The sequence below is a fragment of the Phyllobates terribilis genome, unplaced genomic scaffold, assembly GCF_046119375.1.
Source record: "Phyllobates terribilis strain yellow unplaced genomic scaffold, ASM4611937v1 Scaffold_1__5_contigs__length_1240528914, whole genome shotgun sequence".
Lineage (NCBI taxonomy): Eukaryota > Metazoa > Chordata > Amphibia > Anura > Dendrobatidae > Phyllobates > Phyllobates terribilis.
In genome coordinates, this window is record NW_027362761.1 from 859,702,126 (window position 1) to 859,774,214 (window position 72,089).

General features: G+C 44.2%; 1 protein-coding gene and 1 non-coding gene across 3 annotated transcripts; both read right to left on the minus strand.

Annotated features, from left to right (window-relative positions):
* Nucleotides 1-10,287: 10,287 nt before the first annotated feature.
* On the minus strand, nt 10,288-54,055 carry LOC141153822 (histone H2A.Z-like). 2 transcript variants are annotated; one of them, XM_073639005.1, is made up of 5 exons: nt 53,907-54,055; nt 15,013-15,090; nt 13,574-13,687; nt 12,403-12,532; nt 10,288-10,831 (listed from the first exon to the last, which is right to left on the minus strand). In XM_073639005.1, exons 1-5 carry the CDS (start codon nt 53,907-53,909, stop codon nt 10,770-10,772), a joined length of 387 nt encoding a protein of 128 aa, XP_073495106.1. In that variant the 5' UTR covers nt 53,910-54,055; the 3' UTR covers nt 10,288-10,769. The 2 variants fall into 2 exon arrangements, with proteins under 2 accessions (XP_073495106.1, XP_073495096.1); XM_073638995.1 differs by lacking the exon at nt 53,907-54,055 and adding an exon at nt 24,172-24,324.
* On the minus strand, nt 12,897-12,979 carry LOC141174978 (small Cajal body-specific RNA 18). The gene has a single exon (XR_012253001.1).
* Nucleotides 54,056-72,089: the final 18,034 nt, after the last annotated feature.

Genomic DNA, 72,089 nt, shown 5'->3' on the forward strand with positions numbered 1-72,089 from the left:
CTTATATGAAGGATAATAGAAAGCACACTAGACAATCACATTAATATGCATAAATATTAAACAAACAGAAGACATTGCAACACAAAGGGGGTTATCTACAGTGAAGCAAATAGAACAGTTAAAATCACACTCAAAATTACTAAAATTAGTTAAAAAGGACTAAACAACCCTCCGGCTCTCTAGGCCTAAAAAAGGCTTGAAACTCACACTCATTGAGCCCAAAAGAGCTACCGTATCCAGGACCATTATCCATTGTGTCTCTTTTTGTAATAGTTTTTGTTTTACATTGCCCCCTCTAATTCCTAAGTGGATATGATCAATGCCACATATTATTGTGCCTTTGGGGGTCTCCCTTTGGGGGTCTCCCTTATGGGCCTCTAAATAGTGTCTTGGAATCATTTTCAATAATTGCAGATCAGGGCACGAACTTGAGTTTTTTATATCCCAGATATGTTCCTGGATACGGACTTTTAATGGCCTCGTGGTCATTCCTGTGTAGATTAGTCCGCACTGACAGGTTAAATGGTACACCACTGCCTCTGTCTCACAAGATATGTGGTGCACTATTTTGTACGTTCTATTGTTTCTAGAGTTACAGAAATCTGAAGTCCTGGGGACATATCTGCAGACTGAACATCTGCTGCAAGGGAAGCTTCCCCAGGGTGGATCCTTGCTTCCAAAAATGAACTTATTTCCTGGTGATATATAATGACTCCTGGAGAGCAGATCTCCTAATGTTTTAGATTTACGCCAAGTAATGGTTGGATGGACTGTCAGGTTGTAAAGTAGGTCCTTATCCATGAGAAGGATAGGCCAATGTCTAGAAATGATTGTTTTCATCGCTGACCAGTTGGCGTTAAACGTAGAAATGAATCGAGGAGTCGAATTGGATTGGGTGTTTCTTTTTCTACAGTATGATTGTTGTGATTTGCTCAGCAGAGTATGTCTGTCAGTGTGTAGAGCTCTAACAAATCCCCTGTTAATGTTCTGATGTCTATATCCTCTCTCACGAAATCGTGTAGTCAGTTCCTGTGCTTGATCTAAAAACTTATTCTCATTGGAACAAATCCGACGAGCTCTCAGGAACTGACCTATGGGTATAGAATTTTTTAAATTTGGAGGATGGGACGAAGCATAGTGTAACAGAGAACTGGTTGAGGTCTCCTTACGGAAGATATCTGTCTCCAGGCTGCCATCCAAATTCTTGGAGATGAGTAGATCTAAAAAGTCGATCTGCCTCTGACTGTATTTCCATGTAAGTCTGACATTTAAGTCATTAGTATTAAGGCAGGCCAGAAATTTCTCTAATTGCGACGTGGAGCCCTAAACAACCAACAGGAGATTAGACCCCTAAAATGTAACTTTTATTTAAATATACTAAAAAGGACTCAATAGTCACCACAACAACAAACACGAAAACAAAATGGCAGGGAACAGGGATAAGTCACACATCAGTCAGGAAGGATTACAGGCTCTATCTGTCCCTAAATTGTCTCCCTTCCTGACAGCGGAGGTTGGCACCCTAATTTTTCCTTCGTGGCGCCCCCGCTCCAGGTCAGTGTCCCTAATATCCCTGGTACATATCTATCTTTATAATTAAAAAAACACAATCGTGAATAAAAGATAGAAAAAAGTGAACGTACAGATTAAGAGGCCGACAATTCATCATAGATATGCATTTAAAGAAACCCAAGTCTTTATGTTGCGACAGTAATAATAACCCTGGGATTTTTTAGAAGGTAAGATTTGACTCAATATAGCTGGCTGATCACATTCATACATATACCAGCATATACTAAATAGCCACAGCTAATAAAGCTGGTTCAGTTATATATCAGAATAATCCCCAGAAGTAATGCCCAGACTGGTATCACATGTACATCACTGCTCTATGTCGTTCTGAGTCGTCAGAGCCAGAATGTGATAGAGACTGTAACACATACAAGCAAAACAAATGACCAACTCTAAATGCATTAAAGCAATCTCAATATCATTTAGTAAGGAATAACATTTATCATTGGTAATGCATTATGTCACATCTAATAGATATCATGTAACAAGAAATAACACATCATTGGTGGTACCTAGTATCCTATCTCAGATATACAGGGACTTAGCACTTATCATAGATAGTCCCTCATATCATGTCCCAAATGCATAAACAGTCTGATATCATATAAGTAAATAGGGAGCAACACTTATCATTGGGGATCCCTCATATCTCGTCCCAACGCGTTTCTCTCTGGTAATCCCCGGGGTTCATCAGGGGAACTGGAGAGGACATCAATCCTTCTCTCCAGACGCTCAGTCAGTGCTGCATATGAAGAAATGGGAACATCTCCCACATATATGGACACACACATTAAACTCCCGGTGTTCACTAATTGTACCTGTGATTAGACGCCCCCTTTTTCCACCATGTCACGCACCCTGGCAGTCCAGCGCACGCCATTAAGCTCTCACCACGTGAGTAGTGCACATAAAGCACACACCCACAGTCTGGAAATGTGAGCCCCCGTCTCCGCCAGCAGCACATACCGGAAATGAGGTCACTGGAACGCACGCCATGCTGCGTGGAACGCAAACCGGAAGTTCCGCCCCCAGTGACGTAAACAGGAAATGAGGTCACTGGGACGCATAGCAGAGCCAGTGGAACACACAGTATGAGAGCACATACATAAACAGTTCTGGCAGCAGCACCAGAAGGTGCCCATAATCGTTTTGCAGTACCAGTCTGCAGGTAACCACCTCAAATAATCATAGGCTCATAGATGGTTAACACAAAGGCACACATATAATCCAAGTACTCACTAAGAGTATGATATATTGGATTCACCACTGTGAAGAGCACAGATCTATAAGAGGGATACAGTAACATTTATTAGTGTGTCTCCATCGAAAAATAATGGAAGGCAGGAGAAAATCCCATTTCTATTGTAAATAAGTCTTAGTGTTATTCACACATTCTAACTCATCTGCCCTTAAATATTTGTTTATTGTTAAGATAGGGATAGAAATAAAAAATTCCCATCGTAATAGTGGGTGTAAACAAGTGATAGCCCTCACGGGCAATTGTCACCGAAGCAGATTTCTTCTTGCCCCCCGATATCCTACTCTGGATTAAATGAAACTCGAGAAGCTCAACTGCTCATTAAGACCCCCTGGGGCCATTGATTCCATCCAAAAGATCCAACGGGCTGCCCGTTGGAGAATTCTCTTATTCCTATCTCCCTTTCTGATAGATTGTTCCACAGCCTCCAAAACTCTAAATTAGATATTCAACGTCACCCCCATGCTTTGAATTAACATGTCTGGCAAGTGGTGTATCCGTGCCGTGTCTTATATCTCCAAGATGTTCACCAATTCGAACACGTAGTTCTCGTTTGGTTTTCCCAACGTAATCCATTGGACATGTGCACGTACAGAGATACACCACTCCCGACGTTCTGCAGTTGGCAAAACCTCTCATGTCGTACGTCTGGTTTGTCACTGCACTTTTAAAGCTCTTTGATGGTGTCACAAATTTACAGAAAGAGCAGTGCCCACACCTAAACGTACCATTAGACCTATTTTGTAACCAAGTGTCCCCCTTTTTTTTCCGTGGAGTTAAGTGGCTATGTACAACGGCATCCCTTACCGATCTCCCTCTCCTATACGTGAACGAGGGTATTTTGGAGACCAGACTCGCCCCATCTGGATCAACATGCAAAATACCCCACTGTCTTTTAAGGATATCCATGACTCGTCTCGACTGATCATCATAGGTTCCGATCAGGCGTGTGATGGATTCAGAGTCAGGTCTATCCCTTGGAGTAAGAAGGGATGATCTGTTTCCTTCGCTTGCTGATACGCCTTGTTAATTACTCGTTCAGGGTACCCCCTCTCACGGAATCTCCCTGATAATTTACATGACTCAGACTGGAAATCATTCCACGTGGAGCAGTTCCTCAGAGTTTGAAGGTACTGCCCCTTGGGGATGCCCCTCTTGAGTTGGGGAGGATGAAAGCTCCCCCACTCACGGAGGCCATTTGTTGCCGTTGGTTTCTGATATAGTGACGTTTTCAAAGTGCCATCTCTACTCCTTGATATGTTTAAGTCAAGGAAGGAGATATCCTCAAACCCTACCTCACACGTGAAGGATAGTCCAATGGTATTCATATTCAGATGCGCCACAAATGACCGAAAGGACGCCTGGTCACCTGCCCACAGGACGAGGATGTCGTCTATATATCTACCCCAAAAGAGTATTTGTGGGGCCCAGATGACATCCCTGAACACAATGGTGTCCTCCCACCAGCCCAGGAGCATATTAGCATAAGTGGGAGCACAGGGGCTCCCCATTGCTGTGCCCCTGAGCTGGTAGCACTTCCCATTAAATAAGAAAAAATTGTGACGTAGTACAAAGTCCAATAATTCCAAGAGGAACTTGTTGTGCAGTCCCAAATGTGTCTCCCTACTCCTCAGATAGTATTCGACAGCCTCCAACCCCACTTCATGCCGGATACTACTGTACAAGGCCTCGAATCCATCAAAGCCAAGATGGTGTTGGAGTCAATGGACACACCCTCTAAGCTATTAAGATCCATTGTGTCCCTCAAATAGGACGGGAGGACCAGCACAAACGGTCTCAGGACCTTGTCAAAGTAGATGCTGGAATTCTGACAAAGTGCGTCAATCCCTGCAACAATAGGTCGCCCCTTTAGGGGATTGACACCCTTGTGTATCTTGGGAAGTGCATAGAACGGCGCTGTTACAGGCCATTTTGGGAAAAGGAAGTCAAACTCATTTTTGGAAAGCAGGTTCATTTTCAATGCACAGGTCAGAATCTTGGATAGACCTATCATATACTCTTTTGTGGGATCATTACGCAAAATTTCATATGTGGATTTATCAGCTAGAAGTCCTTGACAAATTTCGATATATTATGTGTCAAGGATGACTGCGTTGCCACCCTTATCTGAGGGTTTAAACACCATCGCACTCAAAGATTCAAGAGCTCTTTTCTCTTTTCGAGCCAGATTTGGGTGAGCGGGTTCATGTCTTTGGTTGATATTCCAGATCTCCTCCGAGACTAATTTCAAAAATGTCAATACCTCCTAACTCACTCGATGGAGGCATCCTACTACTCTTAGGTTTTAAGTCAGAGAAAGGTCCTACACCAAGTTCTCTGTGTCCTTCCTCTGATAGTTCCAATAATGTCATCACGTCTGGGAGGTCCTCCATAGATATACCCAATTGCTAGCATTTCACTCTATTATTCAAATAGAACTTTCTCCATTTCAATTTCCTTGTAAAACGATTAATATCCTTTATCCATGAAAAAGGATCAAATCTTGTTGTCAGCACAAAAGTAAGGCCTTTTATGAGTACAGATCTCAGTGTCAGACAAAACATAAGAGGAAAGATTCACTATCTGACTACCACTACTCTCCAAAGGTTCTGCAGTCATCACCCCCACTATCTGCGTGTTTGAGGCCCAGTGCGTTCCCAAAGATGGTAAGGGAGTAGGTCCCTCGTTTCTTAAAAAAAAAAAAAAAACTATTGCGCAGACAAAGGTAGACGTGGAGCCCTGCCAGATGAAAAACACATTGACGATATAGCACGACCAGAGGACAACCGCCTCATGTCCTGGAGTGTTCAGGACCGTATCCCTCTCCCACAGCCCCAGGAACAGGTTCGCGTATGAGGACGCACAAGACGCCCCCATCGCTGTGCTCTGGAATTGCAGGAAGGGGCGGTCCTTGAACACAAATTGTGAGTCTGAATAAATTTTAAGAGTTTCAGTATAAATTCAATTGTCTCAGATTCTAAACTGGTCATATTCAAAAAGAATTTTGCAGCTTTAATCCCTTGGTCAAGCTGTATCGACGTGTAGAGGGACTCCACGTCACAAGTAACTAGCCATATATTGTCCTCAAGCACCACCCCATCTAACCTTCTAAGGACATCTGTGGTGTCCTTCAAGAAGGAAGGGAGGGTCTCCACACATTGTAGTAAAAAGAAATCTACATATTTGCATATAGGTTCACAGAGACCCCCCATGCCAGATACTATGGGTCTGCCCGGTGGGCAGAGGGGGTCCTTGTGAACCTTAGGCAGTAGATAAAAAGTAGGGTTCACCAGGAAATCAGGCATGAGAGCCTCTCCCATTTTTGGTGTAATGACAGAGGCTTCCATACCATCATCTATCAGGTCTTTAAGTTCCTTCTTGTAAGAGCTCAATGGGATGTTATCCAATCTTCTATATTTCTGGGTACAATGAAGCTGTTTGAATGCCTCTGCCTCGTACATCTGCACCGGCCAAACCACTACATTGCCGCCCTTGTCCGCTTTCTTGATGACTATTTTTCATCTGTTGTAATTCCCATATTGCATACCTTGATGGTACTGGGAGATTGTCATAATTGATTTTAGAATTTAATTTGCTCAGGTCCTCTCGGACAAGTTTAACAAATATATCTGTGGGTAAGCGGAAAAGCACGGGAGCGTCAATGGAGATACACGGGGCACCAAACCATCACGTCACAGGCGCCTGGCAAGACACACTCCCATGTGTTAAATACCGGTCAGATTGACAGCAGCTTTTACCAGATGCAGTCGGAGCGGTGTTCCAACCACAGCTGTTAAAGGGGAATTCCTATTTCCCCCCCAAGATCTTTTCCAAATGTGTAGTAGGTGTATGATAAAATACCTCCTTAACCCCTTAATAACATCTGACGTACTAATACGCGTCTGTGCCCTGGGACTTAAGAGCCAGACCCGTATTAGTAAGTCATCGCGATCGCGCGCGCACACAGGCTGTGCGGGCACGATCGCAGCCGGGTGTCAGCTGATTGTCACAGCTGACACCCGGTACTATGTGCAGGGAGCGGTCACGCACCGCTCCCAGCACATTAACCCCCGCGATGCTGCGGTCGAAGTCGATCGCGGCATTGCGGGGTCAAGGGGAGGTGATCGGCGATACTCACCTCCTCTTCCGGCTTCCAGCGCAGTCTGCAAAGGCTTCCCGGGTGTTGCCATGACGACCCGATGTCGTCATGACAACATCCGGGTCACCAGAGAGCAGGAAGATTGCTTGGACATGCGCAGTGCATCTCCAAGCAATCTTCACACTGTGCACTTCTGATAGCCTTCATGGCATAGGGATGGTGCTCCATTCCTGTGCCATGCAGGCGATCAGAAAAAAAAAGTGAAAGTCCCAGAGTGGGACAAAGTAATAAAGTGGATAAACTGTGTGAAAGTGGAAAAAAAAAAAAAAAAAAATGTGCAAAAATATTATAAAAAAATAAAAAAAATAATACACCAAAAATAAAAATATAATGTACCCATCAATAATTATTATAAAAAAAAAAACAATAAAAGTACACATATTTGGTATCGCCGCGTCCGGAACAACCTGACCTATAAAACTGTCCCACTAGTTAACCCCTTCAGTGAACACAGTAAAAAAAAAAAAAAAAAAAAAAAAAAAAAAAAAAGCAAAAAACAATGCTTTATCACCATACCGCCAAACAAAAAGTGGAATAACACGCGATCAAAAAGACGCATATAAATAAAAATGATACCGCTGAAAACGTCATCTCGTCCCGCAAAAAACAAGCCGCCATATAGCTCCATCAGCCGAAAAATAAAAAAAAGTTATAGCTCTCAGAATAAAGCGATACTAAAAAATATTTTTTTCTATAAAATAGCTATTGTGTATAAGCGCCAAAACATAGAAAAATGATACAAATGTGGTACCGCTGTAAACGTACTGACCCGAAGAGTAAAGCTGCCTCATCAATTTTACCACACGTGGAACAGAATAAAAAAAAAAAAAAAAATTCCTGAATTGTTGGTTTTTGTTTATTCTGCCTCCCAAAAATCGGAATAGAAAGCGATCAAAAAATGTCACGTGCCTGAAAATGGCACCAATAACAACGTCAAGTCATCCCGCAAAAAACGAGCTGTCACATGACTGTCTGCCAAAATCTGGAAAAATTATAGCTCTCAAAATATGGCGATGCAAAAACTAGATTTTACAAAAAATGCGTCTTTTAGTGTGTGACAGCTGTCAGTCATAAAAACCCCATATGATTCTGGCATTGCTGTAATCACACCGACCCGAAGAATAAAGTCGTCTAATCACTTATACCGCACAAGGAACGGCGTCAAAAATAAACTCTTGAGTTATGATTGGGCTAGGGTTAGGGCTGGGTTTGGGGCTAGGGTTGTGCTGGGGCTAGGGTTGTGCTAGGGTTAGGGCTGGGGTTGGGATTTTTTTCAAAAGTAAGAAAAAGATGACGATATGGCGACTAGTGTTGAGAGCAAGTGCTCGCTACTTGAGTTTGCATCGGGTGCTCTGGTATGCATTTAGTATCGTGGGTATTTGAGTGACATGCTCAAGTCTCTGCCCCATATGCTTCGCGGCCAAAAAACTTTACGGGGATTGCCTGCCATGCACGAGCGATCCCCGCATGTTTTTTTTTGGGTGTATAATAACCGTGAAACATGCGGAGCAGGGACTCGAGCATGTCACTCGAGCACACGCTGTACATGGTGCATACCTGAGTACCCGATGCAAACTCAAGTAGCGAGCACTTGCGCTCAAGAATAATGACAACTTATTCAATATGATGACCTAATGTAAACAAATAATGTGCCGTATCTCTGGGTTCAAAATGTTCACTATACACCTTAATAAAATCTTTGAGGGGTATAGTTTCCAAAATGGGGTCACTTGTGGGGGAGCTCCACTGTTTAGGCACATCACGGGCTCTCCAAACGCGACATGGTGTCCGCTAACAAATTGAATGGAAAATCAGCTCAAATTGTTAGCGGACGCCATGTTGCGTTTGGAGAGCCCCTCTGTGCCCAAACTTTGGAGCTCCCCCACAAGTGACCCCATTTTGGAAACTAGACCCCCCAAGGCACCTATCTAGATGCATAGTGAGCACTTGGAACCCCTAGGTGCTTCACAAATTAATTCGTAAAAATGAAAAAGTGTTTTTTTTTTCACTTTTTCATTATTACGAATCAATTTGTGAAGCACCTGGGGGTTCCAAGTGCTCACTATGCATCTAGAAAGGTGCCTTGGGGGGGTCTAGTTTCCAAAATGGGGTCACTTGTGGGGGAGCTCCAAAGTTTGGGCACACATGGGCTCTCCAAACACAACATAGCGTCCGCTAATTATTCAAGCAAATTTTACAATCAAAAAGTCAAATAGCGCTCCTTCCCTTCCGAGCCCTGCCGTGCGCCCAAACAGTATTTTTTCCCCAAATATTGGGTATCTGCGTGCCCAGGGGAAATTGCACAACAAATTTTGGGGTCCATTTTTTCTTGTTACCCCTGTGAAAATAAAAAAAATTGGGTCTAAAGTAACATTTTTGTGAAAAAAGTTAAATGTTCATTTTTTTCTTCCACATTCAAAAAATTCCTGTGAAGCACCTGAAGGGTTAATAAAGTTCTTGAATGTGGTTTTGAGCACCTTGAGGGGTGCAGTTTTTAGAATGGTGTCACTTTTGGGTATTTTCTGTCATAAAGACCTCTCAAAGTGACTTCAAATGTGATGTGGTCCCTAAAAAAATGGTTTTGTAAATTTTGTTGGAAAAATGAGAAATCGCTGGTCAACTTTTAACCCTTATAGCTCCCTAACAAAAAAAAATTTTGGTTCCAAAATTGTGCTGATGTAAAGTAGACATGTGGGAAATGTTATTTATTAACTCTTTTGTGCGACATATCGCTCTGATTTCAGGGCTTAAAAATTCAAATTTTGAAAATTGCAAAATTTTCAAAATTTTCGCCAAATTTCCGTTTTTTTTCACAAATAAACGCAAGTGATATCGAAGAAATTTTTCCACAATCATGAAGTACAATATGTCACGAAAAAACAATCTCAGAATCAGGGGGATCCGTTGAAGTGTTCCAGAGTAATTACCTCAAAGTGACAGTGGTCAGAATTGTAAAAATTGGCCCGGTCATTAACGTGCAAACCACCCGCGGGGCTTAAGGGGTTAAAAATGTAGTATAGTTCTTTGGCTTCACCATGTTGCTTATCTCATGTAGGGCATTGCAGTAGCTTAGGCATCCATGATTACGACCACTAAGAACTGCCAGTATAGAAGTGCTCATAACCATGGACATGTGAAGGATACACATTCTAACGTCCAGCCAATGTAACCTGTATAGTGGCGGGGAGCATTAGGACGCAGTGCTGGAACAGAGGCAGAGTATGCATTGTCACGTTACCACTGACTTATGCAGCATTTTACCCTTTATATAATTCGGAAGAAAAAAACCCTCACCAACTGACCATAAAGAGTTACATTTATTGTAAAGATACAGGTATCCAAGAGATGATTTTAGCGAACACCTTCCCTTATGGTTTGCTAATTTTTTTTTTGTGTAACATAAATTTATTAAAATACAAACTGTGGCTTTCTAGTTACTACAGTATACCATCTCACTACAATTTGCATTCACTGTGGTGAAGTAATCACAGCGTAATAACTAAAAATCAATCAACCCATACAAGGAGATCCCTTACAACACATCTAAAACAGCAAAAAGGAATGGTTAACATTTATTGAAAATCAGCAAAACATTTATATTTCAATAGAAAAAAAAACCCCTCCAAAGCTTAAAAAATTCCCAGCCGTTGCAATGCAGAACTGGCTTCTTTGAAGCCAAAACGCAAAACTGGTTACAACCCTAATGCTGGGCTGTAACTCAGATGGGAAGTCAAGCAGATTCCAGAGACGTCAAGTCCACATCCATGTTCGGTGGTTCAGTTAAACAACCTTCTGCTGTTCTTTCTTGCCAATCAAGGACTTGTGAATATGAGGAATGACACCTACAAGGAAAGCAATTACATGGAGGTTTAAGAATTGCAACAGCAATGAGCTTTCGTTACTTCATGCCTATAGCACATCAGCGATCACAGTTACTGATGCAAGCCATCAGGCTGATATATAATACATCATATATAACTCCAATTTGTGCTCATCAAATTAGTCATAGTAGAGAATTTTAAGATTATTCCCTCCCCCACTAAACACATTTATCACCTTATCTACAAACAGTGATACTTTAGGATTGTCAAGGGGACATAAAGATGAATGGAGCAGTAGTCAAGAACACACGCTACTGCAGAAATCATATGGGACTTTAATTCCGGAGATTGTAGAGATTGGACCACCAGCGCAAATACATATATCCCCTTTTCCTGTAGATTTGACCAGCTCTTGCAACATCTAAATCCCACAATGAGTTATTTCACGGCATGGGTTTCCAAAATAATTTTTTTTAACTTTATCCCTTCCCGATGTGGTCAATTTCCATTTTGTTCCTCCCCATAGCAATAACTTATTTTTCTGTACACGTAGACTTATGAAAGCTTGTTTTTTGTGGGACAAGCAGTACTTTTGAATGACACCATTTCTTTTACCACAATGTATTGTAAAACAAACCCTACCCCCCACCCCTGCAATTCTGACCTCATAATATGATTCTGCTTGTTAGTATTGTTATGGCGACACCAATCATGTCAATTTTTTTAATTACTTTAGTGCTGAATTTTTGGGTTGTGTCGCCATTTTCCTTTAAGACCCTCAGTCATTTTTTTAGTCGATGGAGCTGAGTGACTTTTGCAGGGCGAGGAGGTTTTATTGGTACAATATTTTGATAGCTTGTGGCTGCAATATAACAAAAAAAAAAAAAACAAGCCCCATAATTTTGGTGTTCTTGAATTTACAAAATTTTTATATTTTGAGAGATTGGACTTTGTGAATGCGGTAATACCATGTGTATTTTTTTTTTTATCATAGTCTTTGAGGTGGGTGGGGGTCGGCATAACACTGCATAAAGTGAAAATTATGGTCTCCTTTGAAGCCTGGCCACAGGTTGGGTTTCATGGGAGCTCTGCAATGACAAGCAAGGAGATAGCAACCCATCAATGACATCACCATCGGCATGCAGCATACCAGTGTGTTAATGCTGCCAAGAGTTTGACAGTGGCATTTAACAAGTTAACAATCACAGGTGGTGCTTCATGCTACCAGTGATTGTTATACCCAGGACCTGCCTATAACCAAGCCATTACAGGGAGAGCTCACCCAGTGAGCTTGCTCCAGACTTGCACTCTACATAGATGTTGATATGGGGTTAATGGGTGCAGAAAATGTGCAACATCAAAAACTTAGAGGGAACATAGCTTAGTAATGTTTGAAGCAATTTTCTGCTTTTGTATTCAGAATGGCATAAAACAGGGCTTGTGAAAAATCATTGTTGGGATGTTTGGAGATAGTTTGATGGCTCACAGTTTGGAGTACTAGTTCAGTGGTAGGTCATTTTTAGTACATCTTCAAAGCCAATTTCATGGTTACTGTCAGAGCTACAGCAAATCATTACTATCAGCATACTTACCACCACCAGCAATGGTAGCCTTAATGAGGGCATCTAGTTCTTCATCCCCCCTTATGGCGAGCTGCAAGTGACGTGGTGTAATACGCTTCACTTTCAGATCCTTTGAAGCATTTCCTGCCAGTTCAAGTACCTTAAGGAAGAAAGGAAAAATATAATATATATATATATATATATATATATATATATATATATATATATATATATATATATATATATATATATATATATATATATATATATATATATATATATATATATATATATATATATATATATATATATATATATATATATATATATATTCACACACACTTCACCTGGATGGAGCAAGCCATAGAAGTAAATAGGGCAGATTCTCTTACCACACTTGTGTACAGACAAATTTCAGTCCAAATAGACTATGCACTAACAAATAGAATTCTAATTAGGTGTACACCAGGAAATGTGTGTTCCAGACTACAGAATTAAACTGCACAGCAAATGCCATCAATAACTGGTCTCAGACGCATACAGCACTATTTCTACCATATTGTTCACCTGAACTAAGATTGCGCAGTGGGCTAGTCATCACTGACCAGTTATCAGCCACTAGTAAACTTCACAAAACTGCATAATAGCTTTAAAAGTAGTTTCTCCCAATTAAGAATCTGTAATGATTAAAAGAATTTGTTAACCTGAAGTGTGCAAAAACACTGTTTACCTGCAGATATAGGGTTAATCTGTAGGTAGATAGTGAAAAAGTGCTCCCTGGCCACCTTATGGAAAGCATGGCTACTGAGAGGAAATTTATAGCCTCTTGGGAGCTGCTCGCACAGGTGTATGCATGGTGCGGCTACAGACACTGCCTAGTATACCGTGAGTGTCGGCCACCATCACTGCTCACTCTGCAGAGCGATCTGTCAATCAAAAGAACCAGGGAGTGATTATAGCCAATACTCCTAGTATACTGCACAGTGACAGGTATATGCACAGAGTATCTACATTGACAAAGATAGCGGCTCCTGGAAGGCTATATACTCATTTCCTCCCAGTAGCTTTTGGTAAGGGAGCATTTTACTACTATATCTGCAAGTAAATAGCATTTTTACAGAACATGACATGTTCACCTTTATAACAAAAAAAAAAAAAAAAAAAAAAAAAGGCCCTCCTTTCTATGCCACTTACGGCTTACCTCAGCAGTGAGATACTCCAGGATTGCTGCTGTGTAGACTGCGGCTGTTCCACCAACACGGCCATGACTGGTAGTTCTGTTTTTCATAAGACGATGGATACGACCCACTGGAAACTAAAGATCAAAAGTAGAGTCAGATGTCTAGGTAAACAACAACCACCAAATTCATTAAGACTGGCATGCAAAACACTAACCTTGATGAATCGGTGTCCATATTTATATTATCTAAGTGGTAACATTTCTCCTTGCGGAGAGCGACATGTTAAGCATTTCACAGTGAGGAGACTTAAAGCTTCAATGCTCCTCTGGGAAATATGCAAATTGTCTCTTCAGAGAGGAAGAGTATCAGAACTCTGCTACCTAAAGGAAGTAGCAATCCTAAAAGTCAATAGTGACCCTTTAACGAGCCTTGCTCTGGAAAAATCCAGAGCATTTCTGCATCTCCCTGGCAGAAAAAAACCCATGTGGATTTTATATGCGTTTTTTTCTGCCAGGTAGAAGCACAAGTGAAGCGTTTTTAACATGCTAAAATCGCTTGGAAAAGCGCTCGACAACCCGCATCACTTGGAAAAGTGCTTAACAACTTGGTCACACAATATAAATCCATGCAAACGGCGTAGATTTATAGAGTGTGACCAAGTTATGATGCTGCAAATGCAGCATCAATAGTATAAAAAAAAACAACCAAAAAAACAAGAAACCCCCACACATACTCCCCTTCAGATAGCCCCCAGTCTCTTCGGCGGCTCCCGATGCTCCAAAAATGACCTTCCATGACGTCATTTAGTCATGTGATGATCATGCACGTGACCCATCACATGACTAAATGAAGTCACGGAAGGTCCTTGCAGACCACCACCGGAAGCCAAGGAGATGGCAGTGCTGCTCAGAGGACACCGGAGAGGAGAGTATAAGGTTTTTTTTAATTCTTTTTTAAACTACATGTACTATGGTACCCGGGTCTGGAGGAGTCTCTTCTCCAGACCCGGGTACCATCCGCGTATTGAATAGCATGAAATCCTCATGTGCACGTGTAGTCATGCGGTCCAATGCAAGTCAATGGCGGCTAAAAAACCATGATTCCGCAAAATAAATAGTGCTGCGGATTTTTCCGCAATGATAATCCACAGCGGAAATTTCCACAGCATGTGCACAGCACATGCTGATCATGGCAGGCCTTCTACCAAGCATTTAAGCAGTGGAATTGCCGCTGCAGAAACACTTAAGAGATGCATAGTGGGCACACAGCCTTACACATTTATGGTATATGGATACATTGCCATATTCTTATACAAAAGAACCATTCAAGCCAAATTTTTAATACAAACAGGAGTATAGGAACAGCCCTGTCACATACCACTATTTAGCCCTGGCACAAGATAACAGTATAGATATAAAAAAGTTATTCCATGAGAAAAGTGTGGTTAACCATTGCTTACCTGCAGTCCTGCTCTTGAAGAGCGGGTAACAGAAGTCGCTTTAGATTTGCCAGAATCTTTACCAGCTTTGCCACCAGCCTGTAAAATATATATAAAAAAAAAAAAAAAAAAAAAAAAAAAAAAGTTAACAGTAGCTGCAAACTAATATTCAGTACATTTAGTTGTAATGTTGTTACTATTTGATAATAGTTACTGTTCTGCTGCCTGATTAATACGACTAATGTACAACTGATATCCATATGTCTAGTATCATAATGAACTGCTGAAGGGAGGCATTCTTATAGCACATTAGGGCCATAGATAGGAGAAACTGACACGCAAGAAACCTGCAAGACGAGTCAAGTCACTGGATATCACAACTGCCATTTACTAAAAAAAAAAAAAAAAAAAAAAAAAGTCTCAAGAGGCAACAAATCCAAGAGTGACAGATCTCTAACGTAGGGTAGTCAATCACTGCATATGGCGAACACAATATAGCACACATTTATGCGTGAACACCCACCAAGAAGAGGGATTTTTGGTACTCACCGTAAAATCTTTCTTGGAGCCTTCATTGAAGGGGGGTGGGGGTGGCGCAACAGGACATATGCCTAAAATCAGGGAGGGTGCTGTGTCCCCCAATGAAGGCTCCAAGAAAGATTTTATGGTGAGTACCAAAAATCCCTCTATCGCTTCATTGGGGGGGGGGGGGGGACACAGGACCATGGGTCATCCAAAAGCAGTCCCTAGGGTGGGAGAACAAAAAGATAGCCACAGATTAGGTCTGACTGCTGGCAACCACCTGCAGAACCTTCCGTCCAAGACTGGCATCAGCCAAGGAATAAGTGTGGACCTTGTAAAGCCTTGAAAATGTGTGGGAGTGAAGACCAGGTTGCAGCCTTACAGATCTGAGAAGCTGAAGCCTGATGGCAAAACAGCCCAAGAGGCCCTCACCGCCTGGGTGGAGTGAGCCCTCATCCCCAGAGGGGGAGGTTTGTCAGAGATGAGATATGCCTCCAAAATGGTCGAACGTATCCAAAGGGCAATGGTTGACTTGGAAGCAGGAAGGCCCCTGCGACGCCCTTCAGGGATGACAAACAGGGCGTCCAAATGCCGGAGGAAAGCCGTTCTAGAAACATACACATGTAAAGCTGACCAGATCCAGTTTGTGCAGGGATTTCTCCCGAGGGTGCACTGGGGCCGGACAGAAGGAAGGCAAAACAATGTCCTCATTGATGTGGAAAGAGGAGACTACCTTCGGCAAAAAAGAAGGCACCGGCAAGAGCACTACCTTGTCTTGATGGAAGACCAGGAAGTTCCGTGAACATGATTTGTGAATGTTTGGCAGCTTTTTTACATGTGAGGAATGCTGAGAAAATAGGCATTCATCACATGTGTTAAAGCTGCCAAACAGTCGCAAGTCATGTTCACAGAACGGGAAAAACTTACACGCTGAGCACTCCGATGATGAGGTACTCGCCCGAGTATGCTCGTAGATCTCGAGCAACGAGCATACTCGCTCAAACACTAGAGAGAAGTGAACTGACAATGTGCGTCCTGGATGGCAAATCAAAGGAACTTCTGATGGAGCGCAGAGTGGGATGTGAAGATACACATCCTGAATGTCCACTGAACATGGATATTCCTCAGCTTCCATCATGGCAATTACCGACCTGAGAGACTCCATTCTGAAGTGCCGGATGCGTACCTGTTTAGTTGTTTGAGGTCTAGGATCGGATGTAGTGAGCCGTCCTTTTTTTGGAATGAAAAAATTGGAGTAAAAAACGGAAAAACCTTTCCTGAAGGAGGACTGGAACTATGACTTCTGAGCGCAGAAGGGAGGCGATGGCCTGAAAGAAACCGGAAAGCAGAGATGGATGTGGGGGGTGCAGGACTTGAGAAATAGTGTTCCTGGCATGGCGTTGAATGCGATCTGGTAGCCGGAGGTCACAATCTCCTTGACCCAGGTGTCTTCTATTGCCGAGACCCAAGAGTCTCGGAACAAAAGTAGACGGCAGCCCACCCTGGGAGAAGCCCCAGGTGGGAGTGACCAGTCATGCTGAGGAAAATTGTTGGATCGTGATCAGGATCCAGAGGGCTTAGAAGAGCAACCCTTTGGGCTCCAGTTGGGAGTGGGCCTAAAGGTAGGCTTGCGTCTCTCTCGCTGTGCTGGGATATGGTCCTGTTGAGAGGAGGTGCCTGGTTGAGCGAACTGACGAAAGGACCGGAACGTCTTGGCTGGGGGAGGGAGATGCTCTTGCCCCCCGTGGCATCAGAAATGATCCAGTCTAACTTAGACCCAAACAGCCTGGAGCCTTGAAAAGGGAGATTTGTTAGTGATTTTTTGGAGGCCGGGTCGGCATTCCAAGCCTTCAGCCAGATAATTCTACGTATAGCAATGATATTGCTAGAGACGTGGGCTGAACAGGCAGCGGTGTCAAGGGACGCTGTGAGCAGATATTTTCCTGCGTGGCCGATCTGATCAGCTAGGTCAGCCAGATCATCCGGGGGAAGTCCCCGTTAGGATGCCCTGCCTAAGCTGTTTGACACTGCCTTTGATACCAAAGTTGAGGCGAAGGAAGGACACAGGGAGGTGCCAGCAGCCACGAAGGCTGACTTAGACAGGTTGAGGCCTTTGCCATCTGTAGTGTCCTTGAGGGAGGAACCATCTGGAAGAGACCGCACCGTCTAGGCCATGAGACAGGAGGATCCACAGATAGGGACCAAGTCCATTTGCTGACAAGATCGTGGTTAAACGGGTATAGCATGTCTGTTTCTTTCCAGTGAAGCGCTTATCTGGATGCTCCCACCGTTTCTGAAAGACAGTCAAATTCTGAATGATTAGAAAAGGTGCGAGCCAGGCGCTTAATTCTCTTGAAGGAAAAGGAGTAGTCCTGAGAAGGGCCCTCGTCCTCTAACATGCAGGGTCTGAATGACAGCCGATATAAGGCTGTCAACCATGTCCTGGATTTTAGAATATCGGTCCGTGTCGGATCCAGAGTCAGAATCTGACGCAGTGTCAGATCCTGGGGAGACCTCTGGGGAAGAGGCGAGATGCAGGGAGCATTTTTGGAGTCTGGAGAGCTGGAAGATGAACTTGTGCGAGTCAGTTTCTGAGAAGGTGCTCTCAGTCTGCCCTTGTGAGAGGGGGCAGAGGTGCCTGCGAATCGTCCATAGGAACGTTCGGAGCACTGGTGGCCGTGGATAACATAGGCAAGCGTTTTAGGACCTGCAACAGATTGCGATACCTTGGTGAGGTCAGAGACAGACTGGGACATAGCAACAGCCCACTCCGGAGGAGGGAGTTACTTCTTCCTGGGTGGCGGGGGGGGGGGGGGGTCTTGGGGTGCCAGCATGGTGGGAGGCTTGCAGGTCGAGCAGAAAGCAGTTGTCAGACCCATGGGCCACTTAGTACTGCAAAGAGCACAGGCGTAGTATGTGACTGTGTGAGCGGGATGAACAGAGAGCTCCCTGGGTTTGGGCATATGTGCCTAACCAGGAATACTGCAGAGGAGGAAGCCAGAGGGCAGGAAAGGTGTGTGTCATGCCAGGGCAGAGCCTACCCGGTCAGGGAATATCCATGGTCCAGTATCCCCCTTGGAAACTCCAGAGCTGAGGCTGAAGGGAGCTGCTGTAGGAGGTACAGTGCTGAAGCTGGCAGGCAGAGCCAGGAACAGAATAGTGTAGAGGGGCAGAGCGTGCTGTCCTGAGTGACTTAGGGGAGCTGAGGCTCTGATAGGTGGAAAGAATGGGGGCGGGCTTAAGAACCCAGCCGCTGATAGGTCCCCGGGAGAGATGTGGGCGTGCCAAACGCATCACATTGCTCCTCGGGCCTGATTGGCCGATTGCCGGAGGGGGCATATACCCGCTGGTAAGAGGAACGCCCCACCCGAGGGCAGATTTGCTGCACAAAAAAGGGAAGGGGGGGGACAATGCCATGAAGATGTGAGGAGAGGAGGCGTGGCCAGGAAAGCGCTGCTGTAAATAAGCTGTCCATGTCTGGTGTTCTGGCCTGGGGGGGCTCCAGCTGTAAGTGGGCAGGAGGTAGGGATTGTACCTTGATTGAGGTCCCGATACCTCTACTGGCTCTCTCCCTCTGAGGATGGTCACAGGAAGTCCTCTGTGGATAGGGGGGGGGGGGGATCCCAGCTCTTCCTCCTTCCCGCACTGACCGGAGCTGGACAGTGCAGGAGACGGTGTCAACCCCAGAAACTGGGGGAAGGTCACCCACAGGGACCACCGTCTCCCTCCCAGGCTGCTCCGAGGAGGGGGCTGGGGTGGGGAATAGGCAAGGACTGGCCACCGGGAATCACCCTGAGACATCTGGAAGTGACAGGGGATAGGTCCTGCCTAGCGGGTCCGAGAGCAGGCGATGTGGGGAATGCCACACTGCTCTCTCGGTCACTTGAGAATGGGGATAACAGGGGATGCAGTGAAGAGCTGTATTTGAAAAATAAAGAACAAGGATTAATAAAACACAACAGGGTTGGATCTGTTAGGAGGTAGACCTGGATCCTACAGACACTAAGCTTAAACTGGTGAACTTGGTGCATACTGCAGAGGAGCCATTTTCTTTTTTTGCCTAGTGTCAACAGCATACACCCATGGTCCTGTGTCCCCAAATGAAGCGATATATATTAACCCAAGACCCTGCTGTGTACGGAGGTCTGCAGACCAGTGGCTTCACCAGGGCTGTGGAGTCGGTAAGCCAAACCTCCAAGACTCCCTCATACATGGCTCATGTTTAAGTGATAAAATTACTGTAGCACAGAGTCATCTCAGCTAAGAGTTTAGACCCTTAGGGTATGTGCCCACGTTGCGGAAGGGAAGCGGAAAATTTGCGCATGTCCTTTCCCAGAAAAATGCATGCGGAACTTCGCAAGCGTTTATCACGTGTTTTTGACATGCGGAATTGCCTTGCGTTTTTTATTGCATTGCGAAGGCAATTTCACAAAATTAATTGACATGCTGCGGATTTTTGTGCGCATCAAAAACGCTGCAGAAAAATCCGCAGCATGGGCATAGAACTTGTGGATTCTCATTAAGGGACAACGGGGTGTGGATTACCAAGCGTTTTCGCTGCGGAAATTCAGCATCAAATACGCTTATAAAATGCTACGTGGGCACATAAGAATTTGGGAAAGTTATGAAATGTTATGAAAAAATATTCCCACAAACTGCATTGAACTACTGTACCCAGTTTATTATACATTTTAAGAGTTGTTCCATTGACTCCACATCCCTGGGCTTCACCATAGCTACCAGTTTCGTTCCCTGCAGCAATGACTATACTGAAGATTGTTTCTTATTCAGTAATTTCTGTGTTTTTTTTTTTTTTTTTTTTTTTTTTAAGCAAGGTGCCCTTGTGTGAATACACCTAAAAAGCAGCTTAAAAAAATATTAAACTAAAGCAAATTATGGGCATCGAAAGGGTTAAATGACTTTCGGCCACTGATTTCACACGTTACACAGATAGTGATGCCCTGGATAGCCTCACCCACATGGGTTCTGCCCATCAGAACTGGTATCAAAGTGGGCAGACTGTCAATTTTGACAATTTGAATAATTGTTTTTAAAGGGTTAAATGATCTTAGGCCCCTGATAGCACACAAGATAGTAATGCCCTGCATCAAATTTAGGTCACCCCAGCCTGGCCTTCCGGGTATCAGACATTAAATCTGGCATTAAAGTGGGCAAACATCCTATTTTCACAGATACCAGAATCTGTTTTGGCCAGGCTGGAGTGACCAAACCTACAACTCCTCAATTTCCTTAACCCAAATCCACAGCGCTGCCTCACTACTGAGCATGTACACAAAGTGCAGCACAGATTCATCTCAGCTCAAAGTCTAGACCCTTAGATCAGGAACAGAACAGACATTTATAGGACATTTCATGACTTCCCCAGCACTGTACCCAATTTATTCTAAATTGTAGGAGTTGGTCCATTTTATACCAAGTGACTCACACTCCACAGCTCAGGATGGTGGGTGTGAGGAGAATATTAACCCCTTTATGACCAGAGCATTTTCAGTTTTTGTGCTCCCCTTCTTTCCAGAGCCACAACTTTTTTTTTCTTCTTTTATATTGTGTGAGGGCTTAATTTTTGTGGGACAAGTTGTACGACATCACTGGTTTTACCATATATTGTACTGGAAAACAGGAAAAAAATCCAAGTGCGGTGAAATTGCAAAAAAAGTGCAATTCCACAGTTGACCTGCCATTACGAGTTTGTAGACCCCAAACATGTAGTTTCTCTTTTACGTGGATACATACATATTGCATTTTCGGGGGTCTGGGTAAGGGCTTATTTTTTGCATGCTGAGCTGAAGTTTTTATCTATATCATTTTGGGGTTGATCCTGTTTCAATTTCCCGTTATTGCAATGTTGCAGCAACCAAAAAACATAAATCTGGCATTTAAAATTTCTCTCGTTACACAGTTTACAGATAGGATTAATTCTTTTTTATATTGATAAATCAGGAGGAGATTCTGAAAGCAGCAATACCAAATGTGTTTTTATTTTGAATGGGGCGATTTAAACTTTTAAAAGCTCCCCCCTCCCCCCCACTCTTTTTGCACTTTGCTTGAACAGTCCAGCAATTGTGTATTCGTTTCTTTGTTACACACAGGCAATGAGCAGATCTCCTGTGTGTAGCAAATTTGTTCACCTGCTATGAGCACTGACCACTGACCAGAGCTCATAGCAATCTGGCCATGACAACCACAGGGGTGTCCTGCAGACCCTGGGATGTCATGCCACCCATCGGTGACCTGCGATCATGTGACAGGGTCACCGATGGGCGGGGTAAGTGACACATTCAGTTTGCAATAGTTAAATGCCACTGTCAACAGCCACAGGTGGATCGCGATTCCACCCACGTCTGTTGCAGGCACATCAGCTGTATAGATCAGCTGACATGTGCCCTGTTTAGAGCCAGAATATAATATACAGGGTGGTCCAAAAGTAGGTGGACAGAAAGTGTAATAAGGTTATGAAGGGGGAGATTTGTGAAACATGGTTTAAAGTGAAACTGGCTCAGTTGCCCTTAGAAACCAATCAGATTCCACTTTTCATTCCTTACAGACTCTTTGGAAAGTGAAAGGTGGAATCTGATTGGTTGCTAAGTGCAACTGAGCCAGTTTCACAGATCTAGTTTTCACAGATAGATCTCCCCCAAATCTGTTTTCTTTTCAGATACTTCAGATAACACATAATGGCAAATAATTTACATACAGATCAAAGAGAATGGATTTTAACAGAGTATTGGAAATCTCAAAATGCTGAAACCGTTAGAGCAAATTGGGTTGAAAGATTTGGTACTCAAGCCCCAAAGAGACAAACCATTTACCGCATTCGTGACAAGTTCAATGCCACTGGCTCGATCCTTAATGCTCCAAAAACTGATCGACCCAAAACAGTCTGTACAGAAGATAACAACTTGTTGCTGAAACATTTTTTCAGAGTCCAAAAAAGTTCACCAGAAGAGTCTCTTTGAATTGGGAATTTCACAAGCTTCTATCATGTGAATCTTGAAATCTATTGGGTGGAAAGCTTATCTTCCACGTCTAATTCATGGTTTATTGGAGGATGATCCAGACAGGCAGCTGCAAGTTAGTGTTTGATAAGTCTTCCCCTTCATAACCTTATTACACTTTCTGTCCACCTACTTTTGGAGAGAGAATATATGTATGTTTTTTATTATCCATTTTGTGTGATGCAATTATCTGGTTTAAGGGCATACATTTTATTTTTTTTAATAAAGTTTGAAGTTTAAGATTTTTGCAAAAATTTTGTAGTTTCACAAATAAATGCAAAAATATTGACCTAAATTTACCACCATCATAAAGCATAATATGTCATGATAAAACAAATCTCAGAATGAGTGGGATCCATTGAAGCGTGTCAGTTATTATGACAAAAAGTGACAGTGGTCAGAATTGCCGATTATGTCTGTAAAGCGCCGTGGAATTAATAGCACTATGTAAACGAGTAAAATAAAGTAATTGTAAAGAATTGGCCAGGTCAGGAAGGACAAGACAGGCTCTGTCACAAAAGGGTTAAACACAACTGTTTCTTATTTAAATCGGGGAAAATTGGCTATTTGCCCACTTTGGACACTCCAGCCTGGCCCAAATGGGTTCTGGGCATCAGTTTGATGTGGGATCAGTGGCCCAAAGTCACTTAACCCTTTCAATAATGCCCACTAGTGGCAGTTTTATATATTTTTTGTATCGGCTATTGTGTGTATTCACTGTATTTTGTTAGTGATTTTTTCCCCCTATTTTTATTAAATATGTAAAATATAAAATATAATGTTGAATAAGAAACCAACTTCAGCATCATGCAACAATTTCATAAGCAATCTGGAAACTAGTGCAGGACTTAGCTAGCTGGGGGAACATAGGGTGTTATTACCTATCCAGGCTCCCGGTACTCAGCATCGTTTGATATCACGGACCGTGTGTACAGAGGCTGATGACTTATGATCATATCCACCAAGACAATTATTAACCCTTGTCTGCCTTTTATTTGCTTCTTAGCACATCCCAGGGCCCCAGCAGACAGTTCCCGCTCAGTTCCCTCTCCATGTGTCTGCAGGATGCGCACATTTGTGTTACACATGGATCTCATTCATCTCTACAGAATAAATGAATCCCCCAATGATCACAGCCCAGATCTGAGGGTCCCAGCAGCAGAAGCCCCTGTGAGCTGCTTATGTTTGGGCGACAAACAGCCAGGAAAGCACCACAAAGAAAGCAGAGGGTCTGAGCACATGGGGGAGGGGTGAGGGCTGAAAAGAAAGGGGGAAAGCAGAGTTCTTCCTTCTTACAGCAGCACTAATGGGGCCGAGTAACAGAGGCCTTCCCACCAAAGCTCCGATTACATCTACTGCTGAGGATTTCTATAACCTGACAATGCAGAATCCCCACCACACAGGAGGCCATACACTTCATACATTTACACTGAAGCAGGACGTACATGGCTGCTCTGCACAGGGAGCCAGCAATAAAGAAGGCTGCAAAAGATCATGAACATTGCAGAAAACGACAGCAATACTTTACCTCAGGCGGGAAATATGGCTACAAATGAACCATGGAAGCAACAGAGGAGGAGAGGACAGGACACAAAAGAGTCTGCTGGATCCCACACCCGCCAGCAAGAGGCCGCACACTCACCATGACTGGAGCTCACACGATCCACAAAGCCTCGTGTGCTCACTGCCACCATTTATATGGACTTCCACACATTCAGGAACTTGAGCTCAGAGGTGGACCAATGGCGGGCGGCCTCATTGTTTAGAGGCGGAGAGTGATGAGGTGAAGAGGAATGGGCGGGCTGCTCCACAAAATGCCGCCTCATGAGGGGAGCTGTGGTGGAGGAGAAAGTGTGACAGGAAAGCGAATGGCCCCTCAGGATTTCTTCCTATACGGAGACGGCCACAAATAATAGCAGCAGCAGCAGCAGCAGCAGCCCGCGGCCCGTCTATAAAGGCACAGGGGCTAGCACCTTTACATTAATATGTGAATCCCCACTGACATCTTGGAATGAGATGGATTATGATTATTACCCACAAACACCTCTGCTTTGGTAACATGGTCACTCTGAGAAGACCATTTTTTGGACTCTGAAGGGCTGCCTTCAGCTTTTGGGACACATAAATATATCTCAATTGAAAAGTCAATCACTCCAAAATGATAGCAATAAAATGTACAGCTCTCCTCCCCCCCAAAAAAAGTTAGATGGGCGACCCCCCCCCCCAAACCACATTTGTAAACTAAAATGGGAACGTTAACATTGTGTCATTCACATCTTAACCTCATCCCACAAAGAACAAGCCCTCACACACTGTGTCCACAGAAAAGGCAGAGTTATGGATACTGGAAAAGAGAAAAAATAACAAAACCTTAAAGCACAAATACAGCAAAGTTCCGTGTTAGGCTATGTTCACACACATTGGGTTTTGCAGCGTATTTTGCAAATTTTCAGCTGCGTTTTGCAGTACCAGAAAAATCTATGAGAAACCAGAATACTCTGTTCACATATGTTGTTTTTTTTTGCTGCGTATTTGTGACTTGGTTGTGATTTTGGAAAATAGAACATGTCACTTCTTTCCGCGTTTTTGCAGCAGAAAACGCACCTGTGTATTTGCTGGGTATTTGCAGCGTTTTTTCACCCATAGGAAGTAATGGGTGGTCAAAAAAAACGCAACAAAACCTGCATTTTTAACCAGGGCTGTGGAGTCGGTAAGCCAAACCTCCGACTCCCTCATACATGGCTCATGTGTAAGTGATAAATTTACTGTAGCACAGATTCATCTCAGCTAAAAGTCTAGCCCCTTAGATCAGGAATAGGACAGACATTTATAGGACATTTCATAACCTTCCCAAATTATTATGAAAAAATATTCCCCACAAACTGCATTGAACTACTATACGCAATTTATTATATATTTTAGGAGTCGGAGTCGGTCCGTTTTAGGCTATGTGCCCACGATGCAGAAATGCTGCGGATTTTTTCCTGAGCGTTTCTGCATCTCCCTGGCAGAAAAAACGCATGTGGATTGTACATGCAGATTGTACATGAGGATTGTACATGTGGATTGTACATGCGGATTATACATGCGGATTATACATGCGGATTGTACATGCATTTTTCCTACCAGGGACATGCGGATGTGAAGCGTTCTTCACATGCATTTCTGCATGCGGGTTGACAAGCGCTTTCCAAGCAATTTTAGCATCACTTGGAAAGTGCTTGTCAACTTGGTCACACTATATAAATCCATGCAAATGGCATGGATTTATATAGTGTGACCCGAGAGAATGTAAAAAAATAAATCTATACTTACCTTCCGATGGCCCCTGGAGTCTTGCTTCGCTTGGTGCTGACTGCCGGCAGATCGCGGTACACTGAAGGACCTGCCGACGTCAGCGTCGCGTGACCCGTCACATGACTATGACGTCAGCGCAGGTCCTCCAGTCCATCGCGATCTGCCGGCAAGGGAGGAGGAGCGCACCCGGGGCCGTCAGAAGGTAAGTATCATATTTATTTTTTATTTTATTCTTTTTTTTTTTTTTACAGTTTCTATGGTACCCAGGGCCGGAAGGAGAGTCTCCTGTCCTCCACACCCGGGTACCATCCGCACATTGAACGCATGTATTCCACATGTGCTTATGTAGTGAAGCGGAATCCATGCGTTCTAATGCAAGTAAATGGCAGCGAAAACGCAGCACTTCCGCAAAATAAATGGTAGTGCTGCGTTTTTCTCCGCAATGATAATCCGCAGCGGAAATTTCCACAGCATGTGCACAGCACATGCGGATTATCATTGGGGAACATGGCAGGCCTTCTACCATGCGTTTTTTAAGCGTTTCTGCAGCGTTTTTGCCGCTGCGGAAACGCTTAAAAAACACATCGTGGGCACACAGCCTTATACTGACTCCACCAAAATGGACACCGACTCCGACTCCACAGCCCTGTTTTTAACGCAGCTGTTTTCCTGCCAGAAAAAAGTTAGCAGCAGAAAAAAACACAACATGTGTGAACATAGCCTTAGTTCCATAGTCACAGATAAAAGTTAGGTTTTCCTATAGGACCTGGACAATGTGTCTATCTGTTTATTATCTTTCTCCGAAAGGTCTGTACCCCAGATTTGTCATCACGTCTCTGAATTTGGTCACTAAAGGCTAGGGCTGTGTAGTCAGTGTGGTGGAGTCGGTGTCCATTTTGGTGGAGTCGGTATAAAATGGACCGATTCCGACAATATATAATAAATTGGGTACAGTAGTTCAATGCAGTTTGCGGGGAATATTTTTTCATAAGAATTTGGGAAAGTTATGAAATGTCCTATAAATGTCTGTCCTATTCCTGATCTAAGGGTCTAGACCAGGGGTCTCAAACTCAGCTGGGCATATGGGCCGCACACGGAAAAACATTTAATTTGGGGGGCCGCATTATTTGCATGACAAAGTGACATTTTTAGTGATACCATTTTATTTTCTATACACCTTTTGAACTGGTCCTCATCTTGCAGACATGGTCTCCCCTCCAGGTCCCCCATATTGCAGACATGGTCTCCCCTCCAGGTCCCCCATATTGCAGACATGGTCTCCCATCCAGGTCCCCCATATTGCAGACATAGTCCCCCATCCAGCAGACATGGTCTCCCATCCAGGTCCCCCATATTGCAGACATGGTCCCCCATCCAGGTCCCCCATATTGCAGACATGGTCCCCCATCCAGGTCCCCCATATTGCAGACATGGTCCTCCATATTGCAGACATGGTCCCCCATCCTGGTCTTTATGTTGCAGACATGTCCCCCATCCAGGTCCCCATGTTGCAGACATGTCCCCCATCCAGGTCCCCCCCCATACTGCGCACAGGGCCGCCCCCCCATACTGAGCACAGGGTCGCCCCCCCCATACTGAGCACAGGGTCCCCGTCCCCCCATACTGCGCTCAGGGTCCCCGTCCCCCCCATACTGCGCTCAAGGTCCCCGCTCCCCCCCATACTGTGCTCAGGGTCCTCGTTCCCCCCCATACTGCGCTCAGGGTCCCCGTCCCCCCATACTGCGCTCAGGGTCCCCGTCCCCCCATACTGCGCTCAGGGTCCCCGTCCCCCCCATACAGTGCTCAGGCTCCCCGTCCCTCCCATACAACGCTCAGGGTCCCCGTCCCCCCCATACTGCGCACAGTGCCCCCCCATACTGAGCACAGGTCCCCTGTGCTGTATTTCACATGACAGAGAAGAAAAAAAAAAGATTCTCACCTGTCCTCCGTTCCCTCGGCGTCCTTTCTGCACCTGTGGCCCGCAGGCAGACACCCCCGTAACGATCGCGGCTCTCTCCAGCAGCCGCCGACATCAGCGTTGTAATGCAGTGTATTGCCGCGCAGAGACCAGCTCTCTGCACAGCAATACAAGTGCCAGCCGCTGGCCTATCAGAGGCCAGCAGCTGACATCTGCGCATGGCAGTGACGTCATACGCCGCTGCACTGGGACGCAGAGGTCAGCTGCTGGCCTCTGATAGGCCGGCGGCTGACATTGGTATTGCTGTGCAGAGAGCCGGTCTCTGCGCGGCAATACACTGCATTACAGCGCTGATGTCGGCGGTTGCTGGAGAGAGCCGCGATAGTTACGGGATCTGTGCCTGCGGGCCACAAGAAGCAGCCGGAGGGGCCGCATGCGGCCCGCGTGTTTGAGACCCCTGGTCTAGACTTTTAGCTGAGATGAATCTGTCCTCCAGTTTATGTACATGATAAGTAGTGAAGCTCCTCCTCTACTTATAAGGGATAAAAAAACAAACACAAAGGGAAAAAATGTCTGCACTCATCTCAGAACTGCTGAAGTGAACAGGAAAGCAGGATTAAGAACAAAAAAGAACAGGTTCTTGCTATTATAACTGATAATGCTTCAAATATAAGTACAATTAAACTGATGAATGAGAATAATGAAGGTGAACAGCAGCTAGAAGAACATTTCAGGTTCAGTATGTTGGAGATGGAAGGCCACAGTCCTGTTCCCATAACGGAGGAACAAACAGGTATTACTACAGAAGAACAGCAAAATGATTCTTTCCAATTAGATGATCTTGTTGAAACTGCTTCACACCTCTCTCCTATTCATCACATGCGCTGTGTTGTGCACACGCTGCAGCTGGCAATAAGAGATAGTCTACAAGAGGGACATACTGGAACTCTGATTAGCAAAGTGAGGAAATTGACTATTGCTGCCAGAACCCCTAAATTGATTCCATCTTGAAGAGACGGGCTGGAAAAGAGGCAATTGTGGAATTACAAAATTTTTCACTTGCTCTCAAAGAAGTAGAAGAGTTACATCGTTCATCAAAACTGACTGCACGAGGCAATTCCTTTATACCCTGAAATTGTTAAGAGATGTTGCCCATGTGGTTACGGCTTTGCCACCAACCCAAGTTAGTGTACAGAGGTTGTTCTAAATAATTAGGTCAGATTTGAGGTCATCTATGAAGGAGGATCTGATGGAGGCGATACTATTTCTCAGAACAAATTCATAGACTGCACAAATTTTGTTCAGTACGTTTTTGTTGAAAACTTTTTTTTCACTTACTGCATAGTGTATAATAAATTGTAAATATGCAAAAGTTTTTTTGTTCTAAAGTTGTATTCCAATAACTAGATTTTATGTTCTATTTAAATAGCTTGATTATTGTATCATAATAATGATTAAAAGCTTGATGTATCCATTTTACTACAGTAAATTTATCACTTAAACTTAAACACGAGCCATGTATGAGGGAGTCGGAGGTTTGGCTTACCGACTCCACAGCCCTTTTACAGCCCCCACAAACACATGGCCGCCAGCCATCTCTCCCATACATAGGAGGGCTGTACTCCACCGAGCGCTGCGGTGTTCTCTATGGGAGCCGCTGCCATACTCCTCTGGTGGCAGCTTATCTCAGAGAAAACAGAGGGATCAGCAGTCCAAAACTAGACAGTCCAAGGGGCTTCTATCCCCCCAGGAGGCCCCAAGTAGACTGTCAGCTGAGCTCACCAATATGGGCAGGTTCGGACAATGTGTATGGGGGCTTCTGTTGATCTGGCAGACATTACTGTAGAGGTGAGGAGGGCATTATTTGTTACCCCTGTCTTGTGGGTGAACATGGGAAACTGGGGTCAGGTCAGCAATTTACATAAGTATTATAAAGCTTAAAGCCAGCAGTGCAACATAAGCAGAGAACAAGTGGAAGACGTTTTTGGATGTTAACCTGGTTTTGAGTTCTGATTAATGATGGAAAATTATCAAGTATAAATAGGCCTTATTATTCACCCTACTAATTTTGTACTCTCAGATAACCCCCTGTTATAAATACATTTACATTTTACAGTCAAACTTAATATGAGCATGTGTGAAATATTAAGGCCATGTTCACACGTTGCGTTTTTGCTGTGTTTTTTATGCAAATTTTAAGCTGCGTTTTACAGTACCAGCAAAGACAATGAGATTTCAGAAATCTCATGCACACATCATGTTTTTTTTCCTGACTGATTTGGCAAACTATAGCAAAAGGAGAGCCTATATTGGATCCATTTTAGTAACCGGAAACATATTTCCAAATTAATCACTAAACAAAAATAAAACTTAGCGCCACCCCAGTTTTAATGAATGGAGCAAAACATTTCCTGGAGGAGGTAGCGCTGTACGCGCCATACCCACGTGGCACGCAATATCCCTAGCATGCGGTCCATTTACCGGACATCCAGATTATACACAATAGGAAGAAGGTATGCGTGATTGATTCTCCTGATTTCTATTTATCTCATTTAGTAATAGGCATATATACAGGCACTAGTCCCCTCAGCCAGTGTCACATCGCTTCCTGAAGAAGAAGGCGAAACATACGTTTTCTGCTGATGGCTGTACATAAGCTAAGTATGTTTAGTTATTCTTAACCACTTCGCGCCAGAGCCTGTTTTTGCCTTCCTGACCAGGCCAATTTTTTCAATTCTGACCACTGTCACTTTATGAAGTAATTACTCTGGAACGCTTCAACGGATTCCCCTGATTCTGAGATTGTTTTTTTGTGACATATTGTACTTCATGATAGTGGTAAAATTTCTTCGATATCACTTGCGTTTATTTGTGAAAAAATCGGAAATTTGGCGAAAATGTTGAAAATTTTGCAATTTTCAAACTTTGAATTTTCATGCCCTTAAATCAGAGAGATATGTCACACAAAATAGTTAATAAATAACATTTCCCACATGTCTACTTTACATCAGCACAATTTTGGAACCAAAATTTTTTTTTGTTAGGAAGCTATAAGGGTTAAAAGTTGACCAGCGATTTCTCATTTTTCCAACAAAATTTACAAAAACATTTTTTTAGGGACCACATCTTATTTGAAGTGACTTTGAGGGGCCTTTAAGACAGAAAATACCCAAAAGTGACATCATTCTAAAAACTGCACCCCTCAAGGTGCTCAAAACCACATTCAAGAAGTTTATTAACCCTTCAGGTGTTTCACGGGAATTTTTGGAATGTGGAAGAAAACAATGAACATTTAACTTTTTTCACAAAAATGTTACTTTAGACCCAATTTTTTTATTTTCACAAGGGTAACAGGAAAAAATGGAATATACAATTTGTAGTGAAATTTCTCATTAGCGCGCTGATACCCCATATGTGAGGAAAAACCACTGTTTGGGCGCACTGCATGGTTCGGAAGGGAAGGAGCGCCATTAGACTTTTTAAATGTAAAATTTGTTTGAATAATTAGCAGACGCCATGTTGCGTTTGGAGAGCTCCTGATGTGCCTAAACAGTGGAAACCCCCGACAAGTGACACCATTTTGGAAACTAGACCCCTTAGGGAACTTATCTAGATGTGTGATGAGCACCTTGAACCCCAAGGTGCTTCACAGAAGTTTATAATATTGAGCTGTAAAAATAAAATTTTCACATTTCTCCCACAAAAACGTTTTTCATCCCTTAATTTTGCATTATCATAAGGGTAATAGGATAAATTGCACCATGAAATTTGTTGTGCAATTTCTCCTGAACACGCCGATACTCCATGTGTGGAGGAAAACCACTGTTTGGGCGCACGGCAGGGTTTGGAAGGGAAGGAGCGCCATTTGACTTTTTGAATGTAAAATTTGCTTGAATAATTAGCAGACGCCATGTTGCATTTGGGGAGCCCCTGATGTGCCTAAACAGTGGAAGCCCCCCACAAATGACACGATTTTGGAAACTAGACCCCTTAGGGAACTTATCTAGATGTGTGGGGAGCACCTTGCACCCCCAGGTGCTTCACACAAGTTTATAATATTGAACCGTAAAAATAAAATTTTCACATTTTTCCCACAAAAAATGTTTTTCATCCCCTAATTTTGCATTATCATAAGGATAACAGGAGAAATTGCACCATGAAATTTGTTGTGCAATTTCTCCTGAGTACGCCGATACCCCATATGCTTTGGTGTACGGCAGGGTTCGGAAGAGAAAGGAGCGCTATGTTAGGTTGCAGACACCATGTCACATTTGAAGAGTCGCTGACATGCTGAAACAGCAGAAACCCGCACAAGTGACCCCATTTTGTAAACTACACCTCTCAAGGAATTCATCTAGGGAAGTAGTGAGTATTTTTTAATTTTTAAATTTATACCATTAGGCAGTGAAGAAAACATAATTTTTTTTTTTACCACAAAAAAATGTTTTACCCTCAGATTTTACATTTTCACACAGGGCAATGGGTAAAAATGGTGCCGAAATGTGTCACACAATTTCTTCTAAAAGTGGCAATAGGGTGAGATCTGGGAGGGACGGAGCGCTATTTGACAATTGGAGAACAAATTATTGTAGATTAGGCATTTGGATTTGGGAGCACAAAATTTTCTGAATTTCTTTTGGGGGGCAAGGGCCATTTCGCTTTTCCAGAGCCTTTCTGCTACCAGTAACTTGGAAGTCCCTTATATTTTTAACAGATGACAGACCTGAGTGGGGACTAGCTGTTTTTGAGGACCGAGTTGAAGCTTTTATTGGGAACATTTTACGTAACATTTATCCGGCGCTCTAGGCTGAGCACTTACATCGGGGTTTCCATCTAAATTTCCAAGTGATGTAATTCAGATGAAACCCCTGCAGGATCCATTCACTATAATGAGGCGGCAGAGTTACTCTGGACTCCGTCTGGCCTCTGTTTAGCGGTGTCCTTTTTTTCAGAAGTGCACAAAACTGTGGCCAACCGCACTTTTATGCACGCCTAAAAAAAATGACATCGTGGGATCACAGGCCAGATGGCATCCACAGTGGCCTATATATCTGCCTCATTACAGGGAATCTTCCGTCATGAGTTCTGTCTGAATCACGTATTTCAGAGATTTACACGGAAACTCTGGTGTAAGTGCTCAGCGCAGAGCGCAGGATAAATGTGCGCTGAGCTTTACTGCGATCTTTGGGAGACATAAACAAATCAGTAGCAGGTGAAGAATTGGTTTTATTTATTTTTTACGCCGTTCCTCGTGCGGTATAAGTGATGAGATTACTTTATTCTTCGGGTCGGTGCGATTACAGAGATACCAGATTTATATCGGGTTTTTATGATTGACAGTTGTCACACACTAAGAGACGCTTTTTTTTGCAAAATCTAGTTTTTGCATCGCCATATTTTGAGAGCTATAATTTTTCCATATTTCGGCCAACAGAGTCATGTGACGGCTTGTTTTTTGCGGGACGAGTTGACATTTTTATTGGTACCATTTTTGGGTACGTGACATTTTTTGATCGCTTTCTATTCCGTTTTTTGGGAGGTAAAATTAACAAAAACCAACAATTCAGGAATTGTTTTTTGAGTTTTTTTTTTTATGCCATTCTGCGTGTGGTAAAAGTGATCAGGCAGCGTTATTCTTCGGGTCAGTACGTTTACAGCGATACTACACTTACTGTATATTTTTTTAATGTTTTGGCGTTTTTACACAATAAAACAATTTTATACAAAAAATATTTTTTTTTCATCGCTTTATTCTGAGAGCTATAACTTTTTTATTTTTTGGCTGATGAAGCTGTATGGCGGCTTTTTTTTTGCGGAACAAGATGACGTTTTCAGCGGTACCATTTTTATTTCCATTTTGCTTTTTGATCGCATTTTTTTCCACTTTTTGTTTGGCGATATGATGAAAAAGCATAGTTTTTTGCTCCGTTTTTTATTTTTATTACGGTGTGCACAGGAGTTAATTAGTGTGACAGTTTTATAGATCGGGTGGTTTCGGACGCGGCGATACCAAATATGTGTACTTTTTTTGTTTTTCCATAAATATACGGATTTATTGGTTTAATATTTTATTTATTTATTTTTATTTATTTTGTGATTTTTTTTAACAGTTTGAAAACATTTTTTAGACTTTTTTTTTACATTTTTACTTAGTCCTGTATGGGACATTAATTTTTATTTTTCTAATCACTGTTCTCATGCAATGTAATAGACATGTATTACATTGCATGAGAAGTTTGCTGACAGTTTCACACTGTCTGTCTCCTGCCAGGCTTCAGCTGCAGGCTAAGCCTAGCAGGACACCATATATGGCTGATCTGGAGGTGGTCATGTGACCTCCAGCTGCCATAACAACGGCAGGTCCCGGAAGGCATCAGGGGGCCGTCTGAGAGGTAAGTGGATGACCCCCTCTCCTCTATCTTCTATATGCCGCGATCACTATAGATCGCGGCATACAGAAGATAGGAAAGGGTTAACACTTGCAGGACCCTGGGGGTCCTGTGGGCTGCGGGACCACCGACCGTTCATAAACGTCGGCGTTGCACAGAACCCAGTCAGCGCCGACGTTTATGTACAGTGGGCGGTCGGGAAGCGGTTAAGGACTGTATATATAGGGCTTGGTAGATTGTACCACTGACTTGTACTAGTAGCCCTTTAGCACTGCTTTCATGGCACATCTCCTATGTTTTTTCATGGCCTTTCCACATCTTGGGATTGTAGCCTGTTAAATTTAACATTGTATGGATGGAGATTGTATCTTGTTACATTTATTACACTTTTGCTCATGTAATAATACTTTTGTTCAACCCATCAGTTGATTTGTGATTTAATGATACCTTGTTTTTTTTTATATTTGCATGTATTCATGTTTTAATAATTTGGGAATAAAATTTGCAATGTTTTTCTCCATTCATTAAAACTGGGGTGACACTCCGTTTTATTTTTGTTTAGTGATTTGGCAAACTACTGCGCTTTTGCAAAATGCAGCATGTCACTTCTTTCAGCGTTTTTCAAGTTAAGGTTAAGTTCAAACGATGAATTTTTGATGCGTTTTCGCAGCGGTTTTCCCGCCGTGGAAATGCTTGTTAATAGGTCTGCCAGGTATAGCAATGTGAATCCGGCTGTGCTGTGCACATGATGCGGAAATTTCCACTCAGGATTCACATTGTGGTAAAAACCGCAGCATGTCCATTGTTTGGGGGTTATGGATGTGCAATTTCAGGGACAGCTGAGGGGTGATATTAATAGCTGCAGAGAAGGCTAGTATTCATGGCTATTAACCCCTTTCTGACCCAGGGCGAATTAATACGCATTTGTGCCCTGGGCCTTATGGGCCTGATACGTATTAATACGCTCTGGCGATTTCGCCCGCACACAAGCGGTGCGGGCGAGATCGCCGCCGGGTGTCAGCAGATTGTTACAGCTGACACCCGGTGCTATATGCAGGGAGTGGTCCCGCACCGCTCCCGGCACATTAACCCCCGAAATGCTGCAATCGAAATGGATCGCAGCATTCCGGTGGCAAGAGGAGGTAAGCGTGATACTTACCTTCTCTGCCGGCGTCCAGCGGTGTCTAAATCCGGTCCTGGATGTTGCCATGGTGACCCGACATCATCATGACAACATCCGGGTCACCACGAGGCAGGAAGTTGCTTTGGTCATGCGCAGTGCACGACCAAAGTAACTTCTCCCTGTGTAGCGCTGACAGGCTGCATGGCATAGGGAGCTACTGCTCTCTATGCCATGCAGGCGATCAGGCTGCAAAAAGTGGAAGTCTCATAGTGGGACAATGTGAACAAGTAATAAAAATGTCAGAAAGTGAAAAAAAAAATTGTAAAAATATTTAAAAAAAAATGAAAAAAATAATACTAAAAAAATATATACACTGTGTTCCAAATTATTATGCAAATAATATTTTCTCAGATTTTCCCAAATTACCTATATGAATTGCAGTCATTGTAATTTTCCAGTCAAATAACTATTAGAGTACAATTGAAAGGTTTTTGTACAAACTGCCTATGATAACAGTATATTTTTAAAAAAATAAAAAACTCAAACTGCACTCAAAATGCATGTTCCAAATTATTATGCACAGCAGAGTTTTCAACCTTTTCATCTTAGTAAAGAACAAAAAAATGGTCATTTTTGAAATTATAAGCATTAGCAGGTTATGACAAACTGAAATCAAACAGTTTTCAACTCAAAACTTTATTCTAGGTGATGTTACATTTGCACATAGGACCCCTTGTTCGAAAGGAGCTTCTGAACTCTCTCGTCCATTGAATTTGTCAGGTTTTGGATGGTTTCTGCTTCAATTGTTTTGCATGAGGACAGAATACCCTCCCAGAGCTGTTGCTTAGATGTGAACTGCCTCCCGCCATCATAGACACTCCTTTTGATGATGCTCCAGAGGTTCACAATGGGGTTGAGGTCAGGGGAGCATGGGTGCCACACCATAAGTTTGTCCCCTTTTATGCCCATAGCAGCCAGAGATGCAGATGTGTTATGTGCAGCATGAGACGGGGCATTATCATGCATGAAATTATCTCGATGGTCCAGATGGATGGAGTGGAGGATGGCTGGTTCATGGACACCCCATGCAAACACGGCTACGGCGCTAACAAGGAGGAGGTGGAGTAATGTTTTGGGCTGGAATCATGGGGAGAGAGATTGTCGGCCCTTTTAGGATCCCTGAAGGAGTAAAGATGAACTCCATAATGTATGTTGAGTTTCTCAAACAGCACTTCCTTCCATGGTTCAAGAAGAAGAACCGTGCATTCCGCAGCAAGATCATTTTCATGCATGATAATGCCCCGTCTCATGCTGCACATAACACATCTGCATCTCTGGCTGCTATGGGCATAAAAGGGGACAAACTTATGGTGTGGCACCCATGCTCCCCTGACCTCAATCCCATTGAGAACCTCTGGAGCATCATCAAAAGGAGTGTCTATGATGGCGGGAGGCAGTTCACATCTAAGCAACAGCTCTGGGAGGGTATTCTGTCCTCATGCAAAACAATTGAAGCAGAAACCATCCAAAACCTGACAAATTCAATGGACGAGAGAGTTCAGAAGCTCCTTTCGAACAAGGGGTCCTATGTGCAAATGTAGCATCACCTAGAATAAAGTTTTGAGTTGAAAACTGTTTGAGTTCAGTTTGTAATAACCTGCTAATGCTTATAATTTCAAAAATGACAATTTTTTTGTTCTTTATTAAAATGAAAAGGTTGAAAACTCTGCTGTGCATAATAATTTGGAACATGCATTTTGAGTGCAGTTTGAGTTTTTTATTTTTTAAAAAATATACTGTTATCATAGGCAGTTTGTACAAAAACCTTTCAATTGTACTCTAATAGTTATTTGACTGGAAAATTACAATGACTGCAATTCATATAGGTAATTTGGGAAAATCTGAGAAAATATTATTTGCATAATAATTTGCAACACAGTGTATATTGTACCCATAAATAAATAATCTTATGAAAAAAAAAAAAAACAATAAAAGTACACATATTTGGTATCGCCGCGTCCGGAACGACCTGACCTATAAAACTGTCCCACTAGTTAACCCCTTTAGTGAACACGGTAAAAAAAAACCCAAAAAACTAAACATAAAACGATGTTTTATCATCATAGCGCCAAACAAAAAATGGAATAAAACGCGATCAAGACGACGAATGTAAATAAAAATGGTACCGCTGAAAACGTCATCTTGTCCCGCAAAAAACAAGCCGCAATACAGCTCCAACAACAGAAAACTAAAAAAGTTATAGCTCTCAGAGTAAAGAAATGCAAAAACAATTCTTTTTTCTATAAAAGTTTTTATTGTGTAAAAGAGCCAAAATATATATATAAAAAAAAAACTGACCTGAAGAATAAAGCTACCTTATCAATTTTACCACACGCAGAACGGCATAAAAACCCCCCCCCAAAAAACAATTCCTGAATGGCTTTTGTTTATACTGCCTCCCAAAAATCGGAATAGAAAGCGATCAAAAAATGTCATTTTCCCAAAAATGATACCGATAAAAACGTCAACTTGTCCCACAAAAAACAAGCCGTCACGTGACTCTGTCGGCCAAAATATGGAAAAATTATAGCTCTCAAAATATGGCGATGCAAAAACTAGTCTTTGCAAAACAATGCGTCTTTTAGTGTGTGACAGCTGTCAATCATAAAAACCCGATATGAATCTGGCATCGCTGTAATTGCACCGACCCGAAGAATAACGTCGTCTAATCACTTATACCGCACGAGGAACGGCGTAAAAAATAAACTTTAGGGTTAGGGTTGTGCTAGGGTTTGGGTTAACGTTGGGCTAGGGTTAGGGTTGGGGTTAGGGTTGGGCTAGGGTTAGGCTAGGGTTAGGGTTGGGGTTGGGATTTTTTCAGAAGAAAAAAAAAATGAAAACGATATGGCGACTAGTGAGCGCAAGTACTGAGCGCAAGTACTCTCTACTTGAGTTTGCATCAGGTGCTTGGGTATGCACCGAGTATGGCGGGTGCTCGAGTGACATGCTCGAGTCTCCTCCCCAAATGTTTTGCAGCTGTTATACAGCCAAAAAAATCTTGCGGGGATTGCCTGCCATGCACGAGCGATCCCCGCATGTTTTTTTTGGGTGTCTAATAAAAAAAACATGTGGGGCAGGGACTCGAGCATGTCACTTGAGCACCCGTGATACTTGGTGCATACCCTAGTACCTGATGCAAACTCAAATAGCGAGCAATGGCACTCAAGACTAATGACAACTTATTCAATACGATGACCTAATGTTATCAAATTCTGTGTCGTACCTCTGGGTTCAAAATTTTCACTATACCCCTTGATAAAATCCTGGAGGGGTGTAGCTTCCAAAATGGAGTCACTGGGGGGAGAGTGGGGTGGTTTCCACTATTTAGGCACATCAGGGACTCCCCAAACGCAACCTGTTACCCTTGTGAAAATGCAAAATTGGGGGCTGAAAATCATTTTTGTTGAAAAAATGTGAAAATGTTATTTTTACGGTTCAATGTTATAAACTTCTGTGAAGCACCTGGGGGTTCAGGGTGCTCACCACACATCTAGATAAGTTCCCTAAGGGGTCTAGTTTCCAAAATGGTGTCACTTGTGGGGGGTTTCCACTGTTTAGGCACATCAGGGGCACATCCGCTAATTATTCAAGCAAATTTTACATTCAAAAAGTCAAATGTTGCTCCTTCCCTTCCAAACCCAGCTGTGCGCCCAAACAGTGCTTTTTCCTCACATATGGGGTATCTGCGTGCTCAGGGGAAATTGCACAACAAATTTTGGGGTCCATTTTTTTCTGTTACCCCTGCGAAAATAAAAAAAATTTGGGTCTAACATTTTTGTGAAAAAAGTTAAATGTTCATTTTTTTCTTCCACATTCCAAAAATTCCTGTGAAGCACCTGAAGGGTTAATAAACTTCTTGAATGTGGTTTTGAGCACCTTGAGGGGTGCAGTTTTTAGAATGGTGTCACTTTTGGGTATTTCTGTCATAAAGGCCCCTCAAAGTCACGTCAAATGTGATGTGGTCTCTAAAAAAATGGTTTTGTAAATTTTGTTAAAATGAGAAATCACTGGTCAACTTTTAACCCTTATAGCTCCCTACTAAAAAAAAAAAATTTGTTCCAAAATTGTGCTGATGTAAAGTAGACATGTGGGAAATGTTATTTATTAACTATTTTGTGTGACATATCTCTCTGATTTAAAGGCATAAAAATTTAATTTTTGAAAATTGCAAAATTTTCTAAATTTTCGCCAAATTTCTGACTTTTTCACAAATAAACGCAAGTGATATCGAAGAAATTTTACCACTATCATGAAGTACAATATGTCACGAAAAAACAATCTCAGAATCAGGGGGATCCGTTGAAGCGTTAAAGAGTAATTACCTCATAAAGTGACAGTGGTCAGAATTGTAAAAATTGGCCTGGTCATTAACGTGCAAACCACCCTCGGGGGTAAAGGGGTTAATATCAGCCCGCAGCTGTCTAGTTTAGCCTTTGCTGGTTAGATTTTATAGGGGGACCCCACATCAATTTTTTTCTGGGGTCCTCCTGTAATCTAGCCAGTAAAGGCTAAGCAAACAGCTGTGGGCTGATATTAATAGCCAGGGAACATTGCTGACTAATTGCCCTTTCCACGGCTACTAATATCAGCCCCCAACGGTCAGCTTTCCCTCTGCAAGTAATAAAAATGACGCGGGAACCCACACCATTTTTTTTTAAATTTTAAGCTCTGTGCCCACGATCCGGACATAGCAGCGCTTTGGACGCATATTTTTTGCTGCGTCAAAAACGTTGCATTCTATTGAACGCAGATAAATCCACATGTGTTCACTGAACCATACGTATTTACCGCATTCTATACATTCTAGTGGTCAAATTTCTGTTGCGGAGACTGGGGACTCCGAAAGAGAATTTGACATGCTGCGGTCCTGAAAGACGCACTGCATGTCAGTGTCCGTGGGTGATTCGCAGCCTTTGATGCACGCACAGTGGACATGGGATTTCTAGAGATCCCATCCACTATGCTATAACATCTGGACGATGAGGGTTTGACGCCGTAAAAACACGCAGCGTCAAACCTGCAGCGGCTCCTGACCGTGGCCACATACCCAAACTCACATTCCGCGCGGAATTGGCCTCTAAAACGTATTGCAATTCTTATCCCATGATTTCCTATGAGATTTAGGCAGATCTGTGCACATGTTCAGGATTTTTCCTGAGTGAATTTCATGTACAGAAAAAGAAGCAGCATGTCCATTCTTTTTGTGTTTTTCCTATACAATCCATTGGAAAAAAAACGCATGGCAAATCCGCAGGCAAAAACAAAAAAAATGCATCAAAAACCCTTTAATAGACTGCTCTAGCAACAGCTTATCTTCATGGAGAACAATGCGATTAACTACTGAAGATTAGCAGTCCAAATCATGCACTGAGTCAGGAAGCTCACATGCACTTTAGACTGTCTGCTGATGCCATCAATATCTGAATGATGGACAGAATGTACATGGGGACTTATATCTAGAGAACATGTCAAACTCTGGCTTGTGGGACAAATCTGGCTTGCAACACCCTCCATTTTACTATATGGAAGACTATGTGGGGTCATTATACTGTATGGAGGACTATGTAGGGCCCATTATTCTAAATGGAGGACTATGTGGGGCTCATTATTCTGTATAGAGGACTATGTGGGGCATCATACTGTTTGGAGGACTATATGAGTGTTAGGCGTCAGGTGTTTGCTGGATTTGAAATGGGTCCAGAACCTTCTGTGGTCTCCCATGCTAGTCCAGCCAGGGCTGATGCTGCTCAGCATCATCGTCAGTCCCAACGCCTAGCTGGTCCATGAGATGTACAGGTTGTCTCTCAGGTATTTGTGCCTAGCAACATGAAGTATAGGTTGCGGAGGGAGACAGGGCTACTGAAGCCTAAGTCCAGGATTCTCTGTACTGAGCATGCCCGTGACATGGCGGACCGTGATTGGTGGTTTGGGAGTCAGCTGATCCGGTGACCTGGCACCGCCTGATTGGTCGCGGGTGACGTCACCAAAGGTGCGACGGTGGGCAGGGCTTAATCTTTAAAAGGCCCGCCCACAAACATAGCGGCGCGCTCTGATCATTGAGCGGTGATGGTGTTGTGTGGACGCTCGGTCTCTTGGGCTCCACGTGTGCTTTAGTTTCTGCAGGCAGGTTTAGTGGAAATAGGCAGGCTAGATGAAATAGGCAGGTAGCTTCATCTGACAGCCTGGCTCTGACAAAGGGGTCGCCTTACACCCAGAGCAATCTGCCGACACCCTATTCCCGGTACCTCCTGTAGGTCACGTGGAGTGACACGCCAGCTGAGGGCACGTATTCGCCGGCGTGAGTCCCACACGCATCCTAGCGCCAACTGTGTAGTCCCTGTGCCGCAACAGGACTACAGATATATTATTTATCGCACATCTCCCGTGCAGTTAACGGAGATAGTGCAAATCCCTATTCCCGTTCCGGTGTGCTTTAACATGGAGGGGATTGCTATTTAAGTTGGTTGTTTCGATCTCTCCCAGAAGGTGTTCGGCCGCAGTCCACCAGGAGGCACCGCGGAACCCGGGTTCGGTTGCGTTCCATTATAATAAAGTTGTTTGCAACCGTCCCCTTAACAATGAGGGCCATTATACTATACAGAGGACTATGTGGGGCCCATTATACTGAATGGCGGACTATGTGGGGCCCATTATACTGTGTGGAAGGAGGTGTGGGGATCACAGTTGGGGCATCATACCGTGTTGAGGTCACCATACTTTGCTGGGGGATGTATAGTAGGGTCATCAAATCATCGTACTGTGGTGGTATCATACTGTGTTTGGGAGGCATCATACTTTATTATCTGTATTATTTATCAATTCAAGGTTTTTCATCCTTTGTGATTACATATTTAAATTAGGTCATATGCTTTTTACTGCTCTTGCATATCATATTATTCCAGTAGGCCCCATTTGTGATTATGTGTTTATTTTATTTTCAGATCTATTACTTAAAATGTACTTTGTTTGTGGGCTAACCCCTTTAAGTTTGTTTCTATATGTATAGGTTCATCGTTGATGATAAGGAAAAACGTCCTCAATTGTAGACCTTTTTTTTTTAATAGCTATCAAGTTTGGCCCATGACTTTGGCCAAGTTTTTATTTTGGCCCTCTGTGTATTTGAGTTTGACATTCCTGATCTAGAGAAAGGCAAAGAGTCCCTCGAACTAGAAGCAATTTATTTTTAAGAGGAAAATTCCCTTACTACTCCAAATATGGCAAAGAAAATAAATTCCTGGATCAACGACCCATGTCCACTAGTTTAGTAGCCATAAGTTGTGATATTGTTACACCAGAAAAGACTCTAGAACCCTTTTAAAAGAGAACCCGTCAGGTCCCCCATGCCCTCCAACCCAGCAGCGTTCACCAATGTATGAGTAAGTTCCCTGCCTAACCAGCCATGTATAATGTTACTCAGTGAAAATAAGGTATAAAAACATTTATAATGTCCCCTTTTCCTATGCTAATGAGGGCTTTGACTAGACGATGAGATGTTAGTTGCCCCAGACTAGTCAGCTCTCTTTCCATATTATCACGCCCACACGCGTGATAACATAATCTGCACGTGTGGCGTCATCCCCGCTCATGCGCGTCTCTGCAGCCAGGTGTATGCGTCCCGGCTTCAGAGGTGAGCACTGCGCATGACCGGGGACTATCTTCTGAGCTTCCGGACATGTGCAGTGTGACGTCCCTTTAAAGGCTAAATTAATATATACAGGTGCATCTCACTAAATTAGAATATCATCAAAAAGTTAATTTATTTCAGTTCTTCAATACAAAAAGTGAAACTCAAATATTATGTAGAGTCCTTACAAATAGAGTGATCTATTTCAAGTGTTTATTTCTGTTAATGTTGAGGATTATGGCTTACAGCCAATGAAAACACATGTCATTAATTATCTCAGTAAATTAAAATACTTTATAACAACAGCTTGCAAAATGTTTTTAAAATCCGAAATGTATGTTCAGTAAATGCACTCAGTACTTGGTTTGCTTGTCATGTTTTATATAGTTTTGCTAACTTGTCAGATGTACACTAGATTCACTTTGTCCAGCATTCCACTAATCTGTATCTCGGGAGTCCATTGTTTCAACAGCCAATGGTCTCATTAGGTGAGTTTGGATTGAGACACAGTGGAGCCGTCATCACAGGGGGTCTTACATGCAGTCTCAGATGAAGGCTTCTAGAATATTCTGCATTGCTTAGGGTACAGTGAATGCTTGAGGGGGAGAGTGATCACTTCTGTGCTGGGAGGGGGCTGACCCCAGGGATGTGGGGAGTTGATGGAAGGACACTGGAGGGATAGGACCTAGGACTGTGGACGTGGAGCTGATGGATGGATGGCTTATGGAGTGTTGGAGATCAGTTATCAACTGGGCTGGATAAACGTACTAAAGTTGTGGATATGTCGTTGGATATCAACTTTATTCCAGGACTGTTGCTACTGGATATCTGTGCTTCCATTGTTTTATCCATCATCTGGAGGATCGTGGACTGTGGCAACAGACTATACTGGCTGGAGATACAAAATCTGTGGGCCAACCGAAAGTTGGGAGACAGTGAGAATGGCCTGATACAGAGCAAGTGGAACTACTGATCCCAGGTTGAGAACTTAAGGACTGAGAGAACTGCATTTTGGCCATTTACTTGGAATTGCTGCATTACCATGGATGTGATTAATAAAATATTGTTGCATCGTTAACCTGCCTAGGTGATTACTTACAACCCACAACCGCACATCTTTACATCTCTCATCTTCCTCTTGACAAGGTTAAGGTCAGGCGAGTTTTGCAGGCCAATCAAGCATAGTGATACTGTTGTTTTTAAACCAGGTATTGGTACTTTTGGCAGTGTGGACAGGGGCCAAGTCCTGCTGGAGAATGAAGGAAATTTCCATCTCCAAAAAGCTTGTCAGCAGAGGGAAGCATGAAGTGCTCTAAAATTTCCTGGTAGACGGCTGCGCTGACTTTGGTCTTGATAAAACACAGTGGACCTACGCCAGCAGATGACATGGCTCCCCAAACCATCACTGATTGTGGAAACTTCACACTAGACCTCAAGCAGCTTGGATTGTGGCCTCTCCACTCTTCCTCCAGACTCTGGGACCTTGATTTCCAAATGAAAATTGGAACTCTGGGACCTTGTGGAGTGTGTCAATGACTGCCTTCTGGACATCTGTCAAGTCAGCAGTCTTCTCCATGATTGTGGAGACTACTGAAATAGACTAAGGGACCGTTTTAAACTCTTAGGAAGCCTTTGCAGGTGTTTTTTGTTAATTATTTTAATTTACTGAGTTAATGATTTTTGTGTATTCATTGGCTGTAAGCCATAATCATCAACATTAACAGAAATAAACACTTGAAATAGATCACTCTGTTTGTAATAACTCTATATAATATATGAATTTCACTTTTTGTATTGAAGAACTGAAATAAATTAACTTTTTGATGAGATTCTAATTCTGTGAGAGGGGTGTGTGTGTGTGTGTGTGTGTGTGTGTGTGTGTGTGTGTGTGTGTGTGTGTGTGTGTGTGTGTGTGTGTGTGTGTGTGTGTGTGTGTGTGTGTGTGTGTGTGTGTGTGTGTGTGTGTGTTTTACTTTGTGCAGCACTTAAGGGGTTGTCCAGTAGTGGTTTAACCCATACAATAAACACCATAAGGTGGTTAAGAGGAAGACAGAATTCCAGTTTGTCACATTAAGGATATGTTCACACATTGCGTTTTTGCTGTATTTATTTATTTATGCAATTTGACAGCTGCGTTTTATAGTACCAGCAAAAGCTATGAGATTTCAGAAATCTCACACACACATTGTTTTTTTTTCCTGACTGAATTGGAAAATTGCTGCTTTTTTTTTTAAAAACTGCGGCATGTCAATTCTTGCAGTGTTTTTTCACCCATAGTAAGCCATGAGAAAGTGCAAAATCTCAACAAAAAATGCAGGTATCCGGTTTTGCTGCATTTTAAGCTTGTACAGCAGTATGTGAAACCCATTTATTTTTGTGATTTTCCCAAGCTTAAACCATAATGTCTTAGTATCGCCACCTGAGAATAGCAGTTGGGATTAGCACAGTTTAATTAACCCCTTTACCCTCGAAGGCTGTTTGCACGTTAATGACCAGGCCAATTTTTACAATTCTGACCAGTGTCACTTTATGAGGTAATAACTCTGGAACGCTTCAACGGAGTCTATGGATTCTGAGATTGTTTTTAGTGACATATTGTACTTTATGATAGTGGTAAAATGTATTTGATATGACATGCATTTGTCAAAAAATCCAACATTTGGGGAAAATTTTGAAATTTTCAAACTTTGAATTTTCATGCCCTTAATTCAGAGAAATATGTTACACAAAATAGATAATAAATAACATTTCCCACATGTCTACTTTACATCAACACAATTTTTGAATCAAATTTTTTTTTATTAGGAAGTTATAAGGGGTAAAAGTTGACCAGTGATTTCTCTTTTTTCCAACAAAATCAGGACCACATCACATTCGAAGTGACTTTAAGGGGCCTTTCTGACAGAAAATACCCAAAAGTAACACCATTCTAAAAACTGCACCCCTCAAGGTGCTTGAAACCACATTCAAGAAGTTTATTAACCCTTCAGGTGCTTCATAGGAATTTTTGGAATGTGGAAGAAAACAATGAACATTTAACTTTTTTTCACCAAACAGTTACTGTATTTTTCAGACTACAAGACGCACCGGACCATAAGACGTACCTAGATTTTAGAGGAGGAAAATAGGAAAAAAAATATTTAAGCAAAAAATGTGGTCATGATGCCCTGTTATAGGGGAGGGTGTCTGCTTCTGACACTGGTATTAGAGTTATGTCCCCCCATTCTGTTAATGTCCTCCATCCTGGTATGTATGGCCCCTCCTTCCTGGTATACGTGGCCCTCATCCCCATCCTGGAATGCATGGTACCCCTTGATCACCCATCCTAGTATTCACGGCACCCCTTGATCCCCCATCCTGCAACCCGCAAAAAAAAAAAATAAACAATCATACTCACCTCCTCTCTCCTCCAGTGCTGTTCCGCTCTGCTGCTGACACTCACTGTGTGAGCCGCACATGGCGTGCCTGACATGCTCCCTCACACAGTGTGAGAGCGCGCCCACTGTACCGCAGCGTGGCTCCTGCTGCCGCTCGGCGGTCAGTGTGCCTGCTATTAAAGAACATGGATATTCACTACAACCCATGGGAGTGGGTTGTAGGGAATATTCATGAGCTTTAATAGCGGGCACACAGACCGCAGCAGGAGCTGCACTGTGGTACAGTGTGCCAGCTATTAGGACAATGAATATTCCTTGCTCTCCACGCCTATGGGCGTGGGGAGCAGGGAATATTCATTTTCTTTAGTAGCGGGCACAGCGCAGGCTGCAACAGTCGGCTGCTGGCTCCTGTGCCCCGCTGATCCACCGCTGCAGCTCCCCCAGACCTCCTACCACAGAGCCACAGTATATACAGGGAGATAGTATTCGGACTATAAGACGCACCCCCCACTTTCCTCCAAAATTTTGGAGCAAAAAAGTGAGTCTTATAGTCCGAAAAATACGGCACTTTAGACCCAAGTTATTTTTATTTTCGCAAGGGTAACAGGAAAAAAAAATGGACCTAAAAATTTGTTGTGCAATTTCTCCTAAGCACGTCGATACCCCATATGTGGGGGTAAACCACTGTTTGGGAGCATGGCAGGGCTCGGAAGGGAAGGAGCACGATTTGACTTTTTGAATGTAAAATTTGCTTGAATAATTAATTAGCGGATGCCATGTCGCATTTGGGGAGCCCCTTGATATGCCTAAACAGTGGAACCCCCCCACAAGTGACCCCATTTTAGAAACTAAACCCCTCAGGGAACTTATCTAGATGTGTGTTAAGCACTTTGAACCCCCAGGTGCTTCACAGAAGTTTATAACGTAGCGCCGTGAAAAAAAAACAAAAAAACAACTTTTTCTACACAAATGATCTTTTAGCTCCAAATTTTTTATTTTCACAAGGGTAAGAGGAGAAAATGGACCCCAAAAATCATTGTACAATTTCTTCTGAGTACACTGATACCCCATATGTGGGGAAAAACAATGTTTGGACACACGGCAGGGTTCATAAGGGAAGGAGCACGGTGTGACTTTTTGAATGCAAAATTGTCTGTAATCGAGAGCGGACGCCATGTCGCGTTTGGAGAGCTCCCGATGCACCTAAACAGTGGAAACCCCCCACAAGTGACCCCATTTTGGAAACTACACCCCTCAAGGATTTTATCAAGGGGTATAGTGAGCATTTTGAACCCAGAGGTATGACACAGAATTTGATAACATTAGGTCATCATATTGAATATGTTGTCATTAGTGTTGAGTGCAAGTGCTCACTACTTGAGTTTTCATCGGGTACTCGGGTATGTACCAAGTATCAAGGGTGCTCGAGTGACATGCCCGAGTCCCCGTCCCGCATGTTTCACGGTTGTTAGACACCCAAAAATAAACATGCGGTGATTGCCTGCCATACATGAGCAATCACTGCGTGCTTTCTTTGGCTGTGTAACAGCTGCAAAATATGCGGGGCGGGGCCTCGAGCATGTCACTTGAGCATCCACGATACTCGGTGCTGAACCCGATGCAAACTCAACTAGCGAGCACTTGCACTCAACATATAGTCAATTTTTTTTTTTTCTCTTTACTTTTGAAAAAATCCCAACCCTAGGGATCCATTCACTATAACGAGGCAGCAGAGTTACTCTGGACTCCGTCTGGCCTCTGTTTAGCGGTGTCCTTTTTTTTTCAGAGGTTCACAAAACTGTGGCTGACGGCACTTTTATGCATGCCTAATAAAAAGACTGACACCGTGGAATCACAGGCCAGACGGTGTCCACGGTGCCTCCATTTGCCTCATTACAGATAATCTTCCGCCAAGGGTTCCATCTGAATCATGTGTTTCAGAGATTTACATGGACACCCCAGTGTAAGCGCTCAGTGCAGAGCGCAGGATGTGGGCCAAGACTTACTGCGATCTTTGGGATGGAGAATGAACAAATCAGCAGCAGGTGAAGAATTGGTTTTATTTATTTCTTACGCCGTTACTCGTGCTGTATAAGTGATTAGACAACTTTATTCTTTGGCTCGGTGCGATTACAGCGATACCAGATTTATATCGGGTTTTTATGTTTGGATGCTGTCACACACTAAAAAAAAAAATTATTATTTTTTTTTTTGCGTCGCCATATTTTGAGAGCTATAATTTTTTCAAGGTTTTTGTGAAAAAAAAAAAACACTTTATAAATATGACGACCTAAAGTTATCAACTTCTGTGTTGTACCTGTGGGTTCAAAATGCTCGCTATAACCATGGATAAAATCCTTGAGGGGCATAGTTTACAAAATAGGGTTACTTGTGGGGCGGGGTGGTTTCTACTGTTTAGGCACATCAGCAGCTCTCCAAATGCAACATGGCATCCGCTCTTGATTCCAGCCAATTTTGCATTCAAACAGTGTCCCTTTCCTTCTGAGCCTTGCCGTGTGCCCAAATAGTAGTTTTTCCCCACATGTGGGGTGTCGTCGTACTCAGGAGAAATTGCACAACAAATTTTGTAGCCCATTTTCTCTTGTTACCCTTGTGGAGATAAAAAAAAAAAAATTACTCTAAACTAAATTTTTTGTGAAAAAAAGTTGAATGTTCATTTTTTCCTTCACATTGCTTCAGTTCCTGTGAAGCACCTAAAGGGGTGCAGTTTTTAGAATGATGTCATTTTTGGGCATTTTCTGTCATATAGACCCCTTAAAGTCACTTCAAATGTGATGTGGTCCCTTAATTTATTTATTTTTTTTGTAATTTTTGATGGAAAAAAAAATTAGAAATTGCTTGTCAACTAACCCTTCTAACTTTCTAACAAAAAATTGTGTTCCAAAAATTGTGCTGATGTAAAGCAGACTATTTTGTGTGACATAACTCTCTCTGATTAACCCCTTAACAACATTTGACGTACTAATACGCGTCTGTGCCCTGGGACTTAAGAGCCAGACCCGTATTAGTACGTCAAGGCGATCGCACGCGCACACAGGCTGTGCGGGCGCGATCGCCGCCGGGTGTCAGCTGATGGTCACAGCTGACACCCGGTACTATGTGCAGGGAGCGGTCCTGCACATTAACCCCCGCGATGCTATGATCGAAGTCGATCGCAGCATTGCGGTGGCAAGGGGAGGTGATCGCAGATACTCACCTCCTCTTCCGGCTTCCAGCACCGACTGCAATGGCTTCCAGGATGTTGCCATGGCGACCCGATGTAGTCATGACAACATCCGGGTCACCAGACAGCAGGAAGATTTTTTGGACATGCGCAGTGCATCTCCAAACAATCTTCTCCCTGTCCAGCGCTGACAGCCTGCATGACACAGGGATGGTGCTGCATTACTGTGCTATGCAGGCGATCAGAGAAAAAAAAAGTGAAAAATAAAAAACTAAAAAAAAAAAAAAAATAAATAATCCACCAAAAATAAAAATATAATGTACCCATCAATAAACATTATTATAAAAAAAAAACAAACAATAAAAGTACACATATTTGGTATCGCCGCGTCCGGAACAACCTGACCTATAAAACTGTCCCACTAGTTAACCCCTTCAGTGAACACGGTAAAAAAAAAAAAAAAAAAACGAAGCAAAAAACAATGCTTTATCACCATACCGCCAAACAAAAAATGGAATAACACGCGATCAAAAAGACAAATATAAATAAAAATGGTACCGCTGAAAACGTCATCTCGTCCCGCAAAAAAGCCGCCATACAGCTCCGTCAGCCGAAAAATAAAAAAAAAAAAGTTATAGCTCTCAGAATAAAGCTATGCTAAAAAATATTTTTTTCTATAAAATTGCTTTTATTATGCAAAAGAACAAAACCTAGAAATACGATATAAATGTGGTACCGCTGTAAACGTACTGACCCGAAGAATAAAGCTGCCTTTTCAATTTTACCACACGCGGAACAGAATAAAAAAAAAAAAAAAAAAAAAACACAATTCCTGAATTGTTGGTTTTTGTTTATTCTGCCTCCCAAAAATCGGAATAGAAAGCGATCAAAAAAAATGTCACGTGCCTGAAAATGGCACCAATAACAACGTCAACTCATCCCGCAAAAAACAAGCCATCACATGACTGTCTGCCAAAATCTGGAAAAATTATAGCTCTGAAAATATGGCGATGCAAAAACTAGATTTTACAAAAAATGCGTCTTTTAGTGTGTGACAGCTGTCAGTCATGAAAACCCCATATGATTTTGGTATAGCTGTAGTCTCACCGACCCGAAGAATAAGGTCGTCTAATCACTTATACCGCATGAGGAACGGCGTAAAAAAATAAGGGCTACGGTTAGGGTCAGGGCTGGGGATAGGGATAGGGATTTTTTTCAAAAGTAAGAAAAAAAGATGACGATATGGCGACTAGTGTTGAGCGCAAGTGCTCGCTACTTGATTTTGCATCGGGTGTTCTGGTATGCATTGAGTATCGTGGGTATTTGAGTGACATGCTCGAGTCTCCGCCCCATATGCTTCACGGCCCAAAAAACTTTGCGGGGATTGCCTGCCATGCACGAGCGATCCCCGCATGTTTTTTTTTTGGGTGTCTAATAACCGTGAAACATCCGGGCGGGGACTCGAGCACACGCAGTACATGGTGCATACCTGTGTACCCGATGCAAACTCAAGTAGCGAGCACTTGCGCTCAAGACTAATGACAACTTATTCAATATGATGACCTAATGTTATCAAATTCTGTGTCGTACCTCTGGGTTCAAAATGTTCACTATACACCTTAATAAAATCCTTGAGGGGTATAGTTTCCAAAATGGGGTCACTTGTGGGGGAGCTCCACTGTTTAGGCACATCAGAGGCTCTCCAAACGCGACATGGTGTCCGCTAACAAATTGAATGGAAAATCGGCTCAAATTGTTAGCGGACGCCATGCTGCGTTTGGAGAGCCCCTGCGTGCCTAAACATTGGAGCTCCCCCACAAGTGACCTTATTTTGGAAACTAGACCCCCCAAGGCACCCATCTAGATGCATAGTGAGCACTTGGAACCCTTAGGTGCTTCACAAATTGATTCATAAAAATGAAAAAGTGTTTTTTTTTCCACTTTTTCATTTTTACGAATCAATTTGTGTAGCACCTGGGGGTTCCAACTGCTCACTATGCATCTAGATAGGTGCTTTGGGGGGGGGGGGGGGTGTCTAGTTTCCAAAATGGGGTCACTTGTGGGGGAGCTCCAATGTTTGGGCACACAAGGACTCTCCAGATGCAACATGGTGTCCGCTAATTATTCAAGCAAATTTTACAATCAAAAAGTCAAATGGCGCTCCTTCCCTTCCGAGCCCTGCCGTGCGCCCAAACAGTGTTTTTTCCCCACATATGGGGGAAATTGCACAACAAATTTTGGGGTCCATTTTTTCTTGTTATCCCTGTGAAAATAAAAAAAAAAATTGGGTCTAAAGTAACATTATTGTGAAAAAAGTTAAATGTTCATTTTTTTCTTCCACATTCCAAAAATTCCTCTGAAGCACCTGAAGGGTTAATAAACTTATTGAATGTGGTTTTGAGCACCTTGAGGGATGCAGTTTTTAGAATGGTGTCACTTTTGGGTATTTTCTGTCATAAAGACCTCTCAAAGTGACTTCAAATGTGATGTTGTCCCTAAAAAATGGTTTTGTAAATTTTGTTGGAAAAATGAGAAATCGCTGGTCAACTTTTAACCCTTATAGCTCCCTAACAAAAAAAAAAAAAATGTTGGTTCCAAAATTGTGCTGATGTAAAGTAGACATGTGGGAAATGTTATTTATTAACTATTTTGTGTAACATATCTCTCTGATTTAAAGGCATAAAAATTCAAATTTTGAGAATTGCAAAATTTTCGCCAAATTTCCATTTTTTTTCACAAATAAACGCAAGTGATATCGAAGAAATTTTACCACAATCATGAAGTACAATATGTCACGAAAAAACAATCTCAGAATCAGGGGGATCCGTTGAGTAATTACCTCATAAAGTGACAGTGGTCAGAATTGTAAAAATTGGCCTGGTCATTATGGTTAAAATTGGTTTCGCCACTAAGGGTTTAAAGGGGTTGTCCGGTCCAAACTGATAGTGTGACTGCAAACTTATGAATCCCCCTACACCCCCCAGCGCACATACTGTGGGCTACAGGGATTTGCCCATTTCTGACCCAGGACCGGAGGGCATGTATTAGTTACACATACTCCCGGCCATACATTTGTATGGAGCGAGGCAACACCCACTGTTGTATGTATAAGGCCACGGCCCCACTATCGGTATTTTTTCTCAGGAGTAGGAGCCAAAACCAGGTGAGGAACAATCAGAGAAAAGGTATAATAGAAATGTCACCAATTCCACATTTACCACCCACTCCTGAGAAAAAATACTGACCAAATATCGATATTGGGGCCGTGGCCTAACTCGTACATACCCTTTGGTCCCAGCTCAGAAGCCAGCGAATCCCCGCAGGACCCATGCAGGGGATTTATAAGTCTACAGTCTCACAGCGAGACTGCAGACTTATCGGTTTGGACTGGACAACCCCTTTAAAATGCATTATCTTGGATTCAACTTTGCAAGTGGAAAATCCCCAAGTGGACCACCAAATGCTTGCAAGCATGTAAAAGCCAAAGAGGTACTCCCCCTCCATAGTGTTCACTCCGCCACTGCTCAGGGTATAGGCTACAGCAGTGCCATGTTGACATCACACATTACTGCTGCAGCCAATCGGAGGGTAGGAGCTCAGCAATTATCTATATCGGTGATGGGTAATGAATGTGAGGTCACCACTGTAGTCAGACCAGGGAACCGAACAGCGGAAGGAGAGTGCCATCTGGTTTTGTTTCATATGCCTGCAAGCATTTAGGGCCAACTTCCCCAAAAGAGGAATAACACTTTAAAAAGGTCACTAAACAGGTAGGGAATTTAGATTAAAGTTTCTTTGACCTTTGAACCCCCTTTAAGGCTTCACCCAGACTTCTGTGTTTCATGTACTTGCTCTGTGTGATTTTCAGGGATAGACCACATACCCAATTTAGTCTATGGAGCTGTTCACATGCAAGTCATTTGTTGTAAAGCGTGTGTCAGCGCAAAAATCATGACAACACGGCCTTGTTATCAGGATCCAGGATGAAAAGATCCAATAGGAGCGGCTTCAGTGTGCAGCATGCAATTACCATTGGGAAAGGAGAGGGGTTTTGTAGTTTATTTATCCATATGTAAAATAAATGAAAAATAAACTGATCAATAAAAAAAAAAAAAAAATTCACTAACCAAACACAGAGGCATCACAGAGTTTTGGTTTTTTTTTTGGCGTACATGAGAAAAAGTCAGACATCTGAATAACAAAATAGGAGAGCTGTCCTTACTGACATTTACACTGGGCGATCTCTCTCACACATACATGCATCTCCGTTATCAGGGGTCTCACACAATGCAGGCCCGCTAGTGGTGACACACACGTACACTGCAGCTCCGTCACCAGCAGCTGCACACACGTATAATGGAAGCCTGCTCTCGCGGTCTCACACACACCATGCCGGCCCGCTTACCATTGGTGGCAGTGATGGGCACAGCTAGGTCAGAAGTGCGGGTTTAAATGTGGTTCTGGCTGCTGACAATGAGAGTCACGCGATAAACGGTGTGACGTCATGACATACTCCCGCGCTTCTCTGACGCTGTGCACGTCGCTGCGTCCATCTTGGTGTAGTTCACGGAGGTCGCCATGTTGTTGGTGGCTGGCGTCTGTTCACATCCTATACTTTGTAATTGTAGCCATTTTCTTGAACGCCATGGAGGTTGTCATGTATGCATGGCTGCACGTATGACAGAGAGGTTGCGGTACAATGGAGGATAGGGGAGCTCCTCCTCTGCAGTCGGCGATCTTTCCTGTACAGCACTCCAGGATGCAGTGAAGTCTCCCTGTCTATGAGATCATTTACATCCCCTCAGTAGTAACAGAGCTCCATTTATCAACTCTGAGGTGTCATTTTTGTGGTAATAACTGCAGCTTCTGGATAGCTCAGAGATTCTGAGATTTTTTCTCACATTGTGCTTTATGGTATTGGTAAATTTAGGTAGATGTGTTTTGTGATTTTTTTTTTAGGAAATCTATAATTTTACAAAAATGTAAGAAAAGTGGCAGTTTTCAACCTGTGAATGTTTACACCTTTAATGGGGTTGTCCGAAAAGTCAACCTGATACTCAATGTGTAACTAATTTTAAGAGCTGCGCACTTCTGTCATTTCCATGCATTTCCTACCATTCCTGCTCTATGCCTACGGCCTGTTTTTACACTTTGATGACATTTTGTGTGTGTCTCCCAGCATGCACTGTGGAACCTCAAACAAAACGTCATCCGGGGGCTGGTGCTACATTCACCCTCCCTATTCATACCCTGTTCTGAAATGGGACATCATCATTGGACCGGCGCTGCGGTCTCCCACTACAATCATTAGGGACATCCGATCCAAAGGCTGTACTGAGCATGAGCGGATTGTCAATTCAGGCACATGCCCAGTATACTCTCCCTGCTCACTGCGCTCTCTCCCATTCAATGCACACTCGGCGCATGCTCACCCACCAGTTCATCATTTCCCTTTAGATCCAGCAAGGGAGTACACTGCTAGTTCGCATTGAAAGGGTGGTGAATATTAAAGGGGTTGTCAGGTCTTAAACTACAAGCCTGCAGACATTCTATGTGACTGTAGACTTATGAATTCTCACATCGCGCACTTTGAGTATTTTCTGGCTCCGGGAGCGTCGGTCATGTGACCGCAATTATGTGATATGCATACTCCCGGCCACAATCCGACTTGATAGGCTCGCCTCGCTCAATGTAAGTGTATTGAGCGAGGCTAGAAACAGCCTAGTTGGATTTCGTCGTGGAGTACACATATTGCATGCTTGTGGTCACATGACCAACGCTCCCGGCACCAGAGAATCCTCAAAGTGCGCAATGTGAGGATTCACACTCTTCAGTCACATAGAGTGTCTGCAGACTTGTAGTTTAAGACCTGACAACCCCTTTAATATTGTGGTGAGGCCAGGGACTGGAAATTCATATTCCCAGTTATGAAGGTCTCGGCAGGAATGCTAGTCTGACTGACTTCAAAGGACAAAGTATTTACATCAGCATTTGTTTCCCTTCTATACATCAACCCCTGGGAGCCTCCGTTCACACCAGGGTGACAAGCCAGGAGAGAATTGAATATAGGTCAGCTAGGATATATACCTTTGTAGTGCAAACGCCTATTCCTTACAAGAGTATGGGGGAGCTAATTGAATCATGGCAATGAGGAATAGCTAATTGAATTACCTCTGAAGTCAGGGGAAGCTCCTGTGTTAGATCAATTACCATGCGCACCTTACAATGAGAATATTGCTGGGAAATGGATTATGAAATGTCTGATAGAAAGGAAGAGGAGATTACATGTAAATCGCCTATTTTCTGCCCTGCCCAAGTTACGTATAAATGTGTCCCTTTGTGAGAGAGGAGGGGTCTTCTGTTGAGGGTCACCTGTCGCTACAGATGTGCAGAAAGACAAGGAACCGCCCTGGACCCATGACAGCACCCTTCCTGCCGTGTCCAGAGACCTTTGATGAAAGTGTGGTATATTCACTTTTATGCCTTTTAATTTTACTGTATCGTATTACTGCTTCCTTACTGTATCTATCTGACTACTGTATATATATATCTTGTAACCGCTTGTATATATTGTACCTAGCATCGCTTTTTTGAGTAAATAAATATATAAAATTTATAAGCTCGCTTCACATTATCCTAAACCTGGAACTGTTAGAACCTTGCTGTTAGGTTTTTTTTCCTTTGCTGGTCACATGACCTTGTTGGCCTATTTAATCCTGCTCCGCCCTTCTGGCTTTGCTGGACTTCATTGTATATCTACTTTCTAGCTAGCCTGTGCTCTGTATCTAGCTCTGTTAGTTTGCTTGGTCTACGGACCTCTATGTTCTATCTATTTTGTTTGTTCGTCTGTCTGCTACTATTTCTGTTAGGAGGTGTCCCATATTCCTCCCAGTCCTTAGTACTTGTAGGGATTCCCTCCCCACATCTATAGGTCTCCGTACAGACTAGATTAGGACTTTAGCAGGTCTGATCGCAGGATCAGGTTCCCTGTTACATCGTAGGGATTCAGCTGAGTCCTATAGTAGGGACAGATCTCCTCTCTTTCCTTAGCTTTGGTAGCAGAACATAACAGTAAGTCCAGCCTGCAAATTCTCTAAGGAAAGATTTTTTTTTTTTTGTTCCATCATGGTGTCGGTTCAGGATTTGGCTAAACACCTGCAGGGACTCTCTCTGGAAGTGGCCGAGCTCCGTCAGCACGTGAGTAACTGTCCTGGAGCATATTTCTTGGAGCCTAAGGTATGTTTGCCGGATTTATTTTTTGGTGAACATCGAGAATTTTTTTCATTTAAAAATGCTTGCTTATTGTATTTTCGTTTGAGACCCAAGTCCTCTGGGGATGAATCCCAGCGCGTAGGGTTCATAATGTCACTTTTGCGCAAAGAGCCTCAGGAGTGGGCCTTTTCTTTGCAACCTAGTGATACATGCTTCAGATCAGTGGATAGTTTTTTTTCTGCTTTAGGATTATTATATGATGATCCTGACCGTGTGGCATTAGCTGAGACTGAGTTGAGACGTTTAAAACAAGGATCAGGTAATGTGGAAAAATATTGTACTCATTTTCGTCGTTGGTCCACTCAAACAGGGTGGAACGATTCTGCTCTGAAAAGTCTATTTCTTGCTGGGCTCAGTGAAAGGGTTAAAGACCTGCTAATTGCTTATCCTACACCTGAGGATTTGCAACAGGCTATGCAATTAGCTATACGGGTGGATAGAAGACTGCGTGCTAGGGTTAATGAGAGCAAATCCTCTGCTATGTCAGTTTCTGGTTATGATAATGTGTGTACTAACAGTGGTGAACCGATGGAGATTGGATCGGTGGCACCTCGCTCTCAAGAAAAAGACCGTCGTTTTTCGGAAGGCTTGTGTTTCTATTGCGGAAAATCTGGTCATTTGATTAAAGGCTGTGAGCTTCGTATGAAGAAAGAAAAAAAAAAGGTCAGTCACGCCCGTATTGCCTGTTTAAATTCCAAGGGTATATTTTTAGCTGCTTCCACGATTGCTCAGGAAAAATTAATGGAATTTCGGGTGTTTGTTGATTGCGGGTCTACACTGAATGTAATTGATGGGGGATTCGTGGAAAAACTCAATTTAAAACCTGAACCTTTATCATCCCCCATTGCTGTGGTTTCTGTGGATGGCTCCCCTTTGAAGAATATTACTCTCAAGGTCAGTGAATTTCCTCTCACTATTAATGGTGTTCACCATGAGAAATTGGATTTGGTAGTGTTGAATAACTTGCCTTCTCCAGTAATATTGGGTTTGCCCTGGTTAAAATTTCACAATCCTGTACTGGATTGGTCTACCAGTGAAATTAAATCCTGGAGCCATAAATGTTATGACAAGTGTTGTAACGGGCGTATTGCAGCTTTGGATAGGGGAGAATTGCCTGTTCCTATTCAGGATTTTTGGAGAGTTTTTTCTGAGAAAGAATCGCAGGTTTTGCCTCCCCATAGAGACTATGATTGTTCTATTGAATTTGTCCCTGGAGCGATTCTTCCTAAAAGTCGTTTATTTAACCTTACTATTCCTGAGAGGAAGGCTTTGGAGGAATACATACAGACAAGTTTGGCCGCCGGTCACATTAGGCCCTCTAAGTCTCCTGTGGCGGTTGGATTTTTTTTTGTAAAAAAAAAGGATGGCGGTTTACGTCCTTGTCTGGATTTTCGTGAGATTAACAAAATTACGGTACGCAATCCTTACCCACTGCCATTGATTCCTGATCTGTTTAACCAGTTATTGGGGGCCAAGTGGTTCTCTAAAATTGACCTTAAGGGGGCATACAATCTGTTGCGCATGAAGGAGGGTGATGAATGGAAGACTGCTTTTAACACTCCTGTGGGTCATTTTGAGAATCTGGTTATGCCTTTTGGTCTTACTAATGCTCCTGCATTTTTTCAGAATCTGATTAATGACATCCTTAGACCTTTGATCGGTAAAAATGTGGTTGTGTATTTGGATGACATTTTGATTTATTCGCCAGATCTGGAGTCTCATTGGCGGAGCGTGCGTGAGGTATTACAGTTATTAATGGACAATTCGCTTTTTGCTAAGCTGGAGAAATGTGAGTTCGCTGTACAGAAAATTAGTTTTTTGGGCTACATTATCTCCAGCAAAGGTTTTGAGATGGATCCGGTTAAGGTTCAGGCTGTGCAGGAATCGCCTAGGCCTATTGGTTTGAAATCGATACAGAGGTTTTTGGGTTTCGCCAATTACTATAGAAAATTCATAAAAAATTTTTCTAGTATTGTCAAACCTCTGACTGATCTCACCAGGAAAGGTGCTGATGCGGTTCAGTGGTCTTCTGAGGCCATTGAAGCTTTTGTGTATCTCAAGGAGAGGTTCACCTCTGCTCCCATCCTTATGCAGCCTGATGTTACTAGGCCGTTTTTGGTTGAGGTTGATGCTTCCTCTGTGGGGGTTGGCGCAGTATTGTCTCAGGATAACGGGGATGGATTACATCCCTGTGCCTTTTTTTCAAAAAATTTTTCGGAGACTGAATTGAATTACGATATTGGTAATCGGGAATTATTGGCTATTAAACTCGCATTTGAACACTGGCGCCACTTCTTGGAAGGTGCGGAATTTCCCGTTCAGGTTCTTACGGATCATAAAAATCTGATATATCTTGATGCTGCCAAGCGCCTGAATGCCCGTCAGGCTAGGTGGGCACTGTTTTTCTCGCGGTTTAATTTCTCCGTTACTTACATCCCTGGTACTAAGAATGTTAAGGCGGATGCCTTGTCTCGCAGTTTTTCTCCCATAGTCGGTGCTGAGAAAGAGGAAAACATTTTACAAGAAGGTGTTGTGATAGCTGCTTTAGACTCCGTTTTGGAAGATGAGATTCTTAAAGCTCAGGAGAATGCCCCATCTAACACTCCTCATGGGAGGTTGTTTGTGCCTGGGACCTTTAGGAGAGATTTGTTTGTTGAGTGTCACGAATCTCGGTTGGCAGGTCATCCCGGAATCTCTGAGACCAAGAGACTGGTGGGTCGCAGTTTTTGGTGGCCTGGATGGCAGAAGGAAGTCATTAAGTGGGTGCGCCAATGTACTATATGTGCTAGATCTAAGTCCTCACATACTCCTGCTGCGGGGTTACTTTGTCCTTTGGAGGTCCCCAGTGCTCCTTGGACACATTTGGCTATGGACTTTATAACTGACCTTCCCCCCTCTGAGGGTTTTACTGTCATCTGGGTGGTCGTGGACCGTTTTAGCAAGATGTGTCACTTGGTTCCCTTCGTCAAACTGCCCTGCGCTAAAACTCTCGCTAAGGCCTTTGTCAAGGAAATTGTCAGACTTCATGGCGTTCCTACTGACATTGTTTCTGATAGGGGTCCTCAGTTCGTGGCTCGTTTTTGGCGTGCCTTTTGTGACAGGTTGGGAATTCATTTGTCGTTTTCGTCCGGATATCATCCTGAATCTAATGGCCAGACAGAAAGGAAAAACCAGGATGTTGAGCAGTTCTTGCGTTGTTTTGTGGCAGACAATCAAGAGGGGTGGTCTGAGTTTCTGCCACTTGCCGAATTTGCTCTGAACAATCATACATCTTCTTCTGCTGGTTGTTCGCCTTTTTTTTGTTGTTCTGGGAGACATCCGTCGTTTGGGTCGTTCTCCAAGTTGGGATCTGCCGTGCCTGAGGAGGAGAATTTTTCCGGTGATTTGGAAAGAGTTTGGACGGATGTGCGTGGTAATCTTCAGGAGGCCAACAGAAAATCTAAAGACTACTTTGATAGGAAACGACAGGAGGTTTTGTTCGCTGTTGGTGACATGGTTTGGTTGTCCTCTAGGAATCTGCGGTTGAGGATTCCTTCTAAGAAATTGGGTCCCAAGTTTGTAGGACCCTTTAAGGTGCTTCAGGTTGTCAACCAATCTGCTGTTAGGTTGGAGGTTCCTACCTCCTGGAGAATTAATCCGGTCTTTCATGTCTCTCTGTTAAAAAAAGCTGTTGTGTCGGATGGTGACGCCTCTGCCTCTGTTCCTCCGGTGGTGGAGGACGGGGAATATGAAATTTCTCGCATCCTTGACTCTAGACGGTATAGAGGTAGTTTGCAGTATCTTGTGGCCTGGAAAGGTTTCGGACCCGAGGATAACTCTTGGGTGAGGTCAGATGATGTTTCCGCGTCCAGACTTATCAGAGCGGTTCACAGGAGATTTCCTGATAAGCCTGGTCCTAGGGGATCCGGAGGATCCTCTTAGAAGGGGGGGTACTGTTAGAACCTTGCTGTTAGGTTTTTTTTCCTTTGCTGGTCACATGACCTTGTTGGCCTATTTAATCCTGCTCCGCCCTTCTGGCTTTGCTGGACTTCATTGTATATCTACTTTCTAGCTAGCCTGTGCTCTGTATCTAGCTCTGTTAGTTTGCTTGGTCTACGGACCTCTATGTTCTATCTATTTTGTTTGTTCGTCTGTCTGCTACTATTTCTGTTAGGAGGTGTCCCATATTCCTCCCAGTCCTTAGTACTTGTAGGGATTCCCTCCCCACATCTATAGGTCTCCGTACAGACTAGATTAGGACTTTAGCAGGTCTGATCGCAGGATCAGGTTCCCTGTTACATCGTAGGGATTCAGCTGAGTCCTATAGTAGGGACAGATCTCCTCTCTTTCCTTAGCTTTGGTAGCAGAACATAACAGGAACTCATGGAAGTTGTGAGGAAGGATCAGGGGCACGTCGCTCCGATCGGTTTGTGACAATTGGTGGCAGCAGTGGGATTTGGATATCTGTGAACTGAGCTCGGTGCTAGTTAGTAGATCAGACATAGTATACAGTGAAAGCGTGTGTACGATACTGTACCCTTCCCCCCTCTTAGTTTTCTGTCCTATCTTTTATTTGGCTACGGTCTCTGGTGGATGGCATACTGCCTCAGAAGCAAAGGTTCCCAGATGAGTGCTACCAGAGGGGACGCTGAGCAGATGGAAGGTGGCAGTGTGGTGCCAGTCGCTGACCAGACTGAAGTGTCAGAGAAGGGTGGAAGTGCCCCCGACACCCACGAAAATCCTGGACATTCTGTTATGCAATCCACTAATGTAATTCATTATCATGCTAATGAACTCTCTGGCTTGGCTGAGGAGCTGGTGGGGGCCTTGCCTGCCCCTCCCAACTGTCAGCTTGCACATGATCCCTCCAGCAGCTCAAAACCTATTGAACCTGTCAAGTGTGTATCACATGTTGGGGCAACCCACAGTGACCCCACAACCCATCCAGGTGAGGGAAGGGGACCGGGACTCCCTGAGGAGACCCCGGGCATTGCTGTGGTCACCCGCAGCAGGAGGGCTCAGGAGGCAGAGGCCGCTTTGTACCCTGACTCCTCCACCCCATCACCTGGGTCTGGGACTGGGCCCACTGGTGTTAACCCCCCAGCGCCGTTCCCTGAGGGTTCCGGCGAGAGTGCGGCCTTCAGGTCCCTGTTAGCTTGCTCAAGCCAGGAGTTCCAGGCGGCTGTCCAAGCCGACAGCAGCCTGGAAGCCTTGAAGGAACGCGCAGGTAAGCCCCCCTTGGAGACAGGCAAGGACCGCTTGTTCTGGGACCAAGGGAGGCTGTATAGGGAAACACTGCCCACAGATGGACAAGAAGGTTGGCGCGACGAGAGGCACCTAGTGGTAACTCATCCGTACCGGGCTGAGTTGTTACGGCTCGCGCATGAGATTCCGTTGGCTGGTCACCTAGGGGTCGCTAAGACCAAGGCTCGGCTAGCCCACTTGTTTTATTGGCCTAAGATGGGGACAGCAGTAGCTGCCTACTGCCATTCGTGTGTCACCTGTCAGAGGATGGGGAAGGCGGGGCCAGGCCCTAAAGCCCCATTGATACCCCTGCTCATAATAGGTGAGCCTTTCCAGTGGATTGCTGTGGACCTCATTGGGCCACTGCCCATTCCCAGCAGCTCCGGGAAACGCTACATACTAACGGTAGTAGACTACGCTACTAGGTACCCAGAAGCTGTCGCGCTGTCCTCCATCTGGAAAGATGCAGTGGCCAAAGCCCTGCTGGAAATCTTCACCCGTGTTGGTTTCCCCCAAGAGATGCTCACGGACCGAGGGACCCAGTTTATGTCTGACTTGACGTAGAGCCTGTGTAAGCAAACAGGGGTGCAACATCTGGTGTCCAGCCCGTATCACCCACAGACTAATGGCCTGTGTAAACAGTTCAATGGCACGTTGAAACAGATGATCCGAATGTTGGTCGAGTCCCAGGGATGGGACTGGGAGCGACACCTCCCACATCTGTTGTTTGCTTACCGGGAAGTGCCTCAAGCCTCGACGGGGTTCTCCCCCTTCGAGCTCCTGTATGGAAGACTTGTATGGGGACCCCTCGCTCTCGTGAGGGAATCCTGGGAGGAAGAAGCAGCCACACCGGGCGTTTCAGTCGTGGAATTTGTCTTGCGATTCCGTGACAGAATGCAGGCTCTGACGCAGCTGGTGCATGACAACATGGTCCAGGCCCAGGCAGAGCAGAAGCGCTGATATGACCAGAATGCTCGGGAGAGGACATACCAGGAAGGGCAGAAAGTATGGGTCCTAGTCCCTGTGCCCCAGGACAAGCTTCAGGCAAGATGGGAGGGCCCATATGACGTGCATCAGCAGCTCAGCAAGGTCAATTACCTGGTCACAATTGACCCGGTCCGGAACAGGCAGAAGGTCTTCCATGTCAACATGATGAAAGCGCATCATGACAGGGAAGCCTGTGCCTTTCCGGTGTGCAGTCTGCCGGAGGAAGGGGAGGAGGAGGACCTCATGGATCTGCTCTCACATGCCCATGCGGGAGGGTCCATGGAGGATGCCCCCATGAACATCCTTCTGTCTGAGGACCAACGGTCCCAGCTGAAGGAGGTCATGTGCCCTTTCCCTGGCCTCCTCTTGGGAAAGCCCGGGCGGACAAAGCTGGCAGCCCACCGAGTGGACACGGGGAATCACGCCCCTATCCGGCGAATGGCATATCGCGTCTCCTTGGAGGTACAGGAGCAAATGCGGAAGGAGATTGCTGAGATGCTGGAACTGGCGGTGATCCGCCCGTCCACCAGCGCATGGGGCTCACCTTTAGTCCTCGTACCCAAAAAGTACCGGATGACCCGGTTCTGTGTGGATTACAGGGGGCTCAATGCCATCACCGCCGATGACGCGTTCCCCATGCCGCGCATCGATGACCTGCTTGACCGGTTGGGCAAGGCTCAGTACTTGACCATCATGGACTTGAGCCCAGGATACTGGCAGATTCCCCTGTCCCCAGAGGCACAGGAGAAATCAGCCTTTATCACTCCTTTTGGACTGTATGAGCCCACCGTCATGCCATTTGGCATGAAGAATGCCCCCGCCACTTTCCAGCGGATGGTCAACACCTTGCTGTCAGGGTGCGAAGGGTTCGCAGCTGCGTACCTGGATGACATTGCCGTCTTCAGCCCCACTTGGGAGGAACACCTTCGGCACCTGTCAGAGGTGCTGTCGCGGATCCACCGGGCAGGCTTGACCATCAAGCTGGGAAAGTTTCAGATGGGCATGACCGAGGTCCAATACCTGGGACACCGGGTAGGTGGGAGGAAACTGAGACCAGAACCCGGGAAGGTGGATGCAATCACGACCTGGCCCACCCCAAGGACCAAGAAACAGGTGATGTCTTTTTTGGGTATGGCCGGGTACTATAGGAAGTTCGTACAGGACTATAGTGCCCTGGCCAAGCCCCTGACAGACCTCACCAAGAAGAAGCTGCCGCAAGCCGTCAACTGGACAGCGGACTGCGAGCGCTCCTTCCAGGCCTTGAAAGCTGCCCTGGCGGCAACCCCTGTACTCCAGGCGTACGACGACTCCCGGTCGCTTGTAGTACAGACTGACTCCAGCACCTACTGACTCGGTGCGGTGCTGAGCCAACCTGACTCAGCAGGTCAAGAGCACCCTATTCAATACCTCAGTCGGAAACTTCTGCCGAGGGAAGTGGCCTACTCTACGATGGAGAAGGAATGCCTGGCGATCTTGTGGGCTCTGCAGCATCTGCAGCCATATGTCTACGGGCGCCATTTTACCGTGGTGACGGACTACAACCCCCTCACTTGGCTATCTCGAGTAGCCGGTGAGAACGGAAGGTTGTTGCGTTGGAGCCTAGCTCTCCAACACTACAACTTTGATGTTCGGTATAAGTCCGGCAGGGCCCACGGTAACGCAGATGGATTATCCAGGCAAGGGGAGGCAGCTGAAATTCTGGCAGATGATGACCGACGAGGTCTTCCTCCGAACGCACTCTAAAAGGGGGAGGTGTGGTGAGGCCAGGGACTGGAAATTCATATTCCCAGTTATGAAGGTCTCAGCAGGAATGCTAGTCTGTCTGACTTCAAAGGACAAAGTATTTACATCAGCATTTGTTTCCCTTCTATACATCGACCCCTGGGAGCCTCCGTTCACACCAGGGTGACAAGCCAGGAGAGAATTGAATACAGGTCAGCTAGGATATATACCTTTGTAGTGCAAACGCCTATTCCTTACAAGAGTATGGGGGAGCTAATTGAATCATGGCAATGAAGAATAGCTAATTGAATTACCTCTGAAGTCAGGGGAAGCTCCTGTGTTAGATCAATTACCATGCGCACCTTACAATGAGAATATTGCTGGGAAATGGATTATGAAATGTCTGATAGAACGGAAGAGGAGATTACATGTAAATTGCCTATTTTCTGCCCTGCCCAAGTTACTTATAAATGTGTCCCTCTGTGAGAGAGGAGGGGTCTTCTGTTGAGGGTCACCTGTCGCTACAGATGTGCAGAAAGACAAGGAACCGCCCTGGACCCATGACAGCACCCTTCCTGCCGTGTCCAGAGACCTTTGATGAAAGTGTGGTATATTCACTTTTATGCCTTTTAATTTTACTGTATCGTATTACTGCTGCCTTACTGTATCTGTCTGACTACTGTATATATATATCTTGTAACCGCTTGTATATATTGTACCTAGCATTGCTCTTTTGAGTAAATAAATATATAAAATTTATAAGCTATCTTCAGATTATCCTAAACCAGGAACTCACGGAAGTTGTGAGGAAGGATCAGGGGCACGTCGCTCCGATCGGTTTGTGACAAATATATTATGGGAAAAACCTGTAACATACCTGGCGGCGTCCTTGCATAGTGGTCCATCTCCCACTGTGCAAGAGCACGCACTTGATCTCCAGTCCAGTCTGCTAGCCTGGCTTCCCTCCATGCTCTTTGCTTGCCTCTGTTCCTGCTGCTTAAGGGCGGCGCCCGATCACTTCCTGTTTCTTGTACCTGCTGCGGGCACACCCCTTGTGCGTCCTCAGCCTATTGCTGTCTGTCACCTGGTATTTAACCCAGCTTCTCCCAGGAAACCCGGCCTGAGCATTGTGTTCTGTCAGTTGGCTTCTGGTCACTGATATGCCAGGTCCCGTTTATGTTTCCTGTCTTCGGTATCAGTTCCCGTGTCTGAACTGTGTCCTGTCTGTATTATCTTCTAGCCTGTTGTCTTCTGCCTATCCTGGAGGCTGTATTTCCAGGCCTGTGTGAACACGCTCCTAGCCTGTTCTTTCCGCCTTCTAGGGGCCGCATACCTAGACCCGTTCCTGTATCTTGCCTGTTCCTGTCTGAACACGCTCCTAGCCTGTTCGTTCTGCCTTCTAGGGGCCGCATAACTAGACCCGCTCCTGTATCTTGCTGCTGTGTCTGTTCTTGTCTGAATACTCTCCTAGCCGGTTTCCTGTTTTTCTCTATGTCCGTACCTTCCATTTTTCTGCAGAGTCTGAACTCGTACCTAACTCTTGCTCGTTGTCACTGTACTTCCGTTTGTGAGTTTGTGGTCCACTCGCTACTTCACTGCAAGTACCCTGTGGGTATCTGCTTCTGCCTTTCCCTTCCTGTCTGTTCCGTGTGTACAGAGCCCTGTCCCCCCTGCTCTGCCTTGCTCACCTCTCCGGCGGTTCTAGCCTGCTCTGCCTTGCTCACCGCTCCGGCGGTTCTAGCCTGCTCTGCCTTGCTCACCGCTCCGGCGGTTCTAGCCTGCTCTGCCTTTGCTCACCGCTCCGGCGGTTCTGGCCTGCTCTGACCCTTTGCTCACTGCTCCGGCAGTATTGCTCCGCTCTGACCCTTTGCTCACTGCTCTGGCAGTCTCGCTCCGCTCTGACCCTTTTCTCACTGCTCCTGCAGTCTCGCTCCACTCTGACCCTTTGCTCACTGCTCCGGCAGTCTCGCTAAACTCTGACCCTTTGCTCACTGCTCCGGCAGTCTTGCTCCGCTCTGACCCTTTGCTCACTGCTCCGGCAGTCTCGCTCCACTCTGACCCTTTGCTCACTGCTCCGGCAGTCTCGCTCCGCTCTGACCCTTTGCTCACTGCTCATGCAGTCTCGCTCCGCTCTGACCCTTTGCTCACTGCTCCGGCAGTCTCGCTCTGCTCTGACCCTTTGCTCACTGCCCCGGCAGTCTCGCTCTACTCTGACCCTTTGCTCACTGCCCCGGCAGTCTCGCTCTGCTCTGACCCTTTGCTCACTGCTCCGGCACTCTCGCTCTGCTCTGACTCCTTTGCTCACTGCTCCGGCAGTCTCGCTCTGCTCTGACTCCTTTGCTCACTGCTCCGGCAGTCTCGCTCTGCTCTGACTCCTTTGCTCACTGCTCCGGCAGTCTCGCTCTGCTCTGACTCCTTGCTCACTGCTCCGGCAGTCTCGCTCTGCTCTGACCCTTTGCTCACCGCTCCAGGCGGCCTTGTCCTGCTCTACTCTCGCTCATCGCTACTGGCGGTCTCGTCTTGCTCTGCTCTTGCTCGCCGCCCCGGGCTGTCTCACTCTGCTGTGTTTGTCCGCTGCATCTGCGGTTCTGTTCCTGAGTCCCAGTCTGAACTGGGTCCTATCCACTCTGTGCTCCAACCTGTCATACCAGCCAGTACCTCCCTGCCTGCATACCAGTCGTGCTCGCCAGCATCCACCCGTCTGTATTCCAGCCGTATCTGCCTATACCCACCAGTCTGTGTGCCAGCCTAACCTGCCTGTTCCAGTATTCCCATGTGTGGGTCAACAGCCGTGTCTGGGGTCTGACCTGGAGTAGCACCTGGTCCCTCTGCCCGGTTCCTCCCTGGTGCGCTGGCGTCATATGCCGTCGTGCGACCTTGGTCGGATCGGGCAGATACTTAGTTATGCCCCTCCAGGCACTCTCCGGTTCATGGCACAGTGGAATCACTACATACACACGCACACGCCACTCAGCCCGGGCATGTGCATGACAATACCTATGAGTTAAAAATTGTCACAACACCGCTATATGAATTCCTTGAGGGTTTTCTTTTCCAAATTGGGGTCATAGAATCATAGAATGTTAGAGTTGGAAGAGACCTCCTGGGTCATATGGTCCAACCACCTGCTCAATGCAGGATTCACTAAACCATCTCAGACAAGAGTCTGTCCAGCCTCTGTTTGAAGACTTCCATTAAATGAGAACTCACCACCTCTCATGGAAGCCTGTTCCACTCGTTAATCACAATTTTTTTTCTAATATCTAATCTGTATCTTCTCTCATTCAGTTTTATCCCATTGCTTCTAGTCTTTCTTTGTGCAAATGAGAATAAAGCTGATCCCTCTATAGTGTGACAGCCCTTGAGATATTTGTAGACAGCTATTAAGTCTCCTCTCAGTCTTCTCTTTTTCAAGCTAAACATTCCCAAATCCTGTAACCGTTCCTCATAGGACATTGTTTGCAGATCGGTCATTTGTGGTGGGTTTCTCTGAAAAAAATTGACTATATTGTCATCCATACAGTTTAACGTGCTTTATGTTAAATTCCAGTGGTATTAAATTCCCAGAAATCATTCAAAGAAATTTAATGCATTGAATTTTTCATCCATACTGTTTAACGTGCTTTGTGTTACATACAATTTTTCTGGATTGAATTTGTAATTCACACAGTTCAACGTGCTTTGTGTTAAATTCTGTGGGCATTAAATTAAAAAAAAATTACATTTTTTTTTTCTGGATTGAATTTGTCATCCATACAGCTTAACATTAGTGATGAGCGAGCATACTCGCAAGTACTCGGTACTCGCCCGAGCATCTCTGTACCCGAGATGCTCGGAGCTCGCCGAGGACTTGCAAGATGCTCGGGCGGATGATCGGGTCCCCTCCCTGCATGTTTGGCGCTCTTTAGAGCGCCAATCAACATGCAGGGATTGACTGCCACTCATTGTAATGCCGCAGCCATGGTGGTTGTGGCATTACAGTGATTGGCTGGTCGCACAGTGTTATCAGGTCTATATCAGACCTGGCGCCGCCATGCTCGTTACAGTCACTCCGGAATCAAGCAGTGTAGGGAGAGGTGCTGCTGAGCTAGGGAGAGATTTGGTTGTGTATTAGGTAGTGTAGGGAGAAAACAAGTACATTACACATATCCATCTCAACAAACAGTCCTTCTGAGGACTAATCTATCTGCAGAGATATCAGGCAGGCAGTGTATATAGGCAGGCAGGCAGTGTATATAGCAGACTGCAGTGCATATAGTACAAGAGGCTCCATTCAAGTTCTGCCTTCTGCTGCTGTTAGATATTTCTAGACAAAGGCCCAGGTCTCAGGGGCCAGGAATAATTTTTTTTGGATCTTAATCCTCATTATTTACTTAAAAAGCAGTCCAGAGAACACCGTTTTTCTGCCCCTTTTGCTGGTTGGCACTGCAGAATACAGCCAGGTCCTTTCCATACTAAAAATCCAGCTATTTAAAACTGTGTTTTCTCCGTTACACGGATCACATATACAGTACAGACCAAAAGTTTGGACACACCTCATTTAAAGATTTTTCTGTATTTTCATGACTATGAAAATTGTACATTCACACTGAAGGCATCAAAACTATGAATTAACACATGTGGAATTATATACTTAACAAAAAAGTGTGAAACAACTGAAAATTTGTCTTATATTCTAGGTTCTTCAAAGTAGCCACCTTTTGCTTTCATGACTGCTTTGCACACTCTTGACATTCTCTTGATGAGCTTCAAGAGGTAGTCACCGGAAATGGTCTTCCAACAATCTTGAAGGAGTTCCCAGAGATGCTTAGCACTTGTTGGCCCTTTGGCCTTCACTCTGCGGTCCAGCTTACCCCAAACCATCTCGATTGGGTTCAGGTCTAGTGACTGTGGAGGCCAGGTCATCTGGCGTAGCACCCCATCACTCTCCTTCTTGGTCAAATAGCCCTTACATAGCCTGGAGGTGTGTTTAGGGTCATTGTCCTGTTGAAAAAGAAATGATGGTCCAACTAAACGCCAACCGGATGGAATAGCATGCCTCTGCAAGATGCTGTGGTAGCGATGCTGGTTCAGTATGCCTTCAATTTTGACTAAATCCCCAACAGTGTCACCAGCAAAGCACCCCCACACCATCACACCTCCTCCTCCATGCTTCACGGTGGGAACCAGGCATGTAGAGTCCATCCGTTCACCTTTTCTGCATCGCACAAAGACACGGTGGTTGGAACCAAAGATCTCAAATTTGGACTCATCAGACCAAAGCATAGATTTTCACTGGTCTATTGTTCATTTCTTGTGTTCTTTAGCCCAAACTTGTCTCTTCTGCTTGTTGCCTGTCCTTAGCAGTGGTTTCCTAGCAGCTATTTTACCATGAAGGCCTGCTGCACAAAGTCTCCTCTTAACAGTTGTTGTAGAGATGCGTCTGCTGCTAGAACTCTGTGTGGCATTGACCTGGTCTCTAATCTGAGCTGCTGTTAACCTGCGATTTCTGAGGCTGGTGACTGGGATAAACTTATCCTCAGAAGCAGAGGTGACTCTTGGTCTTCCTTTCCTGGGGTGGTCGGTCCTCATGTGAGCCAGTTTCTTTGTAGCGCTTGATGGTTTTTGCAACTGCACTTGGGGACACTTTCAAAGTTTGCCCTATTTTTTGGACTGACTGACCTTCATTTCTTAAAGTAATGATGGCCACTCGTTTTTCTTTACTTAGCTGCTTTTTTCTTGCCATAATACAAATTCTAACAGTCTATTCAGTAGGACTATCAGCTGTGTATTCACCTGACTTCTGCAAAACACAACTGATGGTCCCAACCCCATTTATAAGGCAAGAAATCCCACTTATTAAACCTGACAGGGCACCCCTTTGAAGTGAAAACCATTTCTGGTGACTACCTCTTGAAGCTCATCAAGAGAATGCCAACAGTGTGCAAAGCAGTCATCAAAGCAAAAGGTGGCTACTTTGAAGAACCTAGAATATAAGACATATTTTCAGTTGCTTCACACTTTTTTGTTAAGTATATAATTCCACATGTGTTAATTCATAGTTTTGATGCCTTCAGTGTGAATGTACAATTTTCAAAGTCAAGAAAATACAGAAAAATCTTTAAATGAGAAGGTGTGTCCAAACTTTTGGTCTGTACTGTACGTTTTCAGAATATACTGCCATTTTTGGCCTCCATTCAAGGTTTTTTTCACTGTGTCAGTGAACTTTTTGACACCGGTTTGCTGTTCAAAATAGTTACCTACAGGCCAGGTATTTAAAACTGTGCTTTCTCCGTCACACGGATCACATATACGTTTTCAGAAAATACTGCCATTTCTGACCTCCATTAAAAATTAGTTTCAGTGTGTCAGTGAAGCAATTGACACCAGATTGTCGTTCAAAATAGTTACCTACAGGCCAGGTATTTAAAACTGTGGTTTGTCCGTCACACGGATCACATATAAGTTCACTCCAAATTCAGTCATTTGTAGTGAGCGTGGAAGATATTGTCCTCCATTTAAAATGGGCAAGGCACGTGGCAAGGGACGGTGAACTGGACGTGATGGTGATGGTGCATGCAGAGGCCGAGGCCATGGGCAAGCTGAAATTGTGCCACAACGAACAGCCACATCTTTTCGCCCGACCTTCCTGTCCCAATTCCTAGGGGACCGCAGCACACCACTATTGAACCCAGAGCAGCGTCAAAAGATTGTTGGTTGGATAGCGGATAATGCTTTCAATCACTTAGCCACCACCACAACCACCACCCTGTCTTCCACACGGTCAAGTTTCGGTAGCCGTGAGTCTGGACCGCATATTCCTTACCCTGATCCAACTTCCTCCCACCATGTCGAGTGACCGGAGACAAATGATCCCACACTTGGACACTCTAAAGAGCAGTTCACTTTTCCATTTATAGATTCGGGCCTCTCGCCTGATCCACTTGAAGCGAGGCAAGAGGAGATCGCATGTAGCGATGCCCAAATATTTGAGCAGCCACGGTCACACGAAGGCGACGGTGGAAAAGTGTCACAAGAGGTGGACGATGATGAGACACAATTGCCAGAAAGTCAGAAGGAGGACCAGGGTGCGGAAGTGGAAGACGAGGTGGTGGATTGTTGAGGAGAGCCATAGGATCAAATACTTAATTAACCTCAAGACATAGGAGATTGAGAGAAAAGACCCACAAAGTGTATTATTTCACCTTACTTAAGCTTGTTTAGATCAAAAGATGGCTGCCATTTCCTGTTTCATCACACCATTCTCTGTTCTGGGATTAAGCTGCATTCTATAGAAGGACTAGCCAACCACAGAGTGACACATTGCATGGATCACGCCCCCTGATGACCTCATGGACCAACCCACCCTGATGACCTCATGGACTACGCCCCCTGATGACCTCAT

What these genes read in the sequence shown, in the direction of transcription:
- LOC141153822 (XM_073639005.1), bottom strand. An exon ending in CTTCAAGAGCAGGACTGCAG is followed by an intron (nt 13,688 to 15,012) that starts GTAAGCAATGGT and finishes TTTGATCTTTAG; the next exon opens with TTTCCAGTGGGTCGTATCCA. An exon ending in TGGAGTATCTCACTGCTGAG is followed by an intron (nt 12,533 to 13,573) that starts GTAAGCCGTAAG and finishes TTCTTCCTTAAG; the next exon opens with GTACTTGAACTGGCAGGAAA.